The sequence below is a fragment of the Martes martes genome, assembly GCF_963455335.1.
Source record: "Martes martes genome assembly, chromosome: 17".
In the NCBI taxonomy this organism is placed as follows: domain Eukaryota; kingdom Metazoa; phylum Chordata; class Mammalia; order Carnivora; family Mustelidae; genus Martes; species Martes martes.
Window position 1 is genome coordinate 48,863,710 of NC_137905.1, and position 60,338 is coordinate 48,924,047.

Genomic DNA, 60,338 nt, shown 5'->3' on the forward strand with positions numbered 1-60,338 from the left:
CGCTGATGCTGCAAAGAGCTAAAGGGAAGCCTGCATGGTAGAAGGACAGAGGCAAGGACGGAGTAGAGAGAAAGCAGCTGGAGGGAGAGGCAGGGCGAGGCCAAAAATCCTTAGAGTGGTCTGCAGAACCCTGTCTAACCAGCATACCCCCTCACCATCCCCACACCAACCCCCTTACCTCTCTGATGCCCTCCTCTCTGGCTTAGCTCACTTTATTTCAGCCACATGCTGTTTCCAGAACACTCCAGGCACATCCCACCTTAAGGTCTTTGCACCTGCCTGGAATGCTCTTTCCCCTGACGTCTGCATGGCTTGGCTTTGTCACATCCTTCAGGTCCTTTCTCCAATGTCATCTTCTCAGTGACACCAAATTAAACCCCCACCCCATATACACATACCCACAAACTCATATGCTACTGTAGCTCCCTCCCTTGCTTTTTTTTTTTTTCAGTGCCCATCAAACCATCTGACCTACTTAATATTTGACTGACTTACTTTAGAAGGTCAGCTCCATAAGGACAGGGATTTTGCCGGCTTTACTCCCTCCTACATCTGTTGTCATTGCCACTGTGCTTGGCACACAGTGGGGTTTCAATAAATATTTGTTGAAGGGGTGAATGAGACATTGCGGGGGGGGAGGGGGATGGTCAAATTTGCATTCTGAACCTGTAAGTCACTTGGGGTGCCTTGTGCACATGAACTGGAAGGACTAAGACTGGCAAGCAGAGCCAGTCCGTGGCTAAGGCTAGGGCAGTGGAGAAAATTACATCATTAAATCCTCATGATGACCCTATAAATCACATCCTTTTATTATCCCCTTTTTACAGATGAAAAAGTTGGCTCAGAGAGGTGTGGTGAGTTGCCCAAAGCCCATTTTATTCCAGGGTCCATGTGTCTATGTCTGTGTGCATGATAGTTTGTGGAGCTGAGCTAAGCAGAGGAAAGTGAGGCTCGAATCCTCTGTTTAGCCGGGATTAGAGAACGAGCTTCATTGATACAACCACAAGGCTTGGCGAGAGAGCCAGAAGGCAGGAGGCAGTGGGCCACCCAAGGCTGTGACTTCCTTCATAATTCCCTCTCTCTCTCGTTCATTCATTCATTCATTCATCCTGTATTACCTGAGCCCTGTGCACATCCTGAGCTGGGGAGCCAAAGGACAGCCTCAGCCCTGATGCTCCTTACAGTATGACGTCCAAGGAGAATAAAATGGGGAGAACCTGCACAACGTGACCTCAAATAGTTGGGAGTAAATCATGGTGTTGCTGTCCCACTGTTCACACTCACCATGCAGCAGCTAGCCCCATCTTGCTGCTTAGTCCTCTGCTTTCTACTTGTCTCCAGTGGTGTCCTGTGCCCACAGGGCCATCACCCCTACCTTACCCTGCCTCTCAGGTCTCAGAGCCATCCCCTCCTCCAGGAAGCCCTCCCTGACCACCCCCCGGCTGGGTCAGGCATCTTCTCTGAGCTCCCCCATCCCATCCGTGCTTACCTTGTTCAAGCGAGTGGGGGGAAAAGAGGAAGGACATCTTAAAACCCAGAATATAATAAAATGAAATTGAGTATTGGGCTGACGTGAGCCAGGCATCATAGCAAGCATTCTGCTACCTCCCTGACGTCCTTCCTCACTGTCCCCCTGCTCCCAATCACTCCTCCTAGCCACACTTGGCTTCCTGACTCTTCCACGCGGGCACCAGACCCGCAGGATCCAGCTCACCTGTACAACAAATTACCCCCAAATGTAATGGTCGAGAACAACTGCATTTATTATCTCACAGTTTCTGCAGGTCAGGACTGTGTGCTGCTGCAGACATCCCTGTTCATCTGGGAAACGATCCGCTGCTAGGCTCACCAGGTGGTTGCTGGCAAGATTCATTTCCTGGCTGGCTGTTGGCCAGGACCACCTGTAGGTCCCTGCCATGTGGGCACCTCTCAAGGCAGCTGGCTTCATCCGAAGGAGAAGCAAGAGAAGCCCAAGAGAGACGCAAGGAAGATAGAAGTCACCGTCTTTTCCAGTCTGATGTCGGAAGTGACAGCCCGTCACTTTTGCTGTATTCCGTTTCTTAGAACGCATCCAGGGGCACGTGGGTGGCTCAGCGGGGTGACTGTCTGACTCTTGGTTTCAGCCTGGGTCCTGAGCTCAGGGTCTCAGGGTCATGGGATGGAGCTTTGCATGGGGTCTGCTTGAGATTGTCTCTCTGCCCCTCTCCCCACTTGTGCTCTTTCTCAAAATAAATTTTTAAAATCTTTTAAAGAATACATCCCTACAGCCAGCCCATGGTCAAGGGGAGAGGTTACCCAAGGGCATGAACAGCAGGAGGGAGGGATGACCCAGACCCTTCTCCTGCAGGCCCCCTGTGGTCACTGGTCTCTCTCTGTCTGGAAGACTTTTCCCCCTCAAGCCTTCTGTGAAGTTCCATTCTTCAGCAAAACCTTCCTGACTACTCTATTTAAATTGCATCACTCTCTGGATAGGCTGAATAGTGGTCCCCAGAGATCTCCAGGTCCCGATCTCTGGAACATCCCTTTATATGGCAAGAGAGACTTCGCAGGTGTGACAAAGTTAAGGCGCTTGACATATCCAGGCGTGCCTAAGTGTAATCACTGCTGTCTTTATAAGGGGGGAGATCCAACAGCAGAACAGAGACAGAGGCAATGTAACAGGATCGAGATGCTACACTGTAGTGTCTGAAGACAGAGGAAGGGGGCAGAGCCAAAGAACACAAGGAACACAGCTCTAGAAGCTGAAAAAGGCAAGGAAACGGATTCTCCCACAGAGCCTTGGGGAGCACAGCCCTGCTAACACCTGGGTTTCAGCCGGTGAAACTGATTTTGGACTTCTGACCTTCAGAACTCTACAAAAATAAATGTGTTGTTTTAAGCCACCGAGTGTGGAGTCATTTGTTACCACAGCCACAGGAATCGAGTATTTGTCCCAGTCAGGGGCAAGAACATATCTGCTTCACCTAACTCGGTTTTTTTCCCCAATAGCGAGCAGTATCTGAGATGCTATTTTTGGCTTATTGTTCTATTTACTGTCTGCTTCTTCGACTTGAGTATCAGCTCTAATGCCATGGTCATTTTATAACTGTTTATTAGGGACAATTTCAAATGGGCACAAAAGTCGAGAGAACCATATCAAGACCCACATCCCCAAACTTCATTAAATGTCAAACGAGGACTGATCCTGCTTCAGTCACACCCAAACCAGTCAACTATTTTGGAAGCAAATCCCAGGCACCCTCTCATTTTATGATAGGTATTTCAGAATGAATCTCTAAAAGTAGAGACTCCATAAAAGCATAGCCACTCTATCCTTAGCACACCTCCAACAAAAGTAGTAATCACTGATTAATTTCAAAGGTCCAGACAGGGTTTGAATCCGAGGGCAGGGATTCCCATCTCCTCGTCTACGTCTTCTCCTTTGCTGCCTTACGTGGGCAAAAACGTGATTAAGTTTAAGGATCCTGAGATGGGGAGATCATCCTGGATTATCTGGGTGGGACCCAGAGAAGGGAAAGGAGAAGAAATCAGCACAGAAATATATAAGAAAATTTCCTGGAAGCTAAGGCTATGAATCGCCAGATAGAAAGGACAGACTTAAGGTCAGAATGATTAATGAATAAAGACTACAGTAAGGCATATGTATGAATTTTCAGAACCAGAGAAAGAGGGAAGATTCTAAAAGCTGCCAGGAAAAAAAGGAAAAAAAAAAAAAAGTAAGAGGCACCTGGGTGGCTTGTTTAAGCATCTGACTCTTGGTATTAGCCCAGGTCATGAGATCGAGACCTGCACCAGGTTCCACGCTGGGTGTGGAACCTGCTTGAGTTTCTCCCTCTCCCTCTGACCCTCCCCATCCCACTGTCAGGGGAGCTCTCTCTAAAAAAAAAAAAAAAAAAAAAAAAAAAAAAAAAAAAAAAATTCAAATATAAGTTCAAAGGAAAAGAAAGGGGGAATGGAAACAAATCTAAGGGGGTTAAAACAGCTTTCCCTTGGTCTCTAAATTTGCATTCCAAGTCACGGTGCAAACAGATATGAATGAAAGAGGATACATCTATTTCCAAGCTAGAATTTTATACCCAGCCCAAACTATAGGAAAGTGGGAGGGTAGAATGAAACTATATTTAGTTTTTAAGAACCCAAAAATATCGACCTCTTCTTTACCTTTTTGAGAGAACAACTAGAAGATGCACTCCACCAAATGAAGAGTCAATCAAGAGAGACAAAGATATGGGACCCAGGAAATAGTGTCCAACTCAGGGATGTCCCAGCAGAGCTTAGCACAGGCCTAAAGAGCAGCGAGTTCAGCTGAAAGTAAGAGAGAGGATTTCAGGAGGGAGGAAAAAAAAAATCCTGAGTGAACTGATAGAGGAGTATGGACAATGCCACAGACCATTTGAAAAACATTAAGCATAATTGCATATAAAATTAAGCATGTGACAAAGGTAATCATTAATTCTCAAAAATCTTAAAGTTTATATGAGGAAGAAAATGCTAGTATATTACATGGCTTTGCAGTGAAAACATTTACATATTACATGGTAAAAACTATGATTGATATAAAAAATATGACATGATTTCACCGGGAAAGAGAAAGTGGCATCAGCATGAACGCAAGCCTCCCCTCCTGTAGCAGGAAGTCTGGTAGAGAACATCTAAATTTGGCTATCAAGAAATAGCAGTATCAACATATTTAGAAACATGGAAGAAAATACTAGAAGAAACAGGTAAAGCCGTTGAAAGTGGTCTCTAGAGAGCCGAAGGGAGTGGAGAGAGATGGTGCAGAGGACTTTCTTTTCATAAATATTTTAGTGCAGTTTTTTTTTCTTTTTTTCAGTAATCTCTACACCCAATGTGGGAATCAAACTCATGACCCCATTTTTGACTGAGCCAGCCTGGTGCCCCGGTACTGTTTGGTTTTTAAGGTATATTCACAGGGGCACCTGGATGGCTCAATTGGTGAAGCATCTGACTTTGGCTCTGGTCATGATCCCAGGTCCTGGGATCGAGTCCTGCGGTAGGCTCCCTGCTCAGTGGGGAGTCTGCTTCTCCCTCTCCCACTCCCCCTGCTCCTTCTGTCTCTCTCACTCACTCTCTGTCTCAAATAAATGAACTAAATCTTAAAAAATAATAATAAAAATAAAATATATTCATGAAAACTAATCAATAGTGATAGAAATCACAACTGTGGTTGACTGGGAAGAGGCTTCCATATACTGGAAATGTTGTGTTTCAGCTCTACCCAGTAGAACTTTCTGGGATGATGAAAATGTTCTCTATCTGCACTGCCCCAAATGGTAGCTACTGGCTACACATGGCAACCGGGAACTAGAAAAGTGACTGAGAAATGATCCTGAATTTTTACTAAATTTTAATTAATTGAAATTTAAACAGCCACATGAGGTTGGGGGCTATTTGTATTGGACATCTCAGACAACAACAATGCTGTTGCCTTAGGATTTGTCAAGAAATACACAGAGGAGAACGATGCCTGTGCTTTACCAAAAGTCAGTTTACACAGTAAAGAAGTGGGGCAGGAGCAAAGGAAAGTCCCTCTTCAGGGTCATACCCTCAAAGGCCACATGGATTACAGGAAGGTAAAGCCCCGTCGAAGACAGTCTCCCAAACCATAATTTCAACACACGTGAGGGAACAATCCACCATGAGCGAGAACCAGCAGACACAGCGGATGATGGAAGTAGATGGCTCCATACTTCAGATGGTAGAATTATCATACATATACTATAAAATAAGCTTAAAATGTTTAAAGACATAGAGGAAGAATCTAAAACATGAAAAAAGATTGAGACACTACAAAAAAAAAAAGAAAAAAGAAAAACCACCAAAAATCCTCCCCCCGCCCCCAAAAAAACCCCCACAAAAAACCAGATGTGTTTGGAAGAGGAAGGACTGGATTTTCATGACAGAAATCCCTTAGAAAGGGGCTTCCTTAAAACTGGTTTGTCAAACACAGTAAGGGTGATGAGCACTTACTAGGTCAGAAGGGGATCTAAAGAGAGGGAAGTCCATTTCTGTGCAAACTACTTTTATTTATAAGGAAAAATGTCCCCATTTGGTTATAAAACCGGCACTGAGTGAAGGCACTTGAGTGGGGAGAGGTGGGGACCAGTGTGTCTCGCCCAGCCCTGGAGAGATGAGGGCAGAGGTGACTCCTGAGGAAATCCGGTGGAAGTGACACACCCCAGGCTCTCCTAGGATGACATGCTGGCTTGTTTGGAAGGGGTGGGAGGGGGTGGCAGCAGGAGTGGAAGGCACTTTGGACAGGATCTGATTTGGCAAATGGAGGAGGCTGGGGGAGGAGGGGAAGTCTCTTGCCTCCGATGATTCCCAGCCCCAAGGTGATCTCCCGTGGCTAAGGCAGCTTCTAAACTTAAGGCTGAGGTTCTTCTTCTCCCCTGGGTTTCCAGGGAAGCAGAGAGCTGGAGGTGAGGACCCCACCCCTGTCGGGCTTGGGGCCCAAGGAGATGCAGCCGTTACTGAGGGAGAGGTCTGGGGCAAAGGCAGGGCTGCCTGCTCCTGCCTCCCTTGGCAATGATCTTCTGTGCAGCTAGACCTTATTCCTCTGAGTCTTCACCCTGGGGAAGAGCTGAGGAAAGGAAGAGTCTTTAGACACCAGGAACTCTCCCTCCTTCCTCCTACCCCCAAATTTAATGGAGTTACCTAATCCATTCCCAGACAGATGGGCTGTCTCCATCCTCCTCTCCCTTCCTAATGGACTCCTCCCCCTTGGGGATTTGCTCCAGAATCCCCAAGGTCCCTGTCACCACCAAGCACCAGATGGAGCCTAGAGTTGATGAAATGTAATTTTCTGAGGCTTCCATTCTGCCAAGAAACGGACACCTGTCTCTCCCTACTACGGTGGCTACCTCCTTCAGACCTACCTCCGCCCATCCCCAAATTAAAAGAATCTTCTCTCCTAGGAATATAATGGGATCTTCTGGTCTCTTCCCTTAACCTAGTATAATCTCCCCCAATTCTACCATCCTTTTAATAACGGAATCTTCCTCTCCCCCCCCCTTGCAGTGTAACAAAAGCTTCCTCCCCACTACACCAGTAATACACAATTCTTTTAACTTCCCCTCCTGCGTACCTAAAATGGGATTCTTCATGGCTTCCCTTGGCTAAAATACATTCTTCCTTGCCTCCCCAGTAATATAATCAAGGATGATTAAAAAAAAAAAAAATTGCGCACGAACCAAATAACTAGTCAGGTGGTGAGTTCCCCACAAAGTACCACAGGGAAGGGGTCATTTTCTCTCCCAACTGTAAGGGGCGCTCTCCCTTACTTCCCTTACGTTATTATAATTGTTTTTCCTCATTCCCCGCCGACCCATAATGGATTCTTCTGACCTACCTCACCCCCAGTATAATGGACTGTCCCTCTTGCTCATTTTTCCCCCCAGAATCACCCTTTCCCCCAAATAGCCCCAGGATTCCGATACAGTATCTCTTCTTTGTAGAAGAGATTTTTTTTTTGCTCACCCCAAAGTAGTTACGAGGTACGTAGCCCTCCTGCCCATGCAGCGCAGCCCACCACCAGTCGGTCTCCTCGGGGCCGTCCCTCCGCAGCACGGTGACCGACTCGCCCTCGCGGAAGGACAGCTCGTCTCCGAACTCCGCGCTGTAGTCCCAGAGGGCGTACACCGCCCCATTGTGCATCAGCCCCATGCTCTGCTCCACATCTGAAACACGAACCCGCAGGGGCTGTGAGCACCTGGTGGGGATGGAGGGCTGGAGGCGTCAGAACACTCAGGGACACAAGACACGGTGAGGACAGGGACGGACCCTGGGATGTGGCACCCCCCCCCAACACACACACACACAGCAAAGTTAGGTACCCCGTCTGGAGAGGGGCGCCTTGAGTGGGAGTCAGCTGCCCGGAACTGGCCAGTCTCTGACATTCAAGGAAATCAGGGTGCATCAAACTGGGGCCTCCAAGCCCCGAGGCAGGGCCAATGGTCTCCACCCCCTCTTGGACATCGTCAAGTCCCTGAATCACTCCCAGAGGTGCGGTTGGCTGTATACCGCCCCTCCCACCCCGAACTGTACAGTTTCCATAATCTCAACGCCCCCTTCGATGGTACAGCCCTTCCCCACCTCCCACTAAGTGAATCCACACTGCTTTCCCCTCCCCAAGTGATAAAACCTCCACAGGATGCAATAACATCTCCAGAGGGTACAGTCCACCCTCTCCCCCGCCCCGTTCAGAGGTAAAATTTCCATCTAGAATTTAGCCCCCCCCAAATGGTACAGTCCACGCTGCTCCCTCTTTCTAGTGGTTCATTCCACTGGGTTTCGGTTCCGCCTTCCTTCCCTGCCAGGTCTTGTGTCCAATCTCTACTTGACCCTCATAGAACTCCCCACGTCCGAGGCAGGCAAAACAGTCCAAGTGCCCCATCCCACAGGCTCCACCTCCCTGTACCAATGTGTAAGGGTCAATGTCCCACCCCGAAGCTTAGTCTATTTCGTGCCCCAGTGGTGCAGTCCCCGTCTACCCGTGCTCACCCACAAGCCCCAAGGCTCTCGTCCAGTTTCTGCCATTAGGTGGCTCACCTCTCAATAACATTGTCCCACCCCCAGATCCTACAGCCTGACTTACTCCAGCTCTGTGATGTTCCTAATCCCACCCTATGATACAATCTGCCCACCCACCCCAGGTGTGTAATAGGGACGCTCTACACACTCCCTTGATGCAAGCTACCTACTTCCTCCTATCACCTGTTTAGGTGATCTGCCCCCCCCCCTCGCCCGCCAAGGGAAGCCTCACCTGTCAATGGTGTGGCCCTGTGTCTCCCACAGGTAGCACAGCCCACCTGCCCAGCCCTAGGCCAGGTAAATGGTATTGCTGGAATGTCCAACCCCCTCATGCCCTCAGGTGAGAAAGCAGGTGAACAATGCAATCTCCAAGACCTCCCTTCTTCCCACAGGTGTCCAGTTTGCATGGCACAGTGCCCATGTCCCCCAGCCCATGAGGCTGGCAGTGTGCTCACCCCACACACCCCGCTTGCACCTGCCCGGTGGGAGGACCAGTCCAGCTCTCCCGCAGGTGGTCCACCCCACGGCCCGTCCTCTGTGATCCTGCCACTTGACTGGTACAGTCCCCACATCTTCTCTCCCGCGAACAGCAGTCTTGCCCCTTCCCCCTCCGCAATGGCCAGCTGGGCGGCCTGGGTTCCCACCCTGTCCTCCGCTCCTCCAGAGGCGAGCCTCGCACCTGCCAGGTAAGTGGCGCAGTCAGCGTAACCCTCGCGGTAGGGGTCGCACTTCTCGATGGCGGTGGCTCCGTCACTGAGCGTGGTGGCGAAGATGGCTGCGCCGTGCTGCACCAGCGCCGTGCAGATGGCCGTGTCGTTGCACGACGCCGCGCAGTGCAATGGTGTCCTAGGCGTGGAGGCGTGCGTGAGTGGCCGCACATTTGCCCGCGGGTGCCCGGGCCAGCAGCGTGGTCCCGCCCCGCACCCACGCAGCGCCCGCCCCATAAGGGTCAGGGTCAGGGCTCACCAGCCGTGGCTGTCGGGGGAGTTGACGTTGGCACCGGCTGCGATGAGGAAGTCCACGATGGGGTAGTTGGCGCCGCAGATGGCGTTGTGCAGGGCGGTGATGCCCTCCTCATTGGGCTGACTCGGGTCATTCATCTGGGCGGGCGGGGGACACGGAGGCGGAGGCTCAGTCCCCAGCACCATCCCTCAAACACGAACACCGCTTCCACCACCGCATCCACCCCGCCGACCCTGCACTCACCTCCTTCACCGCCTGCTGCACCACGTCCAGCTCCCCGGTCAGCGCAGCGTCCAGCAGGAGCACAAGCGGGTTGAGGCGCGCGCGGCGAACCTTGCGCGGGGAGCCGGCCTTCCGCAGCACCGAGCGCATCTCCTGGGGAAACGGGTGGGGGCAGTGGCTCCGGTGACTTGGGGGGGATTATTAATATACCCATTACTTAGGGAGGAAAACAGAGGTTCAGGAACCCGGCCGCAGCCACCCCCGGTCATCCAACTAGACGGAGGTGGGGCTGGGACTGGAAGGCAGGGAGGTACAGAGCCCGAGTCCCGCCGGCCCTGGGGAAAGGGACGCCTTAGGTCTATAGCCTTTGATTCCCTACAATAGTCAGGGAATCTGGATCTTGGCCCCTGAGACCAGAAAGGAAGCTGGCAGACCACCAAGTTGATGACAGTAGAAGCCAGGTAGGTATTCAACCGGTCCTCAGTCTTAGTGCTTTTATAAGACATAAATGCTATGAAGCCCACATAACGAACTGTTGTCCAGTGTTAATTCCAGATGTTCGGAATGAGAATTTTTAGCCTCTCATTCCTTGTGCTTTCTTATTTTTGATGTCCACAGGTCCTTCTACAAGATTCATTAATTCGAAGCATGTAGCATTTTGTGATTCTGGTGTTTGATGTCGATGATCTCAAGATCCCGGAATCTGGAGATCCCAAGAGCCATGGATTTCAAAATTCTCTGAGGTTCAGCTATTTCAAATGTTGCAAGTCCAGGAATGCTAACTTACACCATGTCCAATTGCTGAAGACCCAAGTCGTCACATTCCCAAGATTCTATGGGAACTTTAATATTTTATGGTTAGAATTTCCTTCCAACAGATTGGAAGGAGATACTTAAAATGTTAATCACGGTTCTGAGTGCTGTGATTTTTGGCCTCTTTATTCTTTTTTTCTATTTCCTCCTACTTACAATGGTGTTTGTGTATTTACTTTTCTAGTGGAAAATGTTCCTTTACAATATAATTCTGGGGGTATGCAGCTGGCTCAGTTGGTATAGCTGAGATTCTTGATCTTGGGGCTGTGACTTCAAGCCCCATGATGGGTGTAGAGATATCTTTTAAAAAATACTCTTTAGGGACGCCTGGGTGGCTCGGTCGGTGAAGTGTCTGCCTTTGGCTCAGGTCATGATCTCAGGGTCCTGGGATCGAGTCTTGCATAAGGCTCCCTGCTCAGCAGGGAGTCTGCTTCTCCTTCTCCCTCTGCCCCCCATACTCTATCGCAAATAAATAAAAAATTTTGAAAAATACTCTTTTAAAAATAATAAAATAGGAGCGCCTGGGTGGCTCAGTGGGTTGGGCCTCTGCCTTCTGCTCAGGTCATGATCTCAGGGTCCTGGGATCGAGCCCCACATGGGGCTCTCTGCTCGGCGGGGACCCTGCTTTCCCCCGCCCCTGCTTATTTGTGATCTCCATCTGTCAAATACATGAATAAGATCTTTAAAAAAATAATAATAAAATAAAACAGAATTCTATATTTCAACATATTAGTGCTCTAATCTGTGATTTCCTGACTCAAATGAGAAGAGCCTTTAATTTTCAGTTTGGTGGCTTCACGAATCAGTTAATAACCAGGGCCAGTGTTACTGAATTCTAAATTCTAAGATCCCGTTCTTTGAAACTTTGGCACTCTAGGATTCTGAAGGTTCACTGTTCTGAGACTGAGAACAGGATTTAATTCTTGAATTCTGTGAATTTTCAAGTTTCTTTATGGCCAGGACTTTGTGATCCCATAAAGTGATTTCATTCTTCCATTCTTGATCTCAAGATCCTGGGTCTCAACCTTTCCTGGCTTGGGAATAGGCATTTTGGGGTGTCAACCTAGGCCCTGCTTCTTCTCTCGGAATCGCTCCCCTCACTCTGTCCATCCACACTGAGAGAACAGGACTGTTCCATACACGCCACCCACAGCCCGGCCAAGATGCAGGGACTGGAGCAAGTTTCGAAGGCCACCATCCCTGGTCAAATGCTAATAAGAATAGTGATTAACAGTTAAGAGCCAGGCACTATTCTAAGCGCTATATTCATATATTTAATGCTCCGAGCAACTCTATGGTTTCTCTCATTCCCATTTTACAGATGAAGACACTGAGGCCCAGAGAGGCTAAGCATCTTGCACAAGGTTGCACAGCTGATAAGCAGCATAGAGCTGGGATTTGAACCAGGCAGCCCAGCTCTGCAGTTGATGCCCTTAATCATCACGCCCACAGCCTCAGATATCAGAGACTTGCTCTCCCAATTTTGAATGAAAGCGCCTCTGAGAAGCATCAGAGGACACCATGCGCCGGAAGCGAGAGGTCGTTCTAAGTCGCCATTTCTAGCCACGGCACAGGCCCGCTGAGGTCTGAGAGGAGAGATCAATTCCCAGAGAAGGCAGACATGAGAGACCATGCAGCATGGTGACTACCTTGCTTCGGGCAAGGTCCTGGAATAAACCCACTGACACACTCATTTTCAGGTGGTAAGACTCCAAGATTCCTGAAGGGATGCCCCTGGGGCGGCGGCGGTGCGGGGGGAGCAGGTGATTGGAGAGGAGCAGAGAAAGTCTCTGTGTGGCCAAGACTTGCAAATGCCTCTCCCAAGACATTCTCCCTGTCTTCAGAACACAGGTGACTCCTAGATTAAAGACTACATTTCGGGGCGCCTGCGTGGCTCAGTGGGTTAAACATCTGCCTTCGGCTCGGGTCATGATTTCAGGGTCCTGGGATCAAGTCCCGCATCGGGCTCTCTGCTCAGCAGGGAGCCTGTTTCTCCCTCTGCCTGCCTCTCTGCCTACTTGTGAACTCTCTCTCTGACAAATAAATAAAATCTTTGATTAAAAAAGAAGACTACATTTCCCAGCCTCCCTTGCAGCCGGGTCCCTGGCCAATTGGAAGAGGCAGATGTGAGGCATGCCATTTCCAGGTTCTGTCCTAAAAGGGAAGGGGCACGTCCATGTGCTAATAGACCCCCGTGTCCTTCTGTATTACTTACCATGCTCTGCAGCTGCTCTGGTGGGCTGACCTGAGGCAGGGCCGGGGGTGGGATGGGAGCTGGTGGGGCAGGAGCAGGGGGCCCCGCCCTCGCTTCGGATCCCTCACTGATGGAGGACAGTTCGGGCTCGGGCCCCCCAGGCCCGCCATGCCGATGGAAGAGGCGGCTGATGAGCTGCTGGTACTGCTTCTTGTGGGTGGGGGGCAGGGCTACAGCTGGGCTCTGCTCCATGGAGCCCCTGCGTTTGAGGGGGCGCGGTATCTCTGCCAGCACCCGTGCCACCTCCTCCAGCTCGGGCACTGACTGCGCCTCAGGGGGCAGGGCTGGCTGCAGCCTCGTGGGGCTGAGGGGCCGAGTTACAGCGCCTTCATCTGCATCACCACCCTCCAGCACTGGTGCCAGCAGCCCCTCCAGCTCGGGCTCAGGCTCCAGCTCTGGGGAAGGTTTGGGGGGGCCTAGAGGGAACAAGAAGCCCATCAGCGAATGGGTGCCTGGCAGAACCCCATGACTCCCCTCTCCAAGTCTACAACTTCCAGGACCCGCAGCCAGCATCCGATTTGCTGTGTGACCTCAGGGCAGTTCCTTGCTCTCTCTGGGCTACATACCATGGGCTGTGAATAATATATGATTGTGCGCTTGTCTTAACTGAATTCTCACCACTACCTTGTGAGGTAGAACCTGCTATCATTTCCTTATTACAGGGAGGGAAGCTGAGCGTCAGGGAGCGCAAGTCAATTGCCCAAAGCCACTTGGCTGCGACTGGTCCCTCTGACTTCAGAATCTTGTGCTCCTACCATCACAACGGCCTTGACTTGCTGAGATCCTAAGAACTTCCTCGCCTACCCTTTCAGACAGAATACTCATGCTGGGACTAGAATCCTGGTGCCTGATAATGTCCCTCACAATTCACAGATGACAAAGCAGAAGTTCAGACAGGTTAGCTAGTTTATCCTGACTCATATAGCAAGTCAGCAGGGGAGAGGGGCTCAAAACCCATTTGGCTTTAACTCTAGGCCCTGGGCTGGTCTCACAGACACAAACATATTAATAATTGTTATAACTAATATAATAGCTATTGAAATCTTCCTACATCAGGCTCTATTTTAATGACTTTATATAGATTAAATAATCTAATACCATAATAAGATGGGCTCTATCACCTTCTATACTCAAAGAAACTGAGGTCCAGAGAGGTTAAGTGACTTATCCAAGGTCACACAGCATGGAGCCAGGCAGTCTGAATCCAGGGTCCACGCTTAACCACCATGCTCCCCCTAGCTCCTGAATGAATTCCCAAGCTCCTCTAGCCTCCCTCTGTGCGGGGACAGTGTCTGGAAACGGGTGTCTGGCTGTGATGGCTCCCCAAGCTGTTCTGGTCCCCAGCCGTTTGTCCTCCCTCTAACCAGCCTTCTGGGCCCCCCACTGCTGACTCACCTTCACTCACAGAAGGCCAAGTCTGTTGGGGAGGTTGTGGAGCTGGGACAGGGGGTTGAGGCTGGGGTTGGGGTTGGGGTTGGGGAGGGGGTGGGGGCTGGGGCTGAGGGGGTGCCTGGGGCTGAGGGGGTGCCTGGGGCTGGGGAGGCAGCTTAGGTGGGGGTGCTCTGGAGAAGATGGGGGAACCAGGGAGCATGGCCCTGCTGGCCCCATGCTCCCAGAAGGCATTCTGCAGCCTGAATATCATGCTGAGAGGGATGGGGCGCTGGCGTGGGGCTCCGCGGGGCTGGGGGCTGGAAGGGGGCATGGGGATGCGGCTGACAGGCTGCCAGCTGCGGGGCAAAGTGCCTGACGACGCCGGGGAGCCCAGCGATCTGCGGTAGCTGCCCACATCAGAACGCCGGTCGTTGGCCAGAGGGGAGACCTTGTAATTGCGGGGCAGAGTGGCGCTGGTGAGGTTGTCCTGGGGGAGAAGGAGGGAAGGAGGAAAGAAGGGGTCAGGTGGGAAGAAGTTAGGGGGAGGGAATGATAAAGGAGGAGGGGGAAGGAGGTAAGGACAAAAGGTCAGGAAGGGAGAGAAGGTGAGGGACGCCAGAGGGAGTGAGGGAAAAGGGAGTTACGGATGGGGGAATGGAAATCCAGGATAAAGAAGGAAGAGCCTGGGGTGGAGGCCAGGGAGACTGGGGGTGCAGCCGGGAATGGGAGGTGGTCCTGACTGCACTTCCGGCCCCTGCCCCCCAGCCCCGCCCTCCCCAGCCCCTCCTCACCTTGCTGGTGGCCCCCAGCCCATCCAGGCTGCTCTCTCTCCAGGGTAACAGCTGCAGGCCTGGCGAAGCGGGCCGCGAGAAGACGTCCAAGCCTGCAAGGCGCGAATCATTAGGGTCTGGAGGCTGCCTCTCCGGGCTCCCGGCCTCCTCTGGTCTCCCACCACTCACGTTCTCCCACCACTCACGTTCGTAGCTCGCTGTCTGTGAAGATTTCTTCTCATACGCCACGTCTAGGTCAGACTCATTCCAGGCTTTGGGGGGCCGCCGGCGCAGCGTTAAGTCGTCTAGGGAGAGGTGGCGAATCGGGATATACCAGGAGGCTGGTCCCATGCCTGCATCCCTCTCACCCCACAAATGAGGCCCCCTCGTTCACCTTGAGCGCGCAGAGGTGGAGCGAAAGCGCTACCGCCCGCGCCCAGTAGGGGGCTCCCAAAGGCCACGGACGCATCGTAGGCTGAAGTCTGGGGGCGTGGTGAAGGCCCGCGCTCCGGAAAGAAGGCCTGGGGTCCCTCCGCCAGAGGGCTACCCCGCGGGGAACCCGCGCGGCCCAGGAAGTCGAAGGGCGTAGGGGGTCCCTGCTGGCGGAGCGGGCCGGATCCCGGGCGCGGGGAGGGCGCACGGCCGAGGGAGCTGCCTGTGCCATCGAAGGCGCGGGGCCGGGGCGAGGGCGCTCGGTCCAGGGTGCCGTAGGCATCCGGCTGCAGGTAGAGCGGGGTGCGCGGTGATGAGGGCCGGCCTTTAGGGGACAGCGGGCTGTAGGGGTGCAGAGCCGGGGCACTCTCGGAGCGTCCGAATGAGGTGTCTGCACCGTCGGTGGCCGCCTTCCGGGGAGACCCGCGGCTGCTGAAGGACTCGGGGACCGGGCTGGAGCTGTACCGGGACGGCTGTGCGGAAGCCAGGTCATTGAGGGGCCAAAGGAGATATTAATGTAGGGGTTAGTAGGAGACCAAAGGAAGTCATCGGAAATTAATCTAGGGGAGTTGGAGCAGGGCTGGAGAGTGAGGCACAGGGAGCCCTGGTGAGAGGTACTGGCGAGACAGCCCTGAAATCAGGACTGAGGCTAGCCCATACAGTGCCCTTCTGCCTCTAAGAAAAAGACCGTTTTTTGTGTGTGTGTTTTTTTTTCCCAAGGGTCCTGTTAGATGTCCATTTATACTGGTCTCCTCTTTCAAGTGCCCTCAAATAGCCCACAGCCTGTACAACCCGATGGGACAGAACCTTAGGCAGAAAAAGGTTGGCTTTGGGGGCCAAGGTGGGGACCGAGGCGAGTAGGCTCACCCTAGGAGGGGCTCCAGCCTGCGAGCCGGGAGGCGTGGGTGAGTCTGACCACAGCGACTCCAGCTGTTTGGTGAGCTCGTCCACCTTGGCCGCCGCCGTGTCCAGCTCCATCTGCTTCAGGTCCATGTGCTTCATGGCCAGAGCTGGGCAGGTGGGAGTGGCGGTCAGGACCGGGACCTCCGGGCAGCGCCCCGCCTCTACCCTTGAGGGCCCCTTGGGGCAAGCCCCGCCCCCTACCCCAGCTCACACTGGAAGTTCAGGTCCAGAAGGTCCCTCGTGCTCTGGAATGCCTCGCTGTCCATGGTGCCGGCCAAAGCGGGGCGCCTGCCGAGGTGTGTGTGCTGGGGGGGGGGCGGGGGAAGGGAAGCCTTCTCAGATCCCGTCCGCAGGGAACCAGGGGTCCTAGAAAAGCCAGACAGAGCCTTCACTGTCTTAGGTCCTTCCACCGGAACCGCTATGCCCAGCCACTTCCCTGGCTGGGAAATGCCAACTCCTTCAAATCCTCCTGGATGGCTCTGGACAATTCACTCTCTTGACGTAGCTCCTTGTTCATCTTTCTAGGTCAGTCCTATTAAGTCCTGAATGACTCCTTCAACAATTAGCCACTCATTATCTACTGTGCGCCAGGCATTTGAGGGAACAAAGAATGCAAAAGTAACCATCAATTACCGAGTGCCTACTAGGACCAGGAGACACCACACTAGATGCTAGGGATATTTTTTTTATGCTAGGGATCTTTTTATTTTTATTTTTTAAAAGATTTTTATTTATTTATTAGAGAGAGAAAGCTCAAGCGCAAGCAGGGGGAGCGGCAGAGGGAAAAGCAGGCTGCCGAGCAGGGAGCCCGATGCAGGCTCGATCCCAGGACCCCTAGGATCATGACCTGAGTCAAATGCAGCCGCTTAACTGACTGAGCCACCCAGGCGCCCCACTAGGGATATTTTTTTTAAAATAATAATTGTGCTGCCTACCATGTACCTGTGAGAGTTGCTTGAGGGCATAATGAAATAAAATAACAACTATTAACTGAAGGTCCACTACCTTCTAGAACTGTGCCAAGGGCTTGCACCCAATACCACATGTGATGGGCAAAATCACAGTAGCAGGCAAAAAAAGTGGGGCTCAGAACCCTCTGTTCAAGATCACCTTGCAAGGAGTCGGTGGTATTAGGTTTCACACCTGGATCTAACTTATTAGTCTGGGTCGCCGTGACCAGACTTGGCAGAGTCCCAGAGGACAGGGACCACTCCGCTTCCCCTCCCCAGAGTCGACCTTGCTCATGGAGACCCAGCATTAACAGGAAGAGCAGGGAGGTAGCTGGGGGTGGCTGGGCTTCTGTGGTCACTGGCTCAGTGGGAAAGAGCTAGGCCACAAGGAACCGGTCAGGCCAGCAACGTCCCCATCCCCATGGTAGCCACCACACCCGCCAGCCCTGCCACCTCCCCGGGCTGCACCAACCCCTTAGGTTTGGAGGTACAGGCGTGGGTGGTGGGGCGGGCTGGGGCATGCTGATTCTGGCCTCTGTCTGGGAAGCCTTGGCACAGAACCTGTTGGGGCTGGTGGTTCATTTGGGTGTGCTGGGAGTGTGTGACCTTGGGCAACAAGTCCCATCCACTCCTCAGGCCTCAGTTTCCCCAACAGTGAAAGGAGGAGGCCAAGGAGCTATTCTAAGAGGCCTCTTCAATGTCTCAGAGCCCTAGAAACTGTAAGGACCTTGAGGTTGTAATTAAAGCTCTACAGAGCCTAAAACTCTCAGCTTGAGAGTCTCTTGTTCAAACTTTCTGGGTCCGAGAGTCCATCTTTGGAACATTCTAGAATTCTCCAGTTTTGCTAGCTCAGATTTCTCCATCTTCCCGCACCATGTTCTATCTATCCCAGGATTCGCTGCCCTAAAAGTCTAGCTAAAGGCATGGTTAGGGGAGTGGGTAAGATCACAAGTAAGGAGCCAGACTTCCGGGGTTCAACTCTTGGGGCACCACTGACCCTGACAAAAGTGCCTCCTGATCTGTACAACGAAGATATATAGCAATCCATCGTAGAGGACTATAGTGAGGATCCAACTGGCCAGAAGGTGCAAGAGGAATAAGGATCCGAGAACTCAGGCCTCAGAAAGTAGAAACTACAGGAATCAGAACTCGGGGCTTTTAGAACCTCAGATGCACAGGAAACACTCTGTGTCTGCTAAAATATAAAAACGAACAGTTCTATGCAGCCTCCAGTGCCAGCATTCTGGCAGCGAGATGTTCTTTCGGGGGATTTCAGGATTCCCGAATTTCTAAGACTCTCATATCCCATGCTGACATCCTCTGGCTCTAAGGAAATGCCAAGGCTGGGCGTGGGGCCCTCCCGCCACTGGTGCGGGCAGACGGGCTGCCGGGGCCACCAGGGGGCGCTCCGGGTCACGCGGACAGCGCCTGAGCTCAGACCCCGGGAATGCGCTGCGGGCCTGGGCAGGTGCCTCATCTCCCGCGGCAGGGGAGCGGGGGCCGGGCGGGGCGCAAGGGCGGCGCGCGCCGCGCCTCTGTTCCCAGGCCCCTGCCCTGAACTTCCAGCTCCCCGCTCCCCCTCCTGCGGGCTCTAGTCCACCCCTGGGTACCGTCTAACCCCAGCTCTCACTTGTCCCCTTCCCCTCCACCCCTAACTCTCTGTTCTCATGCACGCGGCCAGGCCAAGCAAGTTCTTCGGGGTTAAGGACCCCGGGGGGGGGGTGCTTCCTGGAGGAATCATCATCCGCGGTGGGAACCGCGACAGAGCGCCAGGCTAGGCTGGGAATACTCTGGTTGGAAACCTACATTTCTGTCTAAACAGACAGACACTGGAAGAGACCCCCCCCCCTCTCGGGGACTTGGTGTTCCCCCTCTGTGGAACAGGCTAGGGCCTTCCCTTCTCGAAGTCTCTACCCTGGACTGGTTATATAGTTTCTCTGTGCCTCAGTTTCCTCGTGTGTATAATGGGGGAATTTATACCCTCTCTTCAAAAGGGTGTAAGGTTTGAGTGACATAATTTTTGTATTGTGTTTAGAACAACACAGGGCACCAAATAAAGTTCACACATAGAGGATTCTTAATCACGGACCTTCCTGGGCTGTTCATTAAGATAACACAGGATCTAACACACAGTGAGGGCTCAAGACCCAGAGGAATCTTGTTTTTTTACACAAAAGAGGCCTTTTGACTCTTTCTGAGAGTCTAAAAGCCCTGGGTTTTGACCCCAGGAGTCTCAACTTACTAAACCCTAAATTCTCCTTGTCCATTAGTGAGCTCTGGCTTGTGGTCATCCCCAAAAATTCAGGTGGAGGGGCATGGGATGCCCTGGAAGATTCCAGAGAGAAGGTGGCCAAAGCCCAGGGTGTGGGCTGTGCCTGCTCTCCAGCCTTAGTTTCCCGTGGAGTAGAGAGAAGTCATTGCCTGGGGTGGAGTCAGCAAACCACCTGCGGGCAGTGCCTGAGACCTTTTTAGACAGTGGGAACCACGCCACCCTACCTACCAGCACTGAGCCTGGCGCCCTGTGAGCTCTGTCTTGGCAGCCATGGTTGGTTATTATTTTTAATTTCATCTCAGGCTATCACCGAATGCCCTTCAAGCCCAGACATTCGGAAGTTCTTCCCTCTCTCATCAGAACCCCCTGCCTCCCCCACCGCCTTGTTCAATCCCCTCACGTGATGCGTAGGGGTGGAGAGAAGAGAGAGACAGACAAGAGGGAGGTGCCCATGCCTGCCCTCCCCCAGCTTCAAGGACAGACACACACCTCCAGAATTAGCCTCTATCCCTCGCTTATCTCCCACACTACCTCAGGTCAGACAGATGGGGGTGGAGGTGACATTTCTCACCTCAGGGTCAGGGCAAGGAGCCCTAGGAGGAGGAAGGTTAGTCAGAAAATCTGGTGGGAATGGATGGAATCCCGTCCCCCAGGCAGCTGCAGAAGAAGTTAAACGAATCAGCTCTGCTATCTGAGACAGCAGCTCAGAAGGGGCCACATAGTCCAATCAACTCTACCTGTGTGACCTCTTAGCCTCAGTTTACCACTGTCCTCTCAGTCTCATGCCTGTGTAGTGCCCAGCCACGCAAGCCTCCCGGAATGCAATCCCACCTTCTGGAATTCTGCCCTGGGTTCTAGAACCCCCTCGGCAAACCCCAAATATTTCCCACCTCCAAGGGGTAAGGGGAGGCTCCCGCCCCCAGCAGGGGGCGCCCTGGGGTGGCGGTCCCTCCTCTGGTTAGGCAGGTCTGACGCGCCGGTTAATGATATGTTGGGGATCTCGCAGCCGCACGCAGGTTGGAGAACTGCCCCGGTCCCCCCCCCCCACTGGCCTCCACACCAGAGCCGGAAAGTGTAGGGAGCGCCGGAACCCAGCCTCCAGAGGGACCTCGGGGGCTTGTCCTGCTACATTTCAGGGCCCCGAGTTCCACTATCCCCATCCCACTCCGAATTCTGTCTCGAGACCTAGAGGTTGGGTGGAGAAAGCAGCTGGAGGGCGTCAGGGATGACCGCCCTTTCCAGAACCCAGTCAGTCCGAGTCTTGTCATTTCTGCCCAGGACTCAGGGATCCAATACCCCAATTCTACGCAAAGCCTCAGACTTCTGAGAGTGCCCAATTCGTGGGACTCAGGGGTCCCAGCTCCAGAATCTCCCCAGAACCATGGCGTCCGAGCCCTCCACCCCAAGAACTCAGGCATCAGAGTCCCCTTTCCTTTTGCCCAGTAAATATGAGTTCTTTCCTTCGAAGGACCCTAGCATCTGCGCACCCCCAATTCCGCCCTGGGACTCGGCGTCCGAGTCCCCTCCCAGTCCTCCCAGGGACACGGTGTCGGCCTCCTCCAGAGCCGCTGGACCCCAGTGGAGTGGAACTCACGGATCCGGGGCAAATCCTGGCACCGGGGGACTTCCTCCGGCTCCGGCTCCGGCTGCGGGGAGCGGAGAACGGGGCGGGGCAGGCGCCGGGAACAGGTTAGACGACGTGACTCCGGCTGTTGGGAGGCGGGTCCCGGAGGAGAGGGGGAGTAGGGGTCGCCTCGAGCACCTTGGGACTTGTAGTCCTGGAGGGGCAGTACGCAGCCTGAGATGTTCCCTTTGGGAATCAGTGAAAATCCATTTCACAGACAGAAAGGGCAAGGTCCGGAAGCCGAGGGCGACCTGACCACGTAGATAGAATCGACTTTAACCTCGCCGTGACTGAGGGAGACAGCCTCCTGAATCCCTACCCCACCCCTCTAGGTTTAGGTTCCCCCTTGTACAAAGAAGATTTGGACGCCACCAAAGGGGTAGAAGGTTAGAGGATGGGGGAGACTCATATGCCCCGGCCCTAAGGCGAGGAAGAGAGTCTCGCAAAATCAGTAGCCCCTCGAGTCCCTGAGCCTCAATCTCCCCGTCGATAAAAAGGATGGGTTGGATCTTTACAGATTTTCCCAGCAACGGAGTCCGAAGTCTTAGGCTGGGACTACAATCCCCAGCAGCTTCCGCGATGGACGTCGGGCGTCTCCCCTCCTCGCGTCCTCTGGGAATTGTAGTTCGGAGCCCTCAGGGGCGGCGCCCGAGTGTCTCGCCCACGCTGGGGAACTGCCTGGTGATCCCCGGCTGAGGGTACGCGTCCCCTTCCCATGACCCTCCTTCCGTTCTAGGAAGCCGCTCACACCCCGAGAAAGGGAGACGCCCCAATTTTCGAATAGGATCCGAAATCACGGCAGAGGGGGCGGGAAGTTGCGCTGACACACCGGCCAGGAATGCAGTCGGGTCACCCTGTCTAGCCGCCGTCCCGCGGCTCCGCCCACCGTCCCAAGCGGTGCGGTCTCTGTGGAAAGGGGCGTGGACGCGACCCCCAAATCTGTGTCCACGTGCCGCTGTTTACACGCGCCTCCCCGCCCCTACCCCCGGCAAAGAAAGGGCGCTAATCAAGCCTTCTATTCCCTCTCCCATCCTCAAAGCCTTCGGGAATGTCCCCACGCACTAGACTAAGTCCTCGGTGGCATCTATATGTCTCATTTGGTCCACAAAGCCCGCCCCCTAGCCCGCACCACCCCACGCGTGTTTAGCTTAGGAGTCTAGAGGCCCCGCCCCGAGGCGCACAGTCTCCTCCCTCTACGTTTCCCGCTCCCTAGGAGTTCAGAAGCCCCGCCCCTAAGCTGGTACTTCACGCCCTCCGGAGGAATTATCCCGTTTCTCCATTTTCCCACTTGTCCCACCCAAGTTCCGAATTTCGCAGGCATCTGAGCCTCCCAGGAAGGGGCTGTAACACTAAATGCACGGCCCTGCCAACCTAGACTCTTACCTGTCTCTTTCAGAATCTCACACCAATCGAGCTTCCTGTCTCTTTAAGAGTTAGGAGCTACCAATGGGTCGGCCCCTTTAAGACGACGTTGGAGCAAATAATATGAGAGATTGGAGGGGGGATACCCGCCGGAGCCGGCGAAGCGCAAACACCCGCCAAGCAGCTAATTAGCTCCTTGGGGGAGAAAGTTTTCGGGGAAAGACGTCTTCCTCTGTTGTCTGCTGTGCACAAGCGGTAACCCCTCCCATTCTGCTCGTAGAGCGAGCGGGCCCCGAGCGACACCCCCGTGCTCTCCCACCGCATGGGCGCTCCCGGGTGAAGCCCCGCCCCCTGGTTCCACGTGGTCAGCTGCGCTTCTCGGGGACTCTTGGCGGGTGGGTCTGAGGAAGGCGCGGGTCCCGGGATGGCGGGCACCCCGTCCGGCGGTGAGTTGCATCAGGACGGGCTGGTGGGGTGCAGAGCTGGCTGCCGGGAGGAGAAAGGGGCGCCCGGGGGCGTTCGGACGGAAAAAGGGACATCCCAGAAACAGGGATCTCCGGAGAGAGTATCTCCCGGACTTCGGGAGATACTTCGGACTGAGGGAGGTTATGGGGTGGGGGAACCTACCGGTGGAGGGAAGGGCGCCTCCAGGAATTGGCTCGGTGGAGATAGGGGTGTCTCTGTGGAACAAGCAGGAGAAAGGAGACCGCGTGGGGGGATTGAGGCGCTCAGGAGGCTGGGACCCAACGGCCAGTGGGCACCCTGGAGGATTGGATCCGCGGGGAAGCGACAGCAGACCCCCGTTTCCTCTTCTGCAGGTGCTGCTCCGTTCTCCTGTCCCCCCAACTTTATCGCGACATCCCCAGCTTCAGAGCCCACTCGTTTCTCTCTGGAGGTGTTAAGGGACCCAGATACGGAACTGTGGCTTATCCAGGCTCCTGTAGACTTCGCCCCAGACTGGTGAGTGGTCCCAGGCTACCTCCTGGGAATACCCACCCCCCACCCCAGTGACCGAACTTGGGGGAAGTTTAGAGGGGCTTTCCAAAGGCACTCAGGGCGCCTGGGTGGTTTAGTTGGTTAAGCATCTGATTTTGGCTCAGGTCATGTTCTCAGGGTCCTGGGATCCAGCCCTGCATCGCTCTGGGGAGTTGGCTTCTCCCTCTCCCATGCTGGTGCTTCCTCTCTCAAATGAATAAAATTTTTTTTTTTTTTAGTGCTGTTTCTCAGCTCCTTTTCTCCCTTTCACCAAAACAATCTGATAAAGCTTCTGCCTTCCCCTTTTTCCTTCAGCCTCAATGGCCGGCTGGTGCCTCTCTCGGGCTCCCAGATTGTAAAGGGCAAGTTGGCAGGCAAGCGGCACCGCTACCGGGTCCTCAGAAGCAGCGGCCCCCAGGCTGGAGAAGCAATCCTGCTGGCTCCCTCAGGGGAGGCTGGAGGGGGACTCACCTGTGCCCCAGCCCCCCAGGGCAGCCTAAGGATCTTTGACAGTCCCCAAGAATCCCCACCCGGGACCCTGCTGCAGCCCATCCCAGCAAGCCCCCCACCACAGATACCCCCTGGCCTGAGGCCTCGGTTCTGTGCCTTTGGAGGCAGCCTACCAGTAACAGGGCCTGGGTCCGTCTTGGCACTGAAGTCGGCAGCCTCAAGGAAGAGAAAGAAGAAGAGACATACACCAGAAGCCTTAGTTCCCCAGGAGGCGGTTAATGGGCTTGGGGCCCTGGAGGCGGACACAGTTTTAGGGTCCCCAGATGGGGACGTGGGGAAGAAGAAAAAAAAGCAGGAGCTGAGAGAACCAGCGGTGATGGAGCCCTTGGCAGCAGAACCCACGGCTGAGACATCGGACGCCCCAGGAGCACCGCTCCTGTCCACCACCACCAGGAAGAAGAAAAAGAAGCCCCAAGGGGCAGAAACAGAAGAGCAGACGCCAGTGCCTGAAGAAAAGACAGCAGAGCTGGCATGCACAATTAAAAGGGAGCCTCTGGAAGAGACGGTCTTGTCTCCCACCAGGAAGAGGAAGAGGCAGAAGGGGACGGAAGGCTGGGAGCCAGGGGAAGGGACGCCAGCCGAGGCCCTGCTCCCGCTGAAGGTGGAGCCCCAGGAGGAACCCATCCCACTGCCCTCCTCGAAGAAAAAGAAAAAAGAAAAGGGGTACAAAGTCATGATGGAGCCTGCGACCGAGGCGACAGAGCTGGAGATGGGCCCTCTGGCGCTCCCAGGGGAGATAATGGAGCCCGAACGACCACATGAAGTGGACCCTGAGTCTGAGGCCGCTCCGGCGTCCACCAAAAAGAGGAGGAAGAAAGAAAAATGGCCAAACGCGACGGGGGAGCCAGGGGAGTCTCAGATGGAGCCTGAGCCGCCTGGGGACCTCGAGCCGCAAGCAGCCCTAGCAGCCACCAAGAAGAAGAAGAAGAAGGAACGCGGCCACAAAGCCACGGAGCCAACGGCCGAGATGAGCGCCCCACAGGCTGAGGTGTTGGAGCTGGAGCTGCGGGGCGAGGGGGAGCCCGAGGCCAGGGCAGATCCAGCATCCACCAAGAAGAGGAAGAAGCGGGGCCGGGAAAGTGGGGTGCCGGAGACGGCGGCCCAGGGGGAGATGCCCGGACCGCCGCTGCATCCAGAGTCCGGGGAGGTGGCTCCCACAGGACGGGAGAAGAAGCGGAAGAAGCTACAGCAGGATCCCGTGTAGTCTCCTCCCGGGAAACTGAGGGCTGCCGTTAAGAAAAGCTGGAAGTGACCACCTGGACCAGCAGAGAGCGAACACAGAGGACCCGGCCCTCCTCCTTGCCCCGGGTGACTGCCCCAGCACGCCAGCAGCAGCCTGGGCCAGGAAAATGCTTTATTGTTACACCAAGGGCCTCCTTCAAAGCTGGGGTCATCGGGGCACTTTCAGGAAGGGCTCGTGTAGGACGTCAAACAGCCTCCGGGCCTGGGTGAGAGCAAGAAAGAAACAAGGAGCCCGTCATTAAATGAGCCATTTGTTTGCTGCATCTGGAGTGGGCTTTTCTTCTTTCCCTCTCAGCTGGAGGGGACTCTGGGAACTAGGAGAGAAAGAGCCAGATCTTGAGTCTGTCCCAGACTGGCCGTGTGAGTTTAGGCTGGTCCCCACCCTCTCTGGGCCTCGGTTCTCCCCAGCTATAGGAGAAGCACTGTGAGCCTTCTGAAATCTTAGAGCTTTGGGATCTGAGGTCCCTTTAATTTGGAGCTCTCGCCTGCCTCGGCCCCTCAAGCCCATTCCCACAGCTCTTACCTTCTGGGGTCCCAGGCCCGGGCACAAAGCCAGATCTTCCCGCGATGCAACCATGAGCTGTTCCAGAGACTGAGGAAGATGGGAGCGAAGGGTCAGAGATGGGGAGCACGAGACTACCCTGCACCTGCTGATCGGGGGTCTCAGAGATCCCAGGAAGGAGCTGAGGTCCTGTGCGAGGGCAGGGGAGGCAGGAAGGATGGGGGCAAGGGGGCAGAGCAGTGGAAGAAAACAGTTGTGTAGGGGGTGGGGTGGGGCGGGTCCTTGAAGAGGCAAAGGGGTCAAAATGCCCATTGGGACAAGGGAGTCATTCCTTACCCCAAAAGTAGTCAGGAGGGTCTGGCTGTCTGTTTTATTGACTGACTTCACGGTGGTCAGGCATTCAGTGACCTGGAAGCGAAAGAGGCAGAGATGCATCACGAGAAGAAATGACCGCAAGAGGGAGCCCGTGGGGGGCAGTGCTGGGTCACCACTGTGTCCCCAGGACACCCTGCATGCAGGAGGCGTTCAAATAAATGCCTTTTTCTTTGATTAAAAAGTTCATCTCAGTGGGTTACCTGGGTAGCTCAGTCTGTTACGTGTCTGCCTTCAGCTCAGGGTCCTGGCATCGAGCCCTGTGTCGGGCCCCCCTGCTCAGTGCAGGTCCTGCTTCTCCCTCTCCTGCCTCTGCTCCTCCTCCCCCCCCACCCCCCACGCCATGCTCTCACAAACAAATAAAATCTTAAAAAATAATAACCTTAAAAAATTTTTTTAAATATAAGTTAATCTCAGAGTGGTCCCCGCACAGGTGAGAGGGTGTCAGTCCCCATCATGAGAAGATAAATACCATTTCTCTTGAGTTGGTTCTGCCCAGGGGAAGACCACAGGCTCTGGAGTCCCATGTGAGTTCAAGACCACTGCTTGCTCCCTGTGAGGCCTGGGCATGGGAATTGACCCCTCTGGGCCTCTTTTCAGGCAAGTGGGGGCCCCTAAGATTACCCACCTCAGCGGTGGCAGTGGATGTCCACCATTATTCAGTCATTGGAGCCCAGGTTAAATAATTCATTCAGCCAGTACTCCCTGAGCACCCACTGATTGCTGCGTGTGCTGGGGACACGGCAGAGACCAAGCCAGCCTGGCCCTCCTGGGGCTCCCAATCCAGTGTGGGAGACACAGCAGCTCCTGACATTGGTGACCCACACAGGGAGGGCTGAGGGGGAGACCCCAACAGGGGCACTTGACATGGCCTAGGGATCAGTGAGGGCTTCTTGGAGGAGGAGGCATCAAAGCTGAGACGGGAAAGATGGGATTAGGCAGGTAGGCAGGCAGAGGGAACAGAAGGTCACAAGCTTAGAGGATCGAGCCACGTCTGGGAGAATGTGACAGAATGCGACACCAGAGGCAGACGGGGCTGCTGAGCATTATAGGCAGGGCCTTGTAGAGTGTGGTGAGGAGGCCAGGCATTCCCTGAAGGCACTGGGGAGCCATGGGAGGGTTTTGAGCTGGGGAAGGCAGAATCAAGTTTGTGCTTAAAGAAGACCCCTCTAGCTGCTGTGTGAGTGAGAAAGGGGAGAAGGAGCTGACAGTGGGATGGGGAGAAGAGGTGGTTCGAGCCCCGGGAAGGAGCTGGGGGAGGCCGGGGAAGGGAGGTGCCGTGGCCTCACCCGGGAGACGAAGTCCTGCTCCAGCTTCTCCATCAGGAGGTCCGCCGGCTTCTGCTCATAGGCCTTGTAGGTCTCCAGGTAGCGCCCGGCCTCTTCCGGGCTGGGGTGAGAACATTTGGGTCAGCCGGGGGAGGGGGGCATGTTTTAGGTTCATTATGTTCATTATGATGCTAACTCTAATACAGAGGGAAAAAAAAAAAAACAAACTTTCCTCCTCTAAATGTTCCCTGGCTACAACCCCGGCCAGGTGCACCTTTGCTGGCTAAGGGGCCGAGCCTGGGAGCCCGACCTGCTGGATTCAGGTTGCCCCTGCCCACTTGAGTGACCCTGGGGCCAGTGATTTTCTCTCTCTGGGCCTCAGTCTCCTCATCTGTAAAGTGGAGTGGATGGCAGAGTTGCGACAACTATAGGAGCCACGGCTTCAAGCGCTCAGAGACCTGCTTAAGAAACACAAGCTATTCTCGGGTGTATGCGGAGCAGGTATGTGGAGTTTGAGAGGGAGAAAAAACCAGAAACACTGTTACTCTCTTCCTAGCCCTAGGAAGACCAATTCAGGAGGCGTTCAGTCCCCACTGCTGACGGCCGAATCTTACTATAGCTGCTAACATGACCTGACGATCACAATTTTCACATCAGGCACGGCTTCCTCTGACCTGTAACCAACTGCTTCAAAGGTAGGCGACCTAAGCAAATCTTCACAAGGCTCTATCTGTGTGCAGAAGAAAGTAGCTCAAGTTTATTGGCTCTGGGAAGAAGCTGGCCTTTTTTGTTCGGGGAACTTGCGAAGAGTGAGTTGAGTGGAAGTAAATAGAGGATTCAGGGTCAAGGCCTTCGGATCCTAGCTAAAGAGCAATGTTTTTTGGTTACCTTTTTTTTTTTTTTTAATTAAGTGATGGTTCATATTTTCGAAAGAAACATTCATTTTTCTAATTCTATTTTTTTTTCTCATTAGACGAGCGTTGCAGCTTTTCTCTTCGGCAGGATTACTGTTAACAATTCTTTTTTTTTTTTTTTTTTAAGATTTTATTTATTTATTTGACAGAGAGAGAGATCACAAGTAGGCAGAGAGGCAGGCAGGGAGAGAGGAGGAAGCAGGCTCCCTGCTGAACAGAGAGCCCGATGCGGGGCTCAATCCCAGGACCCTGAGATCATGACCTGAGCCAAAGGCAGTGGCTTTACCCCACTGAGCCACCCAGGCGCCCTGGAATTTGCTTTCTTTTTCGCACTCTGCAATATAAGCAGGATGTCTTCCCCTGTCAGCAGAAGGAGCTTGGCCTCTTTTATTTAACGGTTGCAAAATATTCCATGATTTGCATGTAAAGACACAGGAAACATTCCTCTTCATGGGGGCCTAGCTGCATGCCAGGCGCTAACTCCTTATGGTCAGAAGCTTCCAGAACCACCCCCCCACCCCCCCCACCCCCACCCAGAGCTCCTATAAGGCACTTAATATTTTGAAACAATTATACAGAGGGGGAAGCATGGACCAGCGGGGTAGGATCATTTGCCCAAAATGACACAGCTGGCTGAGAGAAACAGCATCCTTAACTTTACGTGACGCTACTTCCCACAAAATGGAGTAACGTTTACACTTGCTTTTAATATACAACTAACTCAGGGGCGCCCGGCTGACCGGTAGAGTATGCGACACCTGATCTCTTGGGTCGTGAGTTCAAGGTCGTGACCTGGCCTATCTGCTTGACAGAACATTACACAGCTGGGAAAGAATGCGCATCCAGACAATGGGATATTATTCAGCTGTAAGAAGTGAGCTTCCAAATCACAAGAAGGCCTGGAGGAACCTTAGAAGCATATTGCTAAGTGAAAGAAGCCAATCTGGAAAGGCTTCTGTGAGGTAAGAGGAAACTTCTACGGTCTCTGCGCCCTGCTTTCCAGCACAGAGCTCGGGAGACCCTTGTACGTTCCTCAGTGAAAAAAGCACAAGGATGAGGCACCTGGGTGGCTCAGTGGGTTAAAGCCTCTGCCTTTGGCTCAGGTTGGGATCTCAAGAGTCCTGGGATCGAGCCCTGCATCGGGCTCCCTGCCCCCACCCCCCGCCCCTGCTTACTTGTGATCTCTGTCAAATAAATAAATAAAATCTTTTTAAAAAGAAAAGAACACAAGGAGCATCTTTGTTCTATGTTTTTTAAAGATTTTATTTATTTGAGAGAGAGAACAACTCAGGGAGGGGGACAGGGAGAAGCAGGCTCCCCGCTGAGCAAGTAGCCCGATGCGGGGCTCGATCCCAGGACCCTGGGGATCCCCTCCTCAGAGGTCAATGCTGTCCAAGGCCTGGAGCCCTTTGCAGCCCTTTCTAGTTTATCCGCATACGTGTCTGTTCCAAACCACGGCTCCCTTTCCTTCCTTCTGCCCATAAATAAAAATATGGTGCTGTCTGGTTCTCACCACTGAAGCTGCACTGATGGCCCGCGTCATCGCGGGTGCACCCTTTGCACACGCGAGCAGGGCTCATCCTGGTGCGGGAATGTCTGCGTTGAACAGCGGTGTCTGTTTCGTGTTAATAGCCAATCAAGTCTCCCGCCAACCAAACGTGCAGGTGCCTGTTTCATGCTATCCATCTGAGACGTTTTCACCAGATTTATGGGAGGAAAATGGCACCTCATTTTTAAAAATCAGCTTTTTTCAGGTGCCTAGGTGGCTTAGTCAGTTGAGCGTCTGCCTTCGGCTCAGGTCATAATCCCAGGGTGGGATTGAGCCCCACATGGGGCTTCCTGCTCAGCAGGGGGTCTGCTTCTCCCTCTGTCTCTGCCCCTCCCCCACCACGTGTGCTCCCTCTCGTTCTCTCAAATAAAATCTTAAAAAAATAGAATAAAATTAAATTTACTTTTTCCCTGATAAAAAATAAAGTTGATTTTTTTCATGTGTTTTGGCAATCTGAATTAAACGCTTATTTGGGCTCTTACTGACTTCCAGAAATTTCTTTCCACATACAAATATATAATAAATGTTTAAATATATGCATGTAAGTATAAATATTTAAGTGTATTAACACTGCATAAATATAACTTATATGTACATACATAAATTAGAGATGTTAAATCTTTATTTTATACATATATATAGACATTGTATACGTGTATATATATGTGCACAGCAAGTACTTTTTTGTAATTTGTCACTTGGCTTTTAACTTTATTTACAGTCTCTTACTATCCACAACTTTTAAAGTTTTAATATTCTCAAATCAGCCAAACCTTTTCCTTTATGGCTTTGGGGTTTTGGGTCTTGCTTTAGACCCAAAACTTTTCCTACCCCAAGATTACAAAAAACATTCTCCTGTAAGATTTCTTCTAACACCTTGTTTTTGTTTTTTTTTAATGTCTCTAATTTGTCAGGATTTAATTTTTCTTTATGGTGTGAGGAAGGGATATCTTTTTTCCAATTAGAAATTAGCCAATCTAAATAGTCTTTAGAAACCAAGATGTGGTATTAGTTATTCAGACAGACTTTATGTCTAACTCATCAGTGCCTAGTATGGTTCTGGCAATCTGATCTAGGTCACCTGTTTTTGTGACCGTGGCCCTCTAAGATATTAAGACCCTATTTTATTTTATTTTATTTTTTTAAAGATTTTATTTTTTTTTTTTATTTGACAGAGATCACAAGTAGGCAGAGAAGCAGGCAGAGAGAGAGGAGGAAGCAGGCCCCCTGCTGAGCAAAGAGCCCGATTCGGGGCTCCATCCCAGGACCCTGGGATCATGACTTGAGCTGAAGGCAGAGGCTTTAACCCACTGAGCCACCCAGGCGCCCCAAGACCCTATTTTAAAGATGAAGACATTGAGGCCCAGAGGGAGGCAGTGCCTGGACCAGGCTCATACGGGGAGTTCACGGCAGGAGAAGGAAAGGTCTGGCGGCGGTGGGGGGGGGGGGTTGGGGGGGTGAGGGGGGTGGACTGACTCTCGGGATGGAGCCTGACCTGGGCGGGGAGCCTCGGTCTCACCTCCAGGCAAGGACTAGGGTGCAGTCAGCCAGGATGCACATCTTGGCCAGCTCCTTGAGGGCCTGCTGAGGATCTTTCTGGGTGGAAAAGAAAATCAGAATGAGAAATCTGATGGAAAGCAAGGAATTACAGTCTTGAAAACACAGTAGGTTAGGATGCCAAGCACCCTCCACTCGACTGACACGCGCTAAGCTCTGACCGGGAGTGCACCTGTGCTGGGCAGTGCCATGACCCGGCAGCAACCAAGACAGCCCAGGCTCTGCCCTCTCGGGCTCACAGTCTGATGAGGCAGATAAACTGTCCCGCACAGTGATGAGCCAGAGGGGCCAGGACTGGGATGGGAGAGTAGGAGCATCTGACCTGCCCAGGGGATCAGGGAGAGCTTCCTGGAGGAAGGGACATCTGAGCTGAGACCTGAAGGGGGATGAAGAGGTGCGAAGGAGGCAAAGGAGAGCAAAAATGGAATTCCACAGAGAACAGCTTGTCCGAAGGATGGGAGGGGGAAGAGGGCTTGAGGAGTTATGATTCACATAGTATGTGAGAATAATGTAAAGGGGTGACCACACAGAAGTGAGAAGTGAACCCGGAGGGACGCCTGGATGGCTCAGCGGGTTAAGCCTCTGCCTTCGGCTTGGGTCATGATCTCAGGGTCCTGGGATCGAGCCCCGCATCGGGCTCTCTGCTCAGCGGGGAGCCTGCTTCCCTCTCACTCTCTCTGCCTGCCTCTCTGCCTACTTGTGATCTCTCTCTCTCTGTCAAATAAGTAAATAAAATCTTAAAAGAAAAAAAAAGAAAAGAAAAGAAATGAACCCAGAGCGTGGGGAATGGGGGGCAGGCACACAGGGCCTGACGGGCCACGGAGGGCACTGGAGAGCCACGGAGAGATCTAGACAGATCTGTGCTTTAGGGAAACTCCTCTGGCTGCTGTAAGGAGGGGAGGCACTGAGGCTGGAGGCCACGAGACAAGGGAAGAGGCTGGAGCCAAGCCCCCGGATGAGAGGATGACACAGATGCAAGTCACGTTCAGGCGGCCGAGGGCTGGGCTCGGCCGAAGTGGGATGGGGAAGGAGAAGACAGATGATTTTACCCTCCGACCCCCCTTGCCAATACAGGGTATCAAACGCAGACATGAGAGGTGGTTCCTCACTGAGGCTTCAGCTTGCATCTTTCCTCGGGTTTCAACAGTCCACTTGGCGGCCGTGAGGCCCAACGCGCCCCATTTCATAGATGGGGCCAATGAGGCCGGTAGGGAAGTGACCGCTGCTTACCACGTCCACCTGGACGAGCAGGACCCGCAGGGCGAAGCTCTTCCCCAGGCTCTGCAGCCGCTCGTGGATGTAGTCTGGGTGGAGGTTGTGGTAGCGGAGGCTGGGGGGGCAGGGGAGAGGGAGGGATTGGGAGGCCTCAGTCTCCCCGAGACCCCGGGAGCCCTTCTTCACTCTCGCTGGCAGGCAGAGGGCGTGGGCAACACAGGGATCTGAGGCTCAGAGAAGTGAAGTGACGTGGCCCAGCTCACCCAGCAAGGCAGGGGCATGGTGGGGTTCGCAGCGAGGGCTGCCTGGCTCTGGCTCCCTGGAGGGACAGACCCCAGGTTCCTCACAGAGGCAGGCAAGAGACTTGGGCTTTGGGTAGAGGATAGGAGACCAGGGCTCAGAGAGCGTGGACTGGGGGACACTGTGCAGCTGATCTTGGGAGGCAGGCCTATCCCAGGGACTGTCTGCTTTGGCCTCAAAGGGTGCTGGCAGGGGGAAGGGGTGGCTTTTCCACCCAGGGACTAGGAGACATCTCTGCCCAGCAGCCACCAGCTCTCCCACCTTGCAGGGAGGACAGGAACTTAGAAGTTTCACTTCCCCCTCGAGCTCTGTCTGGAGAGGAACCCCGGGGAGTAGAGAGGGAATGGGCTTCATAGGGGCAGAGGGTAGAGAAATCCTGGTTCTCATCAACTCGTTCTAGATGTCTGGGACATGAGTGACCTGACCCCTTCCTCCCTTAGACCCAGGAGTCCAGGCCACCAGCCTCCTCCTCCTTCAGACCCAGGAGCCTAAGGCCTCCAGCCCTCTCCTCCCTCAGACCCAGGAGTCCAGGCCCCCAGCCCCTCCTCCCTCAGACTCAGAAGTCCAGGCCATCAGTCCCCTCCTCCCTCAGACCCAGGAGCCCAGCCCCCAACCCCCTCCTCCCTCAGAACCAGGAGCCTAAGGCCCCCCAGCCCTGTCCTCCCTCAGACTGAGGAGCCCATGCCCCCAGCCCCTCCTCCCTCAGACCCACAGTCTGGGCCTGCAGCTCTTCTGACTCTGGGCACCTCCAGGCTAAGACCTCTTCCTCCCATACAAGGTCCCATGGAGGCCCAGAGCCAACAGGGCCACATGCAAAGGTCTCCCCGTGAACAGTCCAAAACATTGGGAAGTTACCCTCCCAGGCCTCCCTGGAAGGTGGGGCAGCCCCTCAGAGCTCACCTGAGGAACAGGGCACAGGTGCTCTGGCCCAGCACGTAGTCGGGAAGCACGTCACCAAACTCCCAGGGCACGTTACGCACAAACTTCAGCACGGGGTTGCCCCTCTGGGGAGGGAGGAAGGGCCAAAGCCATTAACAGGAATAGTCCTGGGACTACTGCCACCCCAGGGCCCCCTCCCCCACCACTGTCAACACCTCCCCACCTCTTCCTGCCTGTGCCTGTGGCCCTCCTCTCCAGAGCCTACCTCCTCAGCCTGAAATGTCCTTGGAGCTCTGGCTCTGACCTAGGCCCCTCCCCCAGCCCTGAGCCTTAACTAAAGGATCCCTGAGTCTCTCTAGCTCAGCCCTCTCCCCTGGCCCCACGTGTGTGTCCTGGGGCTGTGGGACACTTCCTCCAGGAGGTCTGCCCCACTGCCTCCCAAGTGCCTTCAGCATCAGCCCTCACACCTGCCCCTCCAACCGGCCCCACTTCGGGGACAGCCCCGCCATCCAGAGACCCGAGCCTGGTCATGGACATGTCTCTCTCCCCCTCCTCCTCCAGGTAGGATGTCTACCTGAGACAGGATCCCATTTCATTTGTAAAGGATTAATCTGGGGCATCTGGGTGGCTCAGTCAGTTAAGCATCTGCCTTGGGCTCAGGTCATGATCCCAGGGTCCTGGGATCAAGCCCTGCATCGGGCTCCCGGCTCCCTCTACCCCTCCCCGCTGCTCGTGATCTCTCTCTCTCAAATAAACAAAATACATTTTAAAAAGGATTACTGGACACCTGGGTGGCTCAGTGGGTTTAGCCACTGCCTTCGGCTCAGGTCATGATCCTGGAGTTCTGGGATAGAGTCCCGCATCGGGCTCTCTGCTCAGCGGGGAGTCTGCTTCTCCCTCTAACCTTCTCCCCTCTCATGCTCTCTCTCACTCTCTCTCTCAAATAAATAAATAAAATCTTAAATAAATAAATAAATAAATGGATCACCTTGTCCCCTTCACACCCACAAGAATGGCCGAAACGGTCAAAAAGACCAACAAGGGGGGCGCCTGGGTGGCTCAGTGGGTTAAAGCCTCTGTCTTTGGCTCGGGTCATGATCCCAGGGTCCTGGGATCGAGCCCCACATCGGGCTCTCTGCTCAGTAGGGGACCTGCTTCCTTCTCTCTCTCAGCCTCTCTCTCTGCCTACTTGTGATCTCTGTCTGTCAAATAAATAAATAAACTCTTAAAAAAAAAAAAAAAAGACAGACAAGGAAAGGCGGTGAGGATCTGGGCAAACTGGAACGGCCGCCCACTGCTGGCGGGAACCTAAACCGAAGGCGAGTTGGAGAAAATGGTTTGGCAGTTCCTAAAAAAGCTCACTCTAGAGCCGCCCCATGACCCAGCAAGTCCACGCCTGCATAAATTCCCCAGAGAACCGAAAACCCACATCTATCAAAAAACCCAAACGCAAATGTTCAGGGCAGCATCTTTGGAATAACCAACAAGTACCAACAGCGGAGGGAAGGAACCCCGGCCCGGCGCCCCCACACGCCGGGATACTCTCGGGCCCTCGAAGGGGAAGGAAGGAAGCACGGACTCGCGCTACCTCGTGGAGGAACCTGAAAGCCTTATACCAGGTGAAAGGAGCCAGACGTCACCCGACAGACGTGGGTTGTCTGCGCTTTTTGGCTATTCGAAACAAACCTGCGGGGAACACTTGTGCCCCAGATTTTGTACGGATGTATGTTGTCTTTTCTCCGGAACATCTACCTAGAAGACTTCCCGGGTCATACGGTAACTCTTATTTTTTTTTCAAGATTTTATTTTTGTGGGGGGCGTCTGGGTGGCTCAGTTGGGTAAGCATCTGACTCTTGTTTTCGGCTCAGATCATGATCTCACGGTCGCGGGATCGAGCCTTAAGTTGGGCTCCATGCTCAGTGGGGAGTCTGCTGGAGGTTCTCTCTCTCCCTCTGCCCCCCCACTTGCTTGCTCTCTCTCAAATAAATAAATAAAATCCTTCTAAAAAATTATATATATTTTTGGGGCACCTGGGTGGCTCAGTGGGTTGAGCCTCTGCCTTAGGCTCAGGTCATGATCTCAGGGCCCTGGGATCGAGACCTGCGTCGGGCTCTCTGCTCGCGGGGAGCCTGCTTCCCCCTCTCTCTCTGCCTGCCTTTCTGCCTACTTGTGATCTGTCAAATAGATAAATGAAATCTTTAAAAAAATTTATATATATTTCTAGGTAATTAAACTTAACATGGGGCTCGAACCTACAACCCTGAGGTCCACCAACTGAAACAGCCAGGTGCCCCACTAACTCTACGCTTAAGTGAGGAACTGCCAGACTGTTTTCCAAGGTGGCTGCACCATTGTGCATTCCCACCAGCAGCCTGTGAGGGCTCCAGTTCCTCCATGGCCTCGAGACCCTTCTATGGCCTGTTGATGAGAGCCATCCTCATGGGCATAAACTGCTACCCCACTGTGATCTTGATTTGCATTTCCCTGGCAGCGGACAATATTGAGCATCTTTTCACATTCTCGGGTCCTACCATTATCTCTGTAAGTGGCTGCTCTTCTGGAGAAGGGGACCTCCACCAACAGCAGAGCCCTCACCTGCTGCCCTTCTATCACTCTATCCCCAGCCTAGAACGAGCACTTGGCGACCTCTGAACATACCTGCGGACTGCAGGCAGGCGAAACCTCGTTTCAAAGACACAGATGAGTTAAGTCACTCACTCAAGATCACACAGCTACTGTGTGCCAGAGCAGGATGCAAACTCAGGCCCGCGTTCAAGAAACAGTTTTTGGGGGTACCTGGGTGGCTCAGTGGGTTAAAGCCTCTGCCTTCAGCTCGGGTCGTGATCCCAGGGTCCTGGGATCGAGCCCCACATCAGGCTCTGCTCAGCAGGGAGCCTGCTTTCCTTCCTCTCTCTCTGCCTGCCTCCCTGCCTACCTATCATCTCTGTGTGTCAAATAAATAAATAAAATCTTAAAAAAAAAAAAAGAAAGAAAAAGAAACAGTTTTTGAATGAACAAACCCGGGGGATAGGAAATTTAGTTGCACTAACGTGATCGCACCCCTAAAAAGAAGAGTCAGAGTGTTAAAGACTAAACTTTTGTGTCCCCCCCGCAAATTCACATGTGGAAATCCTAACCCATGATGTGATGGTATTAGGAGGTGAGGAGAGGCGATTTGGTCATGAAGGTGGAACCCCCGTGAAAGGGATTAGGGCCTTCATAAAAGGGACCCCAGAGCACTCCCTCGCCCCTTCTGCTGTGTGAGGACACAGTGAGAAGTCAGCAGTCTATGAACCGGGGTCCTTCCTGGACACTGAATCTGCCAGGGCCTTGACCTTGGACTTCCCAGGCTCCAGAACTCTTGAGAAATAAATGTTTGCTGTTTACACTACCCAGCCTACGGTATTTTTGTCATAACAAACAACAGGACACGGGGCAACCTCAGCTCATACGTGGTACTTGAATGGATGAATGAAAGAGGGGCCCCGCCCGGAGCACAGTGGCTAGAGCTCAGCCTCCCTTCCACGACCCACTAGAACTCCCCGCCCCATAACCCGAGTTTCCACCACTTCTCCATCCCCTCCTCACCTGGCGGGGGCTCACAATGATGCTGCTGGATTTCGCCCCTGGTTTGGGGGCCTGATTAGCAGTCTCTCCTGCCAGGGGCTCGGACCCGGGGGGTTGTGGTGCTCCGGCCCCTCCTGGAGGTCCCGAGATGGCATACTCGGCGTATGTCTGAGGGGCTGCCTGAGGTGAGCTCTCCACGGTGGGCAGGCTCCGGGTGGATTTGAACAAGGGCTTGACCTGTGCAAGGGAGGGGAGTGTCGAAATCAAGATCGAGCCCCTTCTCCCCACTCCTCAGCCTCTGCACTGGTCCCGGCAACCTTCTCTCTCCCTTGGACCCCTGCAGTCACCTCCTCACCAGTTCCCTGCCTACACCCTTACTCCCCACAATCTGTTCACTGTCATTTCATGACCCTCTGCTTGGAGACCTCGGTGGTTCCCATCTCAGAGCAAAAGCTGAAGCTGTCACCACAGCCCACAAGACTCTGGACCATCTGTCCCTGCCCCCTTGCCTCGGGGTGGGGAGGGTCTCACCTCTCACCTCTTTCCCTTTGTTTTCTCTAGTCTAGCCCCACTGGCATTCTTCCTGCCCTCGAACTCCCTGGGCCTTTGCACTGGCTGTCCCTTCTGCCTCCAGATGTTCTCACACAGCTCACTCCCTCACCTCTTTCACATCACCGGGAGATGTCACCTCCTCAGAGAAGCAGTCCCTTCACTTAAGGTAGCACCTTTCCCCCATCACCCCCTATACCCTTAGCCCACTTTGTTTTTCTTCCTAGCACCTAGTGAACAGCCAGTCCTCAGCACCAGCCAATTGTTTTCCCATAGGAATGTGACCTCAGTGTTGTCAGCTCCTTCCATTTACCAAAACATGCCAAAAGCACAGACTTTCTTTTTAATTGCAAAGCCTTCCAATTCTCAAACATCAGCAATAAACTGATGCTTTGCCAACCAGGGTGCCAGCCACATAAAACAGGGCTTGGCGGTTCGCTCTCCCTGCCTGGAGCCCTGTCTTGGAATCGCCAAGACATTTTACAGATAGGGAAACAGACTTGCGGAGAGCAGAGATGTTTTCCCAAGGTGACCCAGATCACATTTCCTAACCCACACGGGTGGCCACAGGACCGTTCCTGTCCTCCTTCCTCTCAATCCCCCACCCAGCCTCCCAGCCTTCTCCCTATCTCCTCGTCCTACCCCTGCAGGAGGGGCCTCATCCTCCTCCAGCGGTATGAAGAATTTCTTCCTCGTGGGTGGCCCAGAGGGCTGCCGCACTCCCTCTTCGTCCATCCCAAGGTTCTTCTAGGGCCTGGAAATGAAGACATGGCGGCGGGGGCGAGGGAAACACCAGCGCCTGCATTCCCATCCTCCCAGCAGGAAGTCCCACTCACAGCCATCCCACCCCAAAAATCCCGGGGCTCCGCTGCGTCAAGTTCCAAATACCCAGTGCACTGGATTCTTTAAAGCCCCGCCCACACGTAGCCTCTACCTTCAGCTCGCCCCGCCCCTTACCGGTCCAGGCGTTCCATTAGCCCCGCCCCTCAAGGTCCCCCACGTTCTATTCGCCCCGCCCTCACTGTTCCCGCCTTCCGTTGGCCCAGTCGAGCCTCTGTCCCCTCCTTCCCGCCCCAGGGCTTGCACCTGATACCCTCCCCTCGCTCCATCTCGTTCTTCTCTCAGACACTGCAACGATTGATTGGCTCCTGTGGCTGCCAATCGCCTCCCCCTCCCCCCACGTCTCTCGACCGAGTCGGCTGTCGGAGCGCCGCGAGGACTCACCCTTGCCCCCGAGCCGCGAGTAAAAAACCGGAGAGGGACAGAGGCTTCCCACCGCCGACGCGGCCAGCGCGTCCCCGGGCTCGCCGCACTTCCGGCCTCTCTAGCCCCCGATCCCGCCCTCACCGTTCCCAGAGGGGTAGAGCTTCGAGAGGGGCGGTCCCTGCGCAGCTCTCTATGGTCCTGGAGGACTGCGGAGGTTTGGGTTGGAGAGCGGTTGATCTAACCACCTGAACGTCTCCGGTAGCCGAGAAGTTCAATTTCGGTGCCCTTATGAGGCACCTCCTTGTGCTGGAGCTCCGGACAGGATTCACTGCGGGGTTAGGGTGGGGTGGAGTGGGGGGGGGATTGGGGGGGAATGGCGGGAGATCGAATTAGGTTTCTCCCGGGGCACCTGGGTGGCTCAGTGGGTCAAGCCTCTGCCTTCGGCTCAGGTCATGATCTCAGGGTCCTGAAATCGAGCCCCGCTTCGGGCTCTCTGCTCGGCGAGGAGCCTGCTTCTCCCCGCCTCTCTCTCTGCCTGCCTCTGCCTACTTGTGATTTCTCTCTGTTAAATGAATAAATAAAACCTTAAAAAAAAATTAGGTTCCTCCTCTCAGTCCAGACTTTGACTCACATCCCAGTTCTGCGCCATTGACTTGGCCTCGGTTTCCACATTCATTCATTCGTTCATTCCACACGTACTCCCGAGCGCCTCCTCTGTTCCCGGCCCTGTGCGGGGAAGTGCTAGCGACTCAGCGGCGACCACTGACAACCACAGCTCCCTCCTGTCCTCCTGGAGCTCCCAGTCCAGTGGGCGAGAGACACTTGCGTTCCCAGTGACCACCACGGCTGGGATGGGAGACCCGGGACCGCCGGCAGGAGGGGAGGGGAGGGAAGAAGCCGCCCAACCGAGCCCCAGGGTAGGGAAGGGCTTCCTGGAGGAAGAGACATCTGAGCAGAGACCTGGTTGATGAGTTAGTATTAGTCATTTCCTGAAAGAACAGCATCATACTGTTCTAACTTGCGGCTCTCCGGTTACTAAGGAGAGAGAACATCTTTTTGTTGAGTTTATTGGTCTTATGTAGTTTGTCTCCTGTGGATTGCTTGCTCATATCCTTTGCCCATTTTTTTAATGGGGTTGTATGCCTTTTTTTTATTAGTCTTAATTTGTAGGAGTACTTTATGGATTCCGATTCTAATTCTTAGTTATGTATATTCCAAGTATCCCCTCCTAGTTTGTACTTTGTATTTTAACTATTTATTTATGTCACAGAGAATTCTTAGTGTTTATTTAGAACTGTTTATCAGTCTGTTCGGTGCTGACTTTGGCTTTTGGTGTGTTGTTTAAGAGACCTGCCATACCCCCCAAGGTCATAAAAATATCCTGTAATTACTTTTAATAATTTCAGAGTCTCGATTTTGTTTCTGTCTTTAATCCATATAAGACTTATTTTTGAAGATGCACTATGGCAGAAATTTATGATGAATGTAGCCAACTGTCCCAATACCATTTATTTTATTTTTTTAAATTTATTTTTATTTATTTGACAGACAGAGATCACAAGTAGGCAGAGAGGCAGGCAGAGAGAGAGGAGGAAGCAGGCTCCCCGCTGAGCAGAGAGCCCAATGCAGGGCTCGACCCCGGGATCACGACCTGAGCCGAAGGCAGAGGCTTTAACCCACTGAGCCACCCAGGCGCCCTAATACCATTTATTTTAAAAAAGCAATACTTTCCCTAACTGTTTTTTAAAGATTTTATTTATTTGACCGAAAGAGACCACAAGTGGGCAGAGAGGCAGGCAGAGAGAGGGAAGCAGGCTTCCCGCTGAGCAGAGAGCCCGATTCAGGGCGCCCGATTCAGGGCTCGATCCCAGGACCCTGAGATCATGACCTGAGCCAAAGGCAGAGGCTTTAACCCACTGAGCCACCCAGGCCCCCCCCTTTCCCCAATTTTGATATTTCACCTTTATCGTGAGCCAAATTCCCATATATACATGTCGATATATGTCTATTTCTGACATTTCTGTTAAGTTTTATTAATCTCTATATCTGTTCCTTGCTTCCATGCTGTACCGTTTAATGATTTTATTTTAATACATTTTGTGATCACATCAGGCAAGTCCCCCCCTGTTCAGTTTCAAATCTGTCTTTACTGTTCTTACACCTTTTCTCTTCTAGATGGATTTTAGCAGCTTGGAATTTCAATGAATTGATGGTTTCATTTTTTCAAAGATTTTATTTATTTATTTGAGACAGAGCGTGAGAGAGTGCACAAGCAAAGGGGAGGGGCAGAGAGAGAAGCAGACTCTGGGCTGTGCAGGGAGCCAGACACAGCGGGGTCGATCCCAGCATCCTGGGATCATGACCTGAGCCAAAGGCAGACCCTTAACTGACTGAGCCGTCCTAGGGGCCTCAATTGATGGGTTAATTAAAAGACATCTTTTTCATATACCTGAATATAATGATTGTCTCTATCTCTCCAACGATTCCAGCTTTTGTTAGGGGCCTACTATAAAAGTTTTTTATAAATAATTTTTATTTGTACAATTGATTCATAAATACATTTTTTATTAGTCTCCTAGGAGAACTGTAACAAAGTACCCAAAACTGGGTGGCTTAAGTGACAGAAATGAATTGTCTCACGGTTCTGGAGGCTACAGGTCCAAAGTCAAGGTGTTGGCGGGGCTGTGTTCCCTCCTAGTGCACAAGGAAAGGATCAGGAAAGGATCTGTTCCAGGCCTTTCTCCCAGCTGCTGGTAGCCTCAGGAGTTTCTTGGCTTGTAGATGGCCATCTTCTCTCTGCGTCAGGGTCTTTTCTGTGTGTGTCTGTCTCTGTGCCTAAACTCCCCTGTTTATAAAGACACCAGTCAAACTGGATTAGGGCCCATGCTAATGACCTCATTTTAACTTGATTATCTCTGTAAAGACCTTATTTCCAAATAAGGTCACATTCTGAAGTACCGGGGGGTTAGGACTCCAACACATCTTTTTTGGAGGACAAGCGTCAACCCATAACAATTCTGTTACTTTTTATAACCACCTTTCTTCAGAATTCATTTTACTATTTGCTTGAGTCCATTCACTTCTAATGCTTTCAGAGAGCTTTCTGGATAGTCATGTTCTGAGTCTGGCTCATCTCAAAGGTATCTTCATTTTGTCCTCACAATTGGAATCTCCGATTCTGGGTTCCTAGTTATTTTTCTTGCAAAATTAGAAGATAACCAGTCCTCTGTCTCTCTGGCTTCTGTGTGTCTGATAGGAAGTGTACCATCCCCATGATTCTCCCTCTTACCTATGCAGGCTCATCACTGGGTGTAATTCTCCCCCAAGGTCATCTACTAGCTGTGTGACCTTGTGCCAGCCACTCAGCTTCTCTGTGCGTATCAGTTTGCTCATCTCTAAAATGGGGATGGGGCGCCTGGCTGATGCAGTCAGTAAAGTGAGTGACTCTCGATCTCCGGATGGTGGGCTTGAGCCCCATGTTGGGTGTAGCAATTACTTAAAAATAAATAAATATTAAAAAAATAAAAAATAAAAATAAAAAATAAATAAATAACCTTTAAAAATAAATAAGATGGGGGACACACGCCTGGGTGGCTCAGTCGGTTAAGCATCTGCCTTTGGCTCAGGTCATGATCCTGGAGTCCTGGGATCAAGTCCCACATCGGGCTCCTTGCTCGGTGGGGAGCCTGCTTCTCCCTCTGCCTGCTTGTGTGCTCTCTCTTCCTCTCTTTCTCTCTGACAAATAAATTTTTTTAAAAATCTTAAAAATAAATAAGATGGGAATAACAATAGTACATGTGTTACGAGAATGGAATGAGTTACGTGTCACAAGCCTAAAACTGTACTTGGCACACAGTAGGTGCTATATTTGATTTGAGTTTGTCATAAAAATAAAATAGCCCTAACCAAGTCCTGGGCAGCAGGTGCTGGAGCTGTTGTGGCCACTGCTGCATCACCGTGTCCCTCCCCACCTCACCCCACCTCCCCACCTCCCTCACCCCTCCCCACTCACCCACTCCCCAACCCCCACGTGCCACCCCCCAGCGCCTGACAACCAGAAAGGGCTACCAAACAGGGTATTGTGTGAATGAGCAGAGAGCAGAGGCCAAGCACTACAGCAAGCAACTGCACTGCTGGGCGTCTCAGTTTCCCCATCTGTAACTGCTGAGGACTCAGTAAGACCACAGGGAACCGTATCGAGATGGACAGTTCACCCATCCCTTGAATACCTACATATTGAGCACCTACTATGGGCCAGGCACTGGGGACACAGCGGTGAACAAGTCAGTCCAGGTTCCTGCCCTGTGGGGCTGATGGTCTCATGGAGGAGACAGGCCAGGAGAAGGAAGCACACGAATCAGAGAGCCACCTGTGCTATGAAGAAGAAAAAGCACGGTGCTGTGAGGCAGGTGATACGGGAGGGGGGCTCACACTGACACACGGTGAGGAGCTCTATAAATAATAAAAATATTGCCACCAACTAGAGTCCCATCGAAATAGGTTGAGCACTTACTATGAGCTAAGGCCTCACGATAATCTTCCCCTTAAGTATCGACAGGTATTTGACATATGAGGGAACTGAGTCCCCAGCGACACAGAGAAGGACCATGGAAATGTGTCCCTGAATCCAAGGGCAAGAGATTGTATTCTAGAAAGAGACCAGCCTGGGTGGGACTTAGTGTCTCCCTTTGGGGAATGGAATTGCCAAACCAACCTGCAACTCGGGCCTTTTCCGCCAGGGGGCGATGGCGCCCCACAAGAGGATTTGGGGAGTAGGGGCGCGGGGAGCTGCTCTGCCAGAGTCTCCGCGCCCCCCGCCCGGGGACAATACCCCGCGCAGGCGGCGTCTTCGCTACTTCAGACTCGATTCTTTGGGGGCAGAAGTGCGGCAAAGGACCCACCGCTTGCGTTTAATGTAACGCTGAGCCTGTTGGCATTAGCGTGGGGAAAAGTTGCCCTCGGTTCTACATCATTTCCGAGTTTGATTTCTACTCTATTCCCCAACAGAACTTTCGGATCCTGCTTTCGAAGCTTCCCGACTCCCAGAGCGGCGAGCTCGAATGTTTCACCTGTCCTCACTCTGATTCCGCGCCCTCCTTCCAAACGCTCCAAGTTCAAATCCCAGCCGCAATTCCAGTTCCCCGGGTGGCTTCTCGAATCAGACCCTTGCTCCAGTCCCCAAACCTTCCCCTAATCCTAACTTTGAGTTTCCTCTGCGCCTCGGAGATGTTGGAATGGAGACGGAGAATGTGGGGACCCCCGCCCCTAATTCCGCCGGAGGAACTCTGGGCGAGGGGCACAGAGCCGCCATCCGAAGGCTCTGGAAGCGGGGGTGCGGCCGAGGGGCGCAGTGACCAGGCCGGCGTCCCCACCCGCCTCTAAACTTAGCCGCAGTGACGCGCGGCCCGGCGATCGCGCGGCGAGGCTGGGGACGCAGGGGGGCCAGAGCGGAGGGGGGCGGCTCCGCTCCGTGAGCCTCTATTTATAGCGCCCGGAGCCCGAAATAGCGCGGAGCGGAGCGGCCTGCATGACGCGGGAGCCGCCGGGGACTGACTCACCCGGCCCCGAGCGGCGGCCCCCGGATGGGGGACAGTGGAGGCGCCCGGCCCCGACCCCGCGCCATCCCTGGCACCTCTTCTGCCCGGCCGTCCCAAGTGTGCACCGGTCGCTGGGGTTGGATATGCAGCAAAACGGAGGATCTGCAGCACGAGAGACTGAGGTTAGATCAGAGGTGGGACTTCCCCGGAAGGCCCCAGAACCAAGGAACTAACTTTGTTTGCTTATTTATTTTTTCTGCCCAATGCGGGGCTTGAGCTCACGACCCTGAGATCCAGAGTTGCATGCTTTACCGACTGAGCCAGCCAGCGGCCCCCTCCAGAAACTAACTTTAACAAAAAGGGGTTGGGAAGGAAGGGAAATTTAAAAAAAAAACAAAACACCTAGATATGTACACCTATTTCCCACCAGCAACAGGATCGAAGCATTTTTTTTTTTTTAAGATTTTATCTATTTGACAGAGAAAGACACAGCGAGAGATGGAACACATGCAGGGGGAGTGGGAGAGGGAGAAGCAGGCTTCCCGCAGAGCAGGGAGCCTGATGGGGGGCTCAAACCCAGGACCCTGGGATCAGGGACCCCAGCCGAAGGCAGACACTTAAGGACTAAGCCACCCAGGCACCCCAGGATTGAAGGATCTTGGAGACAGACGAACACAATAACCTGGCCAGTCAGTCCCGAGACCATCGCTGTCCCCCCTCCAGGGCTCTTTGGGTGATCCTCCCACTGCCTAGAACGCCCTTCCCTGTTTCCCCATTTTTAAGAACTCATGTCCCTTAGGGACCCGGTGCTAAGGAAAATCCCCACAATTGAAAACGCTGTGATCCACTGGACTTGGACTGCCCCAGGGATAGGGCCAAGCCCGTCTCAATCATCACCACCTCCCTAGCACCGCCCAGCCCAAGACAGGGCTCCGGAGAAATTAACTACATGCACAAAAAGTGTTGGTAATAAAATGACGTTTCCCAAATTATAACAGCAAATGTTTAGTGTATGCTCCATGCCAGACACGAGTCTGAGAGTCATCTCCTCTGGGTCTCACTACAACCTTCATAGGAAGAGGTGCTTTTACTATTTTAATGACTCCTATCCCCATGTTAGAGATGAAGAAACCCCCGCTCAAAGAGTATCTGAGCTCAGAGAGTATCTCAGGTCAGAGAACAGACAAGCTCTTCTTGCTTGTAGTTAGAGCTGTCTCTTGAACCAGGTCACCTGGTCCCCAAAGGTGTTCAGTTTCCCAGGATACTGTCTCTAAGCTCTATCAAACCTGAAGCTAAGGAATGATTCTCAAAGTGCAGTCCACGGAACCCTGGAGAGGGTTCCCCAGCCCTCTTTCAAGGGATTCAAGAGGTTAAGATGCTTATAATAATATTAAGACACTTACCTGCCTTTTTCATAATCACTGTCTCACAAGTGCACAGTGTAGCCTGTATAGTAACACAATACACTAAACACGGCTGCAGATACCAGGACACACAGCTCTCTACTCTTGAGGCCAGGCATTAAAGTGACCTGCAAAAATTATAAAATGATGTTCCTCTTCTCATTAAATTTTTTCTTGTTTTGGAGTCTATGGTTATTTTAATTAAAAATATATGCTTTTATGTTAACATGAGATTGTTTAATTTTTTTTTTTAAGATTTTTTTATGTATTTGACAGGCAGAGATCACAAGTAGGCAAAGAGGCAGACAGAGGGGGGCGGGGAAGCAGGCTCCCCGCTGAGCAGAGAGCCCTATTCGGGGCTGGATCCCAGGACCCTGAGATCATGACCTGAGCTGAAGGCAGAGGCTTTAACCCACTGAGCCACCCAGGCGCCCCAAAATTGTTTATTTTTTTAAACGAATCAAATGTTTTTTAAATTCCTCAGTTTTAATTTTTAATGCAGTAAATATTGAAAGATACAATGCACATAAAAAAACTCTTTGAAAGAAAAAAAAATCCCAACTCTTTGGGGTCCGCAATAACTTTTTTTTAAGGATTTTATTTATCTATTTGAGGGAGAGAGAAAGAGTGAAAAAGAGCATGAGAGAGGAGAAGGTCAGAGGGAGAAGGAGACTCCCCACTGGGAGCCTAATACAGGACTTGATTCCGGGACTCGATCCCAGGACTGCAGGATCCCAACCTGAGCCGAAGGCAGTGGCTCAACCAACTGAGCCACCCAGGTACCCCTGGAGTCTGAAATCATTTTTAAGACCATAAGCGGTCCTGGGACCAAAAAGTTTACAAATCACTAAACTAATAATCATATACCTGTGAAGTGTTATATAAAGGACAAGAATGTGGAACATTGGGATACCTGGGTGGCTCAGCTGGTTAAACGTCTGCTTTCGGCTCAGGTCATGATCTCAGGGTCCTGGGATCAAGCCCTACATCGGGCTCTCTGCTCAGCAGGGAGCTTGCTTCTCCCTCTCTTCTGTCTGCTCCTTCCCCTGCTTGTGTTCTCTCTCTCTCTCAAATAAAAAAATAAACTTAAAAAAAAAAACCAACAACAACTGAGAGTCACCAGTGTACATGCAGGTGGTATTTCTCTAGTTTAACTCTTTATTTTTATTATATTTTCTACCTGATTTCTGCTCTTAAACATTGTTGGTTAAAGACCTACAACTGTTGGGCCCCTGGCTGGCTCAGTCAGAAGAACGTGTGGCTATTAAACTAGGGGTTGTGAGTCTGAGTCCCATCCTGGATGTAGAGTTTACTTAAAAATCTTCAAACAAGGGGCGCCTGGTTGGCCCAGTGGGTTAAGCCTCTGCCTTCAGCTCAGGTCATGATCTCAGGATCCTCGAGCCCCACATCGGACTCTCTGCTCATCGGGGAGCCTGCCTGCCTCTCTGCCTACTTGCGATCTCTTTCTCTGTCAAATAAATAAATAAATAATCGGGAACCTGGGTGGCTCAGTGGGACCTCTGCTTTCGGCTCAGGTCATGATCCCAGGATCGAGTCCCGCATCGGGCTCTCTGCTCAACAGGGAGCCTGCTTCCTCCTCTCTCTCTGCCTGCCTCTCTGCCTACTTGTGATCTCTGTCAAATAAAAAAAAAAAAATCTTTTAAAAAATTTTAAATAAATAAATAAATAAATAATCTAGAAAAACAAAAAGCAAAAAAACAAACAAACAAACAAAAAACAACCCAAAACCCTTCTCTGATCCCCACTGAACATTAAAAAAAAAAAAAAAATCTTCAAACAAACAAAAGATTTCCAACTATCTTTGTTGGGTTTTTTTTTTTTTAAGATTTTATTTATTTATTTGTCAGACCGAGAGAACAAGCAGAGGGAGAAGCAGGCTCCCCGCTGAGGGAGCCAGACATGGGACTCGATCCCAGGACCCTGGGATCATGACCAGAGCAGAAGGCAGACATTCAACCGACTGAGCCAGGCATCCCTATATTTGTATTTTTAATAACAGATAAAATTTCATTAACACAAATATTTGGTGGTTGGCCTTCTAACAGGCCATCTGGCCAGATTCTTTTTGTTTGTTTGTTTTTTTAAGATCTTATTTTTTTATTTGACAGAGAGAGACACAGCCAGAGAGGGAACACAAGCAGGGGGAGTGGGAGAGGGAGAAGCAGGCTTCCTGCTGAGCAGGGAGCCTGATCCCAGAACCCTGGGATCATGACCTTAGCTAGAGGCTGATGCTTAATGACTGAGCCACCCAGGCGCTCCCTGGCCAAATTCTCATACCAAAATAGTTTGCTGAGTCTTTCAGTTTTTCCTTGAAAATGATCCAAATGTCAATTTTCTTTCTTGCTTTCTGATCTTTTGGTCTCATTTATTTTTCTTGTCTTATAGCATTTGCAAAGACTTCCAGGACTGTGTCAAATGGCAAGTTTGATCAATTCTCATGCACTGCACATCACAACCCTCTAAGATGACTTATTATCCCCATTTTATAGAGGGAGAAACAGACCCAGAGAAGTTATTCTGTTGCCCAAGACCACACAGCAAATAAACAGTCAATCCAGGATTCCAACCAAAGCTTGTGTTTTCAATCATGGCCTTAAGAGAAAATTCAGTAAATATTCTATATATTTTTTTTCAACAGGCAAAATACCCTGCAAGTTTCCACAGGGACCTCTGAATCTTGAATGACGAAGGTGGGGAAAGGTGGGCTGAGGTCTGGGTCTGGCTCTGCCCCCTTGCCTAGACTCAGTTTCCTCTTGTGACGGAGGATTGGAAGAGATGGTATCTGAAAGCCACAGAAAGTCTGCCTTCCGAGTGGAGGAGTCAGGCCCCCAAATACATTGTATTCATTTCCTGTGGCTGCCTAACAAAGTACCACAAACTTGGGTACTGCTTGGTGGCTTCAAACAACAGAATTTTGTTCTTTCACCATTCTAGAAGCCGGAAAACCTAAATCCAGGTGTCAGCAGCAGGCCCACACTTCCCATCCCCCATGCCCCCCCCCAAAAGGATCTGGGGAGATCCTTCCTTGCCTCTTGCAGCTTCTAGTGGCTCCAGGCACTCCTGGGGCTTATGGTCCAATCATGCCAGTCTCTCTGTGGGTCTTCACAGAGGTTCTCCTCTCCTATCTGGGTCCCATCGCCCCCTGCCTTTGTCTTGTGAGGACACATGCCATTGGGTTGAGGGGCTGCTTGGATAATCCAAAATGATCTCATCCAGAGAGCCTTCCCTTAATTACACCTGTAATTAATTAATTGCACCCTTTGTCCAAAGCACCTCACGTTCCCAGGGCTCAGGTGGACAAGTCTTGGGTGGGGGAGGGGCGCATCATTCAACCCATTACACAGATGGAACGAGAAAACTGAGAACAGGGAAGTACGTGGCAGAGTTTGGACTGGGAGGTGTCCAGAGCTCCATGATTGCACATGTCCGTTCCAGTGTGGAATGGTGGAGAACCCTCCCTTGAGAACCCAGGTGACCTGTACGCCCTCCACGAGGCTGTTAGAGGTGGTGTGTGCTGCCGACAAATTCTGGACAGCCTCCACTCCGAGGATGGGAAGTCTTGAAGGGAGGTTTCCTTCTTCAACTGTTTTTAAATATTTTATTTATTTATTTGAGAGAGAGAGATGGGGGGATGCCAGGGAAGAGCAGAGGGAGAAGGACAAGCAGACTCTGTGCTAAGCACAGAGTCCCGTGTGGGGCTCGATCTCACAACCCTGAGATCATGACCTGAGCAGAAACCAAGAGCCGGTCGCTTAACCGACTGAGCCCCCATTCTTCTACTGTTAATGTGGGGTTGAGGGACCTTCTCTTAAACCAAAATTCTAAACAATAGTAAAAGCCAACACTCAGACAACACTTAATTATGTCGGGCTCCATTCTGAGTGTTTAATATCTATTAACTCACTTAATCCCCACAGAACCCCTGAGGTCCTTTTATAGAAGAGTAAACTGAGGTGCCAAGACATTGGAGTTACAGAGCTAATATTGGAAGCCCGCAGTCTGGCTTCAGAGTCTAGGGTCTTTTTTTTTTTTTTAAGATTTTATTTATTCATTTGAGAGAGAGAGAGAGCACACGCGCATGAGCAGAGGAGAGGGAGAAGCAGACTCCCTGCTGAGCAGGGAGCCCGATGCGGGGCTCGATCCCAGGACCCCGGGATCATGACCTGAGCCAAAGGCAGATGCTTAATGGACTGAGCCATCCAGGGACCCTAGAGTCTCGGGTCTTGACTGTAAGCCAAGACACTGTCTCCTGGGGGCACACTGTCACATGTTAAAACCGGACTTTGAGGGGGGCACCTCGGTCAATGAAGTGGCCAGCCCTTGCTTGCAGCTCAGGTCATGATCTCACAGTCATGAGATCGAGCCCCGCGTGGGGCTCTGTGTTCAGTGCAGAGTCGGCTTGAGATTCTCTCTCCCTCTCCCTCTGCCCCTCCCCCTGCTCTCTCTTTCTCACTCTCTCTCTCTCTCTCTCTCTGAAATAAATAAATAAATAAATAAATAAATAAGTTTGTTTTTGTTGTTTTTTTTTTAAATCTGAACTTTGAGGAAGCCACACTCCTAGATCTGGGGTCAGGCGATCGTCTGGCGATGTTATCAGATATGGCAGCCACTGGCTGAATGGCGGCGCTCTCGAGTGCTTGAAATTTGGCAGGTCCAAAACAAGAGGAGCCCTGAGTATGAAATCCACACTGGAATTCCAAGACTGAGTGCGACAAAAAACATGTACTGTAGCTCATTAAAAATTGCCGATAGCAGCAATGTGCACAATAGCCAAATTATGGAAAGAACCCAGATGTCCGCCAACAGATGAATGGATAAAGAAGATGTGGTAAAAAAAAAAAAAGATGTGGTATATACATACACACACACACACACACACACACACACACACACACACACACAACGGAATACTATGCAGCCATTAAAAGAAACAAAATCTTGCCATTTGCAAGGACGTGGACAGAACTAGAGGGTATTATGCTGAGCGAAATAAGTCAATCAGAGAAAGACAATTATTATATGATCTCTCTGATATGAGGAATTCGAGAGGCAGGGTGGGTAGTCGTGGGGGGTAGTCATGGGGATAGGGAAAAAATGAAACAAGATGGGACCAGGGAAGCAGACAAACCATAAGAGATTCTTAATCTCACGAAACAAACTGAGGACTGCTGGGGGGGTGGGTGGAGAGTAGGGATAGGGTGGCTGGGGTGATGGACATTGGGGAGGGTATGTGCTATGATGAGTGCTGTGAATTGTGTAAGCCAGACCTGTTCCCCTGGGGCAAATAATACACTATATGTTAATTGAAAAAAAAAAAGATTTTGTTTTTAAGATTTTTATTTATTTGACAGACAGAGATCACAAGTAGGCAGAGAGGCAGGCAGAGAGAGAGAGGAGGAAGCAGGCTCCCGGCTGAGCACAGAGCCCGATGTGGGGCTCGATCCTAGAACCTGGGATCATGACCTGAGCCGAAGGCAGAGGCTTTAACCCACTGAGCCACCCAGGCACCCCAAGAGAATATTTTTTAATAATGCTGACAGAGAGGGGCGCCTGGCTGACTCATTCAGAAGGACATGTGACTTTTGATCTTGGGGTTGTGAGTTTGAGCCCCATGTCCCATGTAGAGACTATTAAAAAAAGTAAACTTAAAAATTGCGGATATTACGTACATGTTGATATAATGTTTTGCATATATCTGGTTAAATAATACACACAAACAGAATTATTTTCACCTGTTTCTTTTTGCTTTTTTTTAGGGTGGCTATTAGAACATTCAGACCAACACGTGGCTTGTGTCATATTTTTCATGGGCAGCTCTGGTCCATGGGACTTGTCCTCAGCACATTCTCCATCTGGGGACACCGAACCTCAGGATTTCTTGCGATGTGCTCGAATAATCCATGCCAGAAGCACATTCAAGTGGTGTGACTGATACTTGTATCAAACCATGGTCGCTAAAGGATGGTCTGAAATCCTTGCCGCCACCAGGCGCAGATGGAGAAGATTTTGCGGCCACTCTGTGTATAGAGTTTATTTTTTGTTTGGCAATTATGTAAGTGCGTGCCTCTCCTGAGAATGCTACAAAACGAACATTTACAAAGCCGAGATAAATACTCAGCATAACTGGACAAGCCAGGCTGCCTCAAGGTTGAGAGTTCAAGTCCTGACTCCGTCCCTTCCCTGGCTGTGATTCCTTTGGTAAGTCACATGTTCTCCCTGGGGCCTGGTTCCTTCATCCAGAAAGTGGGAATGTTTGTTCCTGGCCCTGAGGGTTATTGGGGGAACTCCTGAAGGCAGAATGTGCAAAGGGGGGGAGGGGGCGCCTGGGTGGCTCAGTGGGTTAAGCGTCTGACTTGGGCTCAGGTCATGATCTCAGGGTCCTGGGACTGAGTGCCGCATCGGGCTCCCTCTCATCAAGGAGCCTGCTTCTTCCTCTCCCTCTGCCCGCTGCTCCCCCTGCTTGTGCTCTTTGTCTCTCTCTGTCAAATAAATAAATAAAATCTCATTAAAAAAAAAAAAAAAAGAACGTGCAAAGGCTCAGCACACTGCCCAGCAGAGAATGAGCTCCAGCCGCCGACCAGTTTTCATAGGGTTGGGGACCTGGCTTAGGTAGAGGGATCCATGCTCGGTTCTGAGCAGAAGGGATGGTTGAATTGGCCCTTGAAGGATGAAGAAATATTCACTAGGTGGACAAGGACGGGAAAGGTCTTCCAGGCAGAAGGAACAGAAGTTCAAGTTCATGTGGCATGAGGGAGCATAGCATGTTCGGGAAAAGGCAAGCAGCTTGGGTATGACTGAGGGCAGAATGAATATGTGTTGGGGGAAACAGAGGGCAAGAGACGAAGACGAAGAAGCAGCAGCATTCAGGCCACCGAGGGTCTTGTAGGTGATTGGACTGGAGCACTGGGGAGCCATAGCAGGCTCTGAGCAGGAGAAAAACATGACAGGAGCAAGTTTGTGTTTTAGCAAGATCCTTCTGGATGAGAGGGGAGATAGAAGTGGGGTAGGAGAACAGGGAGGAGTATATGGCAGAATGAAGTACGGATAAAGGATCAAGTAGAAAGGGGGAAGAGGCAGAACGTATGAAATCTTTAAAAGACAGAATGACGGGTTGCCTGCATGGCTCAGTCGGTTAAGGTCATGATCCCAGGGTCCTGGGATCGAGCCCTGCATCAGGCTCCCTGCTCAGCGGGGAGTCTGCATCTCCCCCTCCTTCCTGCTCATGCGCTTTCTCAGTATCTCTCTCAAATAAGTAAAATATTAAAAAAATAATAAAGGATAGTGGGGCACCTGGGTGGGCTCAGTGGGTTAAGCCTCTGCCTTCGGCTCAGGTCATGATCTCAGGGTCCTGGGATTGAACTCCGCATCCACATCGGGCTCTCTGCTTAGCAGGGAGCCTGCTTCCCCCTCCCCCTCTGCCTGCCTCTCTATTTGTGATCTCTCTCTCTCTCTCTGTCAAATAAATAAATAAATAATCTTAAAAAAAAAATAGAATGAAGAGGAGGGACAAGCTATGGGGGGAAGAGAAAGAAGGCAACCAGGATGAGGGCAGACCTCTGGTCCAGGAGACAGAGTCAATGGTGGGCCTATGCCTGAGCTGGGGATCCTGGAGGAGAGCTGCTGAGGTCATCCAAGAGCTGCCAGACACTTGGGTCTAGACGGCAGAAGAGATGGCAGGACTGAGACCAGGAGGCTGTCAGAGATCAGTCAGGGCTGAAATCCTGACAATGGGAGAAAGGTGGAAGGTGCAGCAGGGTAACCTCACATCGGCCACCCAGGACTGTGCGAAACAGGCCCGGCCCAGGAAAGCAGCCTCATTCCCCAGGTTCTCATGATGGTCTACACCTGAGGACATGGAGATGGACGGATCCAGAGCCCCACAGGAGTGCCCGATCAGTGGAAGAGCCTAGACGCACACAAGCAGTCCATGCCTCCACGGTGGGAGCGTGTGATGAATGCAGGCTCTAGGAAGTACAGAAATCTCTTCCCAAGGACTAGGGACAGTGGAAGCATCAGGACCAGTTCCAGGAAAGGGCTTGGAGAGGGAAAGTGAATTAATCAGAAGTCTCTCAGCTTCAAGTGCAAACACGTTTAGGGAAATGGACTGTCTCATATTAAAAAAAAAAAAAAAAAAGTCAAGGGGTCATATCGGCTTCAGTCACAGCTTGATCCAGGAGCTCAAATAGGATATGAAGTCACTGTCCAATCTCTAGGTTCCATATCTTTCAGGGTTTTTTTGTCCAGAGGACTTCCCTTGAAGTAGTAAACGTGGCCCCAGCAGCTTAGTGACCCCAAAGGGAAGAAAGGTCTCCTGCCGTATGGTTCCATCACGCACAAACTGGATTGGACCCCATGTTCACCCTTGAAACCAGCACTGTCAGCAGAAGGCAGAAGAACTGGAATGCTCTGATTGGCTGGGTCCGGATCACGTTCCCTTCCCCAGAAGGGGAGAGTGGGGTGAGATAAACAGGTGCACTGAAATTTAGAAAGGGGTGGTTTCCCAAAGGACAAGCAGAAGGCAGAAGGCTGGCAAAGCTACAGATGTCCACGTAGCTGGGAGAAATGGGAGGTGGGGAAACAGCTTCCTCACCTATTAATAGAGGATGGCAATAGCACCTTACCTCCTAGGTCTAGGGAGAGGATTCAGTGAAATAATGCAGGTTAGGCATTTAGCAGACTTTTCTGCAAAGAGTAGGCTAGGTGCTGAATAAGCAGCACCTATTTCTTTTTCTTTTCTTTCTTTCTTTTTTTTTAAATGTGTATGTGCTGGTGTTTTGTTGTTGTTGTTGTTATTGTTGTTGTTGTTGTTTAAAGATTATATTTATTTACCTGACAGAGAGATCACAAGTAGGCATACAGACAGGCGGGGGCGGGGGGAAGCAGGCTCCCCGCTGAGCAGAGAGCCCGATGTGGGGCTCGATCCCAAGAGCCCGAGATCACAACCCAAGCTGAAGGGAGAGGCTTAACCCACTGAGCCACCCACGTGCCGCTTTTTTTTTTTTTTTTAAAGATTTTATGTAATCTCTATACCCAACGTGGGGCTGGAACTTATACCTTGAGATCAAGAGTCACACGCTCCAGGGAGCCAGCCAGGCGCCCCTGTGACTGTTAGTTTTAAAACATTCACCAATATTACCACTGCTGAGGATGGACGATCTCTATAACCTCGGAGGTAATAAGCTCCCAGGCACGGGATGAGACCTGAAGGTGAACAAGCACACGCGGGGAGGTCATGCAGTCTACACTGCGCAAACTCAGGGCCCAGCTGGTTTCTCTCCAGGCTGTTTTTTTGGTTTCTCCTTGTTTTTGTTTGTTTGTTTTTAAACAAAGATTTTTATTTATTTATTTGAGAAAGAGAGAGAACGAGTGGTGGGGAGGGTCAGAGGGAGCGGGAGAGAGAAGCAGACTCCCTGCGGAGCAGGAATCAGCATTTGGGGCTCCATCCCAGGACCCAGAGATCATGTCCTGAGCCGAAGGCAGCTGCTTAACCGACTGAGCCCCGCAGGAGCCCTCTCTCCAGGCTTCTGCCTCCAGATCTGTGAAATGGGATGAGGGGGTTGAATCAAAACACAAGGTGGGGGGGCTCAGCCGAGCCTGGAATGGAGTCTTGAATGGGGCTCCTTGCTCAGCGGGGAGCCTGCTTCTCCCTCTGCCTGCTGCTCCCCTGCTTGTGCTCTCTCCTTTGTGCGTGCTCTCTCTCTCTCTCTGACAAATAAATAAATAAAATATTTTTTAAAATAATAAAATGGTTAAAAAAAAAATAAAACACAAGGTCGTTTCAGATGCCCCTTCTCATCAGATGCCGCTACATCACCTCCTCAGGAAAAGGCCTTTCCTGACTACTCTTGCCAAAATATCCCCATTCGTTCATTCATTCATTCAGGGCATCTCTATACCCAGTGTGGAGCTCAAACTCACGACTCCGAGGTCAAGAGTCACATGCTGTACCACGACCGAGCCAGCCAGGTGCCCCTATCCCTCTTTATTTTAATATATCATCCCGTTTTACTTTCCTTGTAGCACTTATCACAATCTGAAAACATCTTATTTACTTTCAGTCTCCCCATTAGAACGTTAGCCCTCACGAGGGCAGGAATCTGTTTGTCTTGTTCACTGATCTGTCCAGGTCACCCGCCACAGCGCCTGGCACACGGCCGACCCTTGTTAAACATCCGTTGGACGAGGAGATAAATACCACTTCTGAGAGGTAGTGAGTTTCCCATTAAGAGAGGTATCTAGAAAAAAAAAGAGAGGGAGAGAGACAGGTATCTAGGCTGAAGCAGAGGGATCGTACCTCGCAATTCATGCTGCAAGGCCCCAACCCGGGTCCTCTCCAGCCTCAGTTTCCTCATTAATCAAATGGGTCCGCGGCCGGAGGGACGCCGGCCCAGCTCCTGCCTGCGATCCCCGCGGGGGCCGCCAGGGGGCGCGGCGCCTCGGCCCAAAGCCCTCCCGCGGCAGCCGGAGCCCCGGTGGACGCGTCCCGACGTTCCTGGAATGTTCTGAGCCCCGGCGAGCGGAACCCGGGAGGCTCGAGCGGATGCAGGCGTCCGGAGCCGGCGGGCCGCGCTCCTCGCCGCGCAGGGGGGCGGCCGGGACGGAGGTGACTCAGGCGCGCGTCCCCGGCCCCCAGTTCTCGCGAGGGGGCGCGCACGGCCTCGGGAACCCGCGCGGCGCCGAGTCCATTTTTACCCGAGCGCCGCTAAAAATAGTCGCCGCGCTCCGAGCCGAGCCCGAAATAGCGGCCCCCAGATAAGGCAGGACGACTCAGCGCTTCCGGGGAGCGGAAGGGGAGGCAGCGGGGGGCGGAGGATGGTGCCGGGCTCCGCGGGGCCTCGCCGCGCAGTCCCGGCCGGTACCCCCCCAACCCCCGCCCCCCGGCCACCGCGCTGCCCTCAGCCTGTCCCCAGCCTGGCTTCACCCTCCCCGCTGCCCGCCTCGTTGCCCATCCCCTGTCCCCGTCCACCCTCAGCGTCCCCTCCATTCCTCATCCCTGACCACTGGCCCTCCTCTCCCCTGCCCTCTCCCACTCTTCAGTCCCAGCCCTGCCCCGCGACCGTGTCCCCAGCGGGTATTCATCCCCAGCTCTCAACCTACCCATCCCGGAGCCCTGGCCCTACTCTCCCCCAGCCACGGCACCGGATCTGTTGCCTTTCTGAATCTGCTTCTGCCCCCTCCCCGTCCCAGTTCTCAGCCCAACTTCTGATGGGCAGGGGTGGGTTGCGGGGGAGATGGGGCGCTCACAGGAAGTCAAACAAGCTGACGGTTGAGGGTGAGGCTCTGACTTCTTGGTTTGTTTCTACAGTGGACCGGGTAGGTTTGGGTCTGGGTCAGTTTCCTTACCCGATGCCCAGCGTTAGGACAGGCCAGGGTCGAGTCGCAGGACTTCCGGCACCAATATTGGGGTCTCCGCGTCCTCAGAGTCAGGGCACAGCCCAGCACTCACTGTTGTGTTCCCAATCCTCAATCTACTACAGCTCTTTGCTCCCTTGCAAGTCAGTGATTGGACACAACAGTTCCAGGCCTGGGGACAGGCAGTGGGGACAGCCAGAACTCTGCTTTCTCTGGGCCTAGGTGTCCCCTTTGCACTTGGATGGTGCTGATGTCTTGTGACTTAATCCAAGGATCAGCCTCAAGAAATCTTACACCACATTTTCCAAAGGTTCAAAGACAACACCAACATCTTCTAGTCTCTGACACATCACGGGACAGAGGGACTGCGTGTCCCGTGCGGCCCCAGGAAGCAGGGTGTAGTAGACAGGTGCTGGTTCGCGCAGAATTGCTTGGCTGTGGATGGAAGGCCTCAAGCGGTGGTAAGGTCCCTGGCGCTAAAATGACACCAAGGTTCAGCCAGGTGCCTGCTTGTTTTGTTGTCTGGACGGCTGGGGTATCTCACCAAGGAAAGGGATTGAACTGGAAGGTCTTTAAGTCATGAAGAATCATGTGTTTGGGATCAAGAAATTAAGAAGCTGGTAAAGTGGGGTGCCTGGGTGGCTCAGTCGGTTGGGTGTCTGCCATTGGCTCAGGTCATGATCGCAGGGTCCTGGGATGGAGCCTCACGTTGGGCTCCCTGCTCACCGGGGAGCCTGCTTCCCCCTCTCCCCTCTCCCACTGCCTGCCACTGCCTGCTTGTGCACGCTCTCTCTCTCTGTCAAATAAATAAATAAAATCTTAAAAAAAAAAAAAAAAGCTGGAAAAGTCTGCAAGGCCCAGACCGAACTGGGTCCTGTGAGCCATGCTGAGGAGCCTGGACCACTCCCCCAAGGGCACTGGGGAGCCATGGCGTGTTCTGAGCAGGGGAGAGACAAGGGCAGATTTATGGCTTTAGTCAGATCTTTCCAGCCTTGTGGAGGTAGGCTGAGGAGGGAAGGGGGAGGACAGGACAGATATGAGAGACAGGCAGGAAGGACCAGATTTGGTGGCCAAGAGACTGGGGAGAGAGAGGAGCCCCTGGGAGGAGGCTCAGGTCCTCGCCCGGGTGTAAGGGTGGATGGTGGGGATGCCCTGCGATGGGGCCTAGGAGGAGGAAGGGGCAGGTGTGGGTGGAGGATACCCAGATAAGTTCCAAAGTCAGTCCAAAGATGGTAAATTTTAAATAATAAGGTTTTTTTATTTTTTATTTTTGGAAAATGTCTTGGCAAAACCAAGGTCATACCTTGAAAAAGTACATTTCCCTCCGCCCTCTGATCCCCACTTCTCATTGTCAACTATTTCTTGTGTACATCGGCCAACAGGACTCAAAGATTGAACAGGAGTCAAAGCTCTCACCGTCCTTCCTGTGCTAAACCCTGCGCAGGAATGCCCTCACTCCAATCACCACTCGGTGTGTGCGCCGGGCACCAGTGCTGTGCCCATCTTAGAGAAGTGAAAACTGTGGCCTGGGAAGGTGCACGGAAGTCCTTTCCCCTGCCTGGGTCTGACAGCTTTTCAAAATTGAAGGCATGGGAACTGGTGAGGTCAGAGAGGGAGAGTCCAGAGTAAGGCCAGAGCCTAGAGCCTGGAAACAGAAACCATAAGGGGGAGGAGGGAGAGGAGAGAGAATACAGTGGAGAGTTCAAGGAAGGCTGCCTGGAGGAGGAGTGAGAGTAGCCAGAAAGGTGGCTTCCAGAGACTTCTAAGGAAGAGTCTGATGGAATGAAATCACTTCCTCTGGGGAGGTGGCTGAGTTACCGCGGGAAGCAGGGCAGTGCCCCCTCCTTAGGCCCACAGGACCCCAGAGGTGTTTATAGGAAACTGGGGCTGCATGATGACATTTCAGGAACACAGTGATAGCACAGCGGGCTGTTATGACGTCTGAGTGATTCGCCAACTGCCTGTTACGACCAGCATCTCTAGTCATGCCCTGTGGGGGGGGAAGAGGATGGGAGGAAGTGACAGGCCATGGGATGGGGGTGGGGTGACAGGGAGACAGTCATGCAAAGACCAGGGACTCAGGAGCTGAGAGATGTGTTCTGGCCCTGGCACTAGGGAAGGGCCACCCAGAGTCTGGATGTGAGAATCCATCTTTTGGGGCTGTGTCTAGCGAGGGACCCCTGGCTTCAAGGAGGTGGGCTGGGGTGGAATTGGGCTGGGCTCAGAATCACCCATGAGCCCAAGGCTGCTGGGATTTGGGACTAACGTTTTGTTCACTGTTGTGTCCCAGTCACCTAGGACAGTAGTTGGGACGCTGCTCTCTCAATATACATCTTTATTGAATGACGGAATCAGATGAAAGGGGTCAGCGTTCTCTGGGACTCAGTTTATCCTCTTCCCTAAAACCTGTGGTCCTCAGGGCCCCTCAGCCAAAGGCGTCCATCGTGATACCCCTCCCCACCAAGGATTTCGGACCCCAGACCTTGCTTCTCCAGTGGGGCGGAGGGATGACCAAAGAAAACGAGTTCAAGCCTCTGGTGGACTCCGCCCACTTGTGATGTCACAAACCGCAAGGGGATCCCGACCTTTGTCACTCCCTTGGGATGGGGCGTGGAAAGGAACCGGGAGTCAACTCCGGCCCCTCCCCCGGGCCTGGCGGTGTTACACAACCGACGTTGCATCCCCAGGGATGTCGCCGGACGTCCTGACGGGTCTGGGGACAATGGGCGGGGAGTGCCCCTCCCGCCAGGAGCCCGAAGTGGCAGGGGTGCCCCCTCCTCTGATTCACCCTTGTTTCCGGACCCCTTTATCCTCCAGCTCCTCGGGGATCCTTAACTCCTCCCTAAAGTCTCTCTACTCAATGCGAGTACCCCCGTAACTCAGCTTTTTGACCCCACCAAATATCTGTCCTCTGCACTCCTCCTCCCCCGC

General features: G+C 52.5%; 3 protein-coding genes across 5 annotated transcripts; 1 reads left to right on the plus strand and 2 right to left on the minus strand.

Annotated features, from left to right (window-relative positions):
* Positions 1-5,347: 5,347 nt before the first annotated feature.
* Positions 5,348-16,562, minus strand: PPP1R13L (protein phosphatase 1 regulatory subunit 13 like). The gene is made up of 12 exons (XM_080827745.1): positions 16,493-16,562; positions 16,246-16,388; positions 15,341-15,851; positions 15,153-15,251; positions 14,968-15,059; positions 14,201-14,663; positions 12,767-13,221; positions 9,760-9,891; positions 9,520-9,653; positions 9,233-9,399; positions 7,501-7,700; positions 5,348-6,604 (listed from the first exon to the last, which is right to left on the minus strand). Exons 1-12 carry the CDS (start codon positions 16,545-16,547, stop codon positions 6,566-6,568), a joined length of 2,490 nt encoding a protein of 829 aa, XP_080683871.1. The 5' UTR covers positions 16,548-16,562; the 3' UTR covers positions 5,348-6,565.
* Positions 16,563-22,811: 6,249 nt separating this feature from the next.
* POLR1G (RNA polymerase I subunit G) lies at positions 22,812-25,477 on the plus strand (the record flags this gene model as incomplete). The annotated part of the gene is given in 4 exon segments (XM_080827741.1): positions 22,812-22,826; positions 22,830-22,935; positions 23,308-23,449; positions 23,780-25,477. Coding segments are annotated over 4 exon segments (1,662 nt in total). The 3' UTR covers positions 25,179-25,477.
* ERCC1 (ERCC excision repair 1, endonuclease non-catalytic subunit) lies at positions 25,269-39,214 on the minus strand. Of its 3 annotated transcripts, none has more exons than XM_080827742.1 (10): positions 39,113-39,214; positions 38,531-38,642; positions 37,361-37,576; positions 33,794-33,897; positions 32,609-32,708; positions 31,341-31,417; positions 27,380-27,479; positions 26,055-26,126; positions 25,740-25,808; positions 25,269-25,418 (listed from the first exon to the last, which is right to left on the minus strand). In XM_080827742.1, exons 2-10 carry the CDS (start codon positions 38,621-38,623, stop codon positions 25,365-25,367), a joined length of 885 nt encoding a protein of 294 aa, XP_080683868.1. In that variant the 5' UTR covers positions 38,624-38,642; positions 39,113-39,214; the 3' UTR covers positions 25,269-25,364. The 3 variants fall into 3 exon arrangements, with proteins under 3 accessions (XP_080683868.1, XP_080683870.1, XP_080683869.1); XM_080827744.1 differs by having other exon boundaries at positions 38,975-39,122; XM_080827743.1 differs by lacking the exon at positions 39,113-39,214 and adding an exon at positions 38,846-38,950.
* Positions 39,215-60,338: the final 21,124 nt, after the last annotated feature.

Excerpts from the sequence above, each read along its gene's own strand:
- ERCC1 (XM_080827742.1), bottom strand. The coding sequence starts at position 38,623 with ATGGACGAAGAGGGAGTGCGGCAGCCCTCTGGGCCACCCACGAGGAAG. Across the intron at positions 31,418-32,608 it reads TGCTCGTCCAGGTGGACGTG|AAAGATCCTCAGCAGGCCCT; the intron begins GTAAGCAGCGGT and ends TTTTCCACCCAG. Across the intron at positions 26,127-27,379 it reads AGCAGGACTTCGTCTCCCGG|GTCACTGAATGCCTGACCAC; the intron begins GTGAGGCCACGG and ends TTTCGCTTCCAG.
- PPP1R13L (XM_080827745.1), bottom strand. The coding sequence starts at position 16,547 with ATGGACAGCGAGGCATTCCAGAGCACGAGGGACCTTCTGGACCTGAAC. Across the intron at positions 15,252-15,340 it reads TCCACCTCTGCGCGCTCAAG|ACGACTTAACGCTGCGCCGG; the intron begins GTGAACGAGGGG and ends ACCTCTCCCTAG. Across the intron at positions 14,664-14,967 it reads GGCTGGGGGCCACCAGCAAG|GACAACCTCACCAGCGCCAC; the intron begins GTGAGGAGGGGC and ends CTTCTCCCCCAG.